Below are 72,089 nucleotides of genomic sequence, written 5' to 3'. Positions count from 1 at the left end.
CACAGAACAGTTCACAGTAACTCAATCTCTGCCTAATTTCCAATTCATAGCGAATCCCACTCCCGTTATACCATTCTCTGCTGATGTTCATAATTACTCTGTACTGATCTGAACAGAAAGGTTTGTATTCTTTCCTTTTCACTTCACTGATACCCACAATATCTCTGTTGAGCGTTAGCATTCTCCTTTTTTCGATTATGACGGTAAATAAGTCACTATTACATGGGAACTTGAGTGCAAAAATCTGTGAAATGGTCTGCTTCCGTTCTTATGCCAACAGTTTGTACTAGATAAACTTATATTATGCCTTCAGAGAGCCAAAAATAATTAAGTAATAATGAAAATTTGTTTTGTTTGTAATGAATGTTACTAATAAATGTGAAACACAAACCCAAGTCCTATGCAGTGTAACTGCATTGCCATATAAATGTGGCATGCAGCACGTTCGCAGTTTCCCCCTTCCCCCTCACCCCCCTCCTCTCAGATAAGCCATCAGACAACGTGTTGTGTTGGTGGAGAAATGTGCAATTAGAATGAGCGCTCTGATATTCGTGCAGAGGCACGGCCCACGAGCCGAAGTCTTGGCTGGCCCTGTGGTAGAGACACGCATTCTTTGCGAATCCTAGGTAGCCCTTACGGCCTGGGTGGAACTGAACCCCTTCGTCTCAGTCTCTAACATCCAATAACAGAGGGCTGGCAGTCAAATATGTGACATTTTTCTTCGTTGTGTAGTTATTCTGATTAGTTTGGATTCTGTTATATGTTTAATCGTATAAGAGAACACTGATGTTGTTACTGTAGTCATCTTGTGCCATGAGGATAGCAGCTTTAGCTTTATTCACCTTGAGTACTTCGTTATATACGACTTTTCAAAAGTTACGGAGTACTGCCGCCAGAGTACGAAACCTTGTTAAGTACACTTTTATATGGCGGCTCTCATCAGTACTTGGTAAGACCCTCCACGAATCTCCTCAGCTGAAGTTAGAGTTTGCTTGTGTCTGTGAAACACGCATAAAAAAGGACCTCATGCCAACACGAACACAATCCGGTCATCCATAAATTTTCGCGCCAAACTAGTAGCGGATCGTTGAGTAGGAATCTCCTGCAGAATCCCTATTACAAATTGCAGTATGTTTTAAATGACAACAGTACTAAAGCAAAATTTTTATTACTACTACATTTTAATAATAATGCGCACTTTGTATGTTATGTTTGAAAATCTCATAATTTATTATCCAGGATCCTAACTACGTAGTTAAATATGATTTCAGAGAAGTTACAGACTCATTTTGCAAGTCATTGCAGCCGCAAGGCAGCTTGAGTTTGACAGTGAAAAGTTTAAGGGAGTGTAGCATCGCGAGCGTAAGTATTGTTAGTCTCTAAGGCCCACATTTAACCACAAGCTTTCAGAGGGACATTATTTAGGCACTCTCTTTAGAGCAGTTGGCCACAACACATATTGCAGAACGCAAAATCGGAATATTTACGCACCGTGCCGATCTTACAAGGGAAGTAGTAGTAGTTTTATTTAATCATTGTTCTTTCTTACAACGATATTGAACATGTCAAGTAGTAGTAGTAGTATTTTATCACTGTTATTTTTTACAGCGATGTGTCAAGGTATTACAGTTTAAGAACAACAAAAGTTAAGTAATTCACATGTACACACATTTAATACTCTGAGCACTATGGGACTTAACATCTGAGGTCATCAATCCCTTAGAAATTAGAACTACTTAAACGTAACTAACCTAAGGACATCACACACATAAATGCCCGACGCAGCATTCGAACCTGCGATCTTAGCGCTCGCGCGTTTCCGGACTAAGCGCCTAGAACCGCTCGGCCACAACGGCGGGCTACATACTTACTCTAGTATAGATGAGACTGATAGTCGGCACGTACGTCAGCTGTAACAGCAAAATCCGAATAAAATGATTTAAATATAGGGATATGTGTGGTTTTTCTGTCACTACTTACATTGAATTATCTCTAAAATACTGCGTTTGTGTACAGTAGATTTATGAAGGAGACCATCTACCGGAGCACTACCGTGTAATGAGTAGTTGCTGTGTTATCGTGCGTTTCTCGCTTACACATTATCGAAATGCGAACGTGGATTTTCATTGCAGTGATTAAAACACAGCGGAATGAAACAGCTTGCACACTTGACAAGGGCAGTAAGTGAACGTGTTACGTCATTGTTCGGTGTCTATGCCTGAAAGTGGTGTAATATCAACAGTAACTAGTATCGTACTAGCAAATGATGCAACAGGAATATAAACTTGGTAGGAAGATGTTTGAAATCGATGAACTCATCCATCCACAGGTTGGCAGAACTTGTTTGTCTTTGGTGACAATATATTAATGTAATCCTCTTGTTTGGAAAACATGCTTCAGGCTGTATTCTTTGCCTATTCACCAACACTCACGAAGTAACAGACCTCTCTTGCCACCACGTTAACCGAGGGGTGAATGTAAAAAGCGTTTAGTGTGCTCTGTAGTCATTTTTCCACTTTTACAATCTATTCAGCCTGCGTAGAGAATGTGGGATCCACAAGAATACAAAACTCAAGATAGTTGGAGTGTGGTCTGTTATTTCAAGTGGTCGCAGAAGAAACCTCCAGAAGCTGCATTTTACTGAATAAGAAACCTGGAAATGAAATACCATGACCTTTAGCGGCATTTAAGTTCTGATTCATATTAGACAAGATATGTTCAATGTCTTCAAACCAATATCTGAATTATCAACGGTGGAGGGAAAGTAATTAGGAGACGGCACAGACATGTAATGATTAGTGATATGTAATAAGAGCAATGATAAAGCTCCTGATAAAAAGAATTGTGGAATATTTCGGGAGACAGCTAACTGAAAAATCGTTATTCATAGAAAAATTTGAGAAATGAAAAGAGAATGAATCGTGGAGTATAATATGAGGCATGAGGTGCTAAACCTAATCTGGATACTGGGTAGAGCGTCGCGTCAATCACAATCAGTACTCAGTGTTGAGAAGCTATTCATTTTAGGTAACGCTAAAATGTTTAGTAGGACTTCATTTTCTTCTGTCACCTAATAGCAGGCGTTGTTAGAGAATTGACCCAGAATCGACGAAAATATCACTTGCTGAAACAGATGCCACTGTGTACTATTCCCGTAAACAAACGTAATCCTCTAATGGCCACAGGTATCATGGCGGTCAATCGAATTCCTATAGCAAACACAATTGTTTGGCCAGGCCGTAAGGCCATTTCAGCATTTAACTGGCTCATGACATTACTACGTTTAGCTGATCATGAAACTAATATTCGCGCACAAATGAATGAAGTAGCTAACAGATTACTTCAGTTTAGAAAATCTCTTATGCTGTGCTCTTTCCTTGTTTTCTATTTTCTTTCCCTTGTTCGATAATCAGTTTAGGCACCAGTTTCTCTTGTGTGCTACATCTGTCCTATTAAACACAATCTACTGCTCACTGTGTTGACAGACATTAATGGAACATTCCGTCGGTAGTTGGAAGAACATAGACATATTAAAAACTGAACTAAACAGTACTAATCTTTCAAAATAATACCTATTGTATGTTTCGTTGTGAACCGGTTTCGGCCTTTTAGGCCACCATCAGACAATGAACAGAAAATAAACACAGACCTTGTAGCTGCACAGATATTGTGATTTACAAAGATACACGACAGTTTCACGGCTAATGTATCTAAACAATAACAAAAATTTAAATGTTCCTATGTGATGTGGGTTCAAGACAAGAAGTATTCTGTAGCGGTTTACTGAATGTTTTAAACTCTGAAGATAAGAGTATAGATCCCTAAACCAACTGACTGACTGACATAATCACCTAGTATTACACAAGTTTTACAGATACTGGTTAAAGTCTCTCAGCTGTACACAACTGATTCACCGTCGAGTGAAATTTGAAAATGTGGTAAGATGGAATTATGTTATTTGTGTCCACTTCAGCTGACAGAAAATTTTCATGATGTGGCCGGGATTCAATCCCGGGAACTCTCGTTTTCAGGCAAGTCAAACCACTAGGTCACCAGGCCTGACAATTGCGCACATGAACTATGTTGTAATACAAATTGTAGTAACAACAAAAGTATGAAAGAAACGTGGCACGTGAAGGAGGTACTGTTTAATCTAGAGATCTCTTCTGCAATCTCAAGAGGCAAAATACGCACAGCTACGGAGGTGCCATCACTTACCAGGGTGAAACGTTTACAGGAAATGAAAGATGAGATTCGAAAAGACACTGATCAAAACACGTCGATCACCAATACGGAGGATGAGTGGGCATAGTCGTACTGTCTGCCTTCCTCAGAATCAACCAGTGGAATGTAGATTCTGAATGACACCACAAGTTTGTACTTAACCGTTTGTCTCCCTCTCCCTATCTGAGTGAATCTTCCTAAAATTGTCTACCAAAACGTCTCAAAAATGTTTAAGAAATAAACTAATTCCAAACTTAAACTTCTGAACGTAACTTGTCATTTGAAAAAAGTGTGCAACTGATCTTACCAAGTAATTGTGGGCCGTAAACTATGTTTTCACTTACCTCGTATCTTGACAAGCATTTCTGCAGATTTTTCGAAAGCAGCGCACAGCATACAGCAGCAACACAACATTAGAAACTACGACCGGTAATTCCGTACCACAAACTGCAATATGTGCTCTTACATAGTAAAGTGAATGAAGTAATACTATAAAATCTACTAAATTTTCACAGTAGTATTTACATAACATGGTTTTAATAAATAATTTTAAGAAAGGGGAATCTCATCTTCCTATAAAAGCAGTCCATATGAAAATCCTACCATCTGAGCTTTGTTTCCACAATCTCAATAACACAATATAACGCTATGCGCTTGTGTGCTTACCTCAGTCTCTCAATATTACAGAAAAACTCACAAACAATCTCATTAGCCTCTCTCTTCATAATCAAATAAAAAATATTCACACTCGGATTCCATCAATCTCATATCGCACTTATATAAAAAATTTCATGACCATCCTTCAAAATACATCTGCTACTCGACACTGCTCAAATTAGAATTGCATGTAACTGTTAGTGTTCTCAGTCAGAAGTGGTTTGGCGACACAAAGATATTTAAGCGACACAAAGATATTGTAGCATGAGCCAAAGATTATACAGTTAAATGATTTTGCATTGTGTGAGCTACGATTATCGACATTGACGTAAGAAACAGATTTTACAGAGTGACTAAAATAATATACACACCTCACAAGTAGAGTTTTTCATACACACAGATGAAATATGATGAAATAGCTAGGTAGTGTGCTGGAGAGAAAAAGTGACGAACTACGAATGACAGTACTTGATCCAGTTGAGGATCAAATCATTAATCAATAAAGCTAATCAGAAATTTCTGCCAAAACAGTATACTGGAAACGCGAGAAACGGTTCACCGCCTGTAGCTCTGATGTATGTCTTCGCGTTTTTTTCAGCATATGTGATAGAAGACACGCTTTAATAAATTAATGATTCTACTATCTACAACTTTGGTGAACTCACTAAACCACACCAGCAGTGACACAAAAGCAATTCTGAAAGAGTATTTAACGCAGTGACTTTGTCCAGCACACAAAGCACGAGCCGAGATCGCAGCGTCTCTTCAGACAAGTCGCCAACACTAAGTAAGAGAGAGTTAATTTCATTAGTCTTTAATCCTTTTCTTCTTATCACAGATTCGGATTCCCAACAAAATTCAGAACTCAGATCGGCCAGTTAATTTATTAATAAACTGACAATTTTCATCTCATCTAATACTACTAAACTAATTTTCTTAGTTCCACAGCCACTACCGAGGTATTGTCTACATATACACTCCTGGAAATTGAAATAAGAACACCGTGAATTCATTGTCCCAGGAAGGGGAAACTTTATTGACACATTCCTGGGCTCAGATACATCACATGATCACACTGACAGAACCACAGGCACATAGACACAGGCAACAGAGCATGCACAATGTCGGCACTAGTACAGTGTATATCCACCTTTCGCAGCAATGCAGGCTGCTATTCTCCCATGGAGACGATCGTAGAGATGCTGGATGTAGTCCTGTGGAACGGCTTGCCATGCCATTTCCACCTGGCGCCTCAGTTGGACCAGCGTTCGTGCTGGACGTGCAGATCGCGTGAGACGACGCTTCATCCAGTCCCAAACATGCTCAATGGGGGACAGATCCGGAGATCTTGCTGGCCAGGGTAGTTGACGTACACCTTCTAGAGCACGTTCGGTGGCACGGGATACATGCGGACGTGCATTGTCCTGTTGGAACAGCAAGTTCCCTTGCCGGTCTAGGAATGGTAGAACGATGGGTTCCATGACGGTTTGGATGTACCGTGCACTATTCAGTGTCCCCTCGACGATCACCAGTGGTGTACGGCCAGTGTAGGAGATCGCTCCCCACACCATGATGCCGGGTGTTGGCCCTGTGTGCCTCGGTCGTAGGCAGTCCTGATTGTGGCGCTCACCTGCACAGCGCCAAACACGCATACGACCATCATTGGCACCAAGGCAGAAGCGACTCTCATCGCTGAAGACGACACGTCTCCATTCGTCCCTCCATTCACGCCTGTCGCGACACCACTGGAGGCGGGCTGCACGATGTTGGGGCGTGAGCGGAAGACGGCGTAACGGTGTGCGGGACCGTAGCCCAGCTTCATGGAGACGGTTGCGAATGGTCCTCGCCGATACCCCAGGAGCAACAGTGTCCCTAATTTGCTGGGAAGTGGCGGTGCGGTCCCCTACGGCACTGCGTAGGATCCTACGGTCTTGGCGTGCATCCGTGCGTCGCTGCGGTCCGGTCCCAGGTCGACGGGCACGTGCACCTTCCGCCGACCACTGGCGACAACATCGATGTACGCCCCACGTGTTGAGCAATTCGGCGGTACGTCCACCCGGCCTCACGCATGCCCACTATACGCCCTCGCTCAAAGTCCGTCAGCTGCACATACGGTTCACGTCCACGCTGTCGCGGCATGCTATCAGTGTTAAACACTGCGATGGAGCTCCGTATGCCACGGCAAACTGGCTGACACTGACGGCGGCGGTGCACAAATGCTGCGCAGCTAGCGCCATTCGACGGCCAACACCGCGGTTCCTGGTGTGTCCGCTGTGCCATGCGTGTGATCATTGCTTGTACAGCCCTCTCGCAGTGTCCGGAGCAAGTATGGTGGGTCTGACACATCGGTGTCAATGTGTTCTTTTTTCCATTTCCAGGAGTGTAATATCATGGCGTGTGGGAGGGGGAGAATCAGATAAGTTTGGAATTACCAAGATGGCGAAATCTGGCTTGGTTTCGTGGCCATTACTTCGAATCGTCGTTCGAAACATCCCGTTGGCAGAGACATACAAAGTCTCCCGCGTTCTAGCAATCCGCGCCAGTAGGGCCACCCAACCTGAAGACAGAATATCGGTCGCTCCAGCTCGCCAGAACAGAAGTAACAGCTACACCTCCAACCTCTGTCAGGTTGGAAACAAGAACCTTTTCGTATACCGTGGAAGTGCACTTAGTTCATCGACCAAGCCCTTAAGTAGCCTCGAGAGCTGTTCTCCGCCCCATTTCGTTGCAGTTTCTAAATGTGTCGACATCGCGAGTTTCATCGTACAGAAGTTATCCACATTGTGTGGCATGTGTATTCCATTACCTTGGGAGCAGGTTTGTGTTGGCTATGCGCGAGCTGCTTGTGATGTTTAGAATTACGAAACACGACCAATTAAGTTACCTGCGAGTGTTCTGTCGCTACGTTTGCACCACCAGACACTGGCGCTGCAAATCGACATGTAGCGTGGTAAGCTATTGTGCCCGTCCACTGTTACTGTAATCGTATTCGTGACCCATGGCTTGCTTCTTTACTAATAGTTCAAATGGTTCAAATGGCTCTGAGCACTATGGGACTTAACATCAGTGGTCATCAGTCCCCTAGAACCTAGAACTACTTAAACCTACCTAACCTAAGGCCATCACACACATCCATGCCCGAGGCAGAATTCGAACCTGCGACCGTAGCCGTCTCGCGGTTCCAGACTGAAGCGCCTAGAACCGCACGGGCACAGCGGCCGGTTTTAGTAATAGTGGTCATGTTATTCATTTTTGCGCTCTCTCTAGGGACTGGTCGTTGTACTGAAGAAGTTATAATCTGTACGAGTTTTTATTCTGTTGACTTGTTCTACAGCAAGTCCATTGCTTGCCGAGCGGCTGCATTACCTCGAGGTGACAGAAGTACTGGGATACCTCCGAATGTAGTGCTGGACTTCCTTTGCCCTGGCGTAGTGCAACCACTCGACGTGGCATGGACTCGGCAAGTCGTTGGAACTGCAGAAATAATGAGCCATGCTGCCTCTATAGCCGTCCACAATTGCGAAAGTGTTGCCGGTTCCGGATTTTGTACATGAACTAATCTGTCGATTACATCTGAAACGTCCCCTTAGAAAAATTATACAAGACTGTGCTTAAACTGACACACAATATTTTTTGCGCAACGCAATCTGACTTTCAAAAATCCCTGCAAAAGAATGGCCCTGACTAACATTAACCTATACCTTTCACAAATCACTTACCTCACCAAAAATCTTCGTTACTCGAACTACTGCAATACAGCGAGCGCCACTACTGCCAGCTAAATAAAAGATTCAAACTACTGAAGGCACTAACTACTAGTTAGCAAATGAAAGATTTTAATAGAGAACAAACAATGTATTTACCTTAATAGTGTTCAAAAATCATAATATACATAGCAGTTCATGACATCCAGTCTTACAAATTTCAAAACTCCGCCATTTCTCTCCCCACATCCACCTCTGCTGGCGGCTCACCTCCAACTGCGCAACGCTACGCGCTGTTAACATCCAGCTGCCCAACACTACAATGGCAGACAACAATGCAAACTAGCCACAGACTGCACACAGCACAGCCAGTGAATTTCATACAGAGCGCTACGTGGCGTTACCAATAAAAAAACCTAAACAGCCTATTTACATAGCCCCCATGCTCCCCACAAAAAATTTTATAAATTGTTTTGGGCAGTGGCCAATACAGATTTGAAAATTTTTTTTCATAATTACAATAACAAAGAAATCAAATGAGCACACTTATTGCTACAATGTTGGTCAAAAGCTATAATTTTCTCACAGTCTATAAAGACAGTTCTGATCATCCATCATAGTAAAATTCCAGTGTTTTTCTCAATGTCTGAGCAGTAAAAGAAAATGCACACGGAAGTAGTGGATTTCCATGCAGTCTTGAAGTAGTGTTGTTCTTCCAACGGGAAGACAGTGCTGACTCTTGACATGCAGACAGGTAATGGGCCACAACAGAGCAAACTCACAGCAGAGTCAGTGGAAGTTTTGTCGAATATTGGTAGGTAGGTCATCACAGAGCAGACCCACTGTAGTCCTGGTAGAGATTACGGTATTGGTGGGCCACCAGTGGTGCAGACCCAGTGCAGTCCTTGTAGAAATAATGGTATTGGTGGGCCATCAAAGATGCAGACCCACTGTAGTCCTTGTAGAGACGGCCAGCAGCCATCTGTTGCGACTGTGCAGGTGCACAATCACCATCGAAGAGTCTTGCGGATAATATAGCAAGTCCATAACCACCACTTGTGCACTCACAAAGCTTTTGGAATTGTCCTTAGAACCAGCAATGCTGTTATCCAGTCCCTGGCTTAATTATCAACACATGTGCAAACACTGACAGTCCCTACTTCTCACATATTGTCCATATACTATGACCAACAGAAACATGTGCAGTAGCTTACAAGTTACTTAATTTGATGAACTGGTGTCAATTACGATTTTATGACATAAGAATACAATAACAAAGGTACAAAATACATCATTAAAGAACATAACAATACAGATAACATTTGTAGTAATACAGGCTTTACAAAAGAATAGAAATAAACATATACATCAGTGTTACAGGAATTATGACATAAGTAAATATGTAAAATAATGAGAATAGTTTTCGAAACATTAATATCACACATGAGTATTGAAACAGAACAGAATTAATAATTTCTAAACATCTCTACAAAGTAAATAACATATTATTAGAAAAAATTCCGCAACATAACTCTTATTAGCTAAACACATTAAGACAGGAAAAACACAAATTCACATAGTGTAATGACACAAAAATACAGGACAGTTTGTTTTCTGTGTGACATTTGGTACTGCAGTCCACCCCAAAACTTCATTCCATATATCTTTCCTCTTATTTCAACATTTGTTTCCACCAAGAAAATTCTATCCAAGCATGATTTCTGTATTTATATGTTCACACATTTCTTACCTCATTATATATTTTACATTATCTTACCTCATCATTTATTTCCAAGAAAATCCTACCTAAACCTGTTGTCCCTAAAGCCTACATTTTTGGTTCATATCCTCTTTCAAAATACTTTTTTTTGGCCAAACCATTTACTTGTAGCTTCTCAATGCATTTCTTCCAATTCATCACAACTTGTTCTCTTAAAAGGCCCACCCCATCTTAAGCTAACTTAAATCTACTGATCTCAGATGCTAAACTAAGGGACGAGGCAATGCAGCAGCACAAAACAATTAACACAAACAGCAATGACAAAAAAAAAAAAAAAATGGAAATTGGCAAAGCAAGCTACAGTAAATCTAAATTACCAAGCAAATGCAACATTACAACTAATATGAGCCAATGTGTAGCAACAAGAAAAATAAATCAGTAGTAAAACTAGCTTAACAGAGTAATACAAAGTGAAATTTAGTAGCACTATGCCTGGCAAACAGCAGCAGCAAATGCAATAACGTATATCTGAACATGACAAAGCTCAAGCAGAAAAAATATTACAGTAAAAATGGCCATGTTTAATACCTATGTCACATCTTAACACCAGAGTGATCCATCACAATAACTTACTCTACCAAAAAAATTACCAAGTAGTTGAAAAAAAAATTATGTATGCAGTTACTGTTATTAATCCCTTCTTACTGTTCTTTCCATTCCAAGTGCTCCTTTTTCGAAGAATATGGATCATAAAATTATTATTTAATAGATCTGTTGGCAGAAAGTGTTCACATTAGCAAATGCACTTAATTTTATTTTATAAAACAATGCTGCAACACAGCTGGAAACCAGATATTAAACAAAATGAGCAATCTCTCAACTAGAAAGACAATAGATGTAAAATGTTTCTCATCATTTCATTAGGCATTTTAGTAAATATCATAAATTAAGAGCTCCACAGTGTAATCATACGTTTGCAAGTTTGAGTGTGTCGATTTGCGATGCTTTCTACAAAGGAATGTCAATAGCGAGGATAATAGCCTCCTTTTTTTTTCTCCATCTGTGCCTCTGAAAGGCACACACTAATGCTTTTCTCCAGGCGACTGTCGTGCAGCTGGGTGTCCACGACGTGTTACATGAAGGTGGTCACTTAACTTTCTTACCGAAATATTTACGATACCAGTTTGCACTACAGTGACAGTCTCATATAAAAATTTCACAGGTCGAGAATTTGTGTTGCAAATCTGTAGAAACAAAATCCTGTAAATATAACAGTGTCCAAAAAATTTTCGCCAGTATAGTGATTCATTCACGCATATACACACATTTCATAACTCTTAAAGTACGATTCTCGGTTTCCAACATCCTTTTTCACAAACCAGAGTCCCTAACCACTACTCATTGTTCCTTGCTTTATTACACATATACATATTCGTAGACACTTCTTCAATATTTCATCATAATAAGTACGTAGCATAATCAAATTCCTCATATGGCATCAGCTTATTGATCATAAACATACCGCAACAGCGTAATACACATCGTCATCATAACATCATAAAACCTCAGGCAAATCTCAAAATCGTCGTAGCTTCCTCCAGTAATTTCAAAACCTAAAAAAAATTGTCTGCTCATGTCAAAAGTGTCATCTACCTCAAACATACTTTAGAAATCATAATCCCATACCAAATACATCATTCAAAACTCTCATAGTATCACAATGGTTCTGAAAAATATGAACATTTCACAAGTACAGACAAAATACAATTTCATAAGTGTGAAGTTGTCCAACTGTGTAATTACGTAAACATCTGTCACTAATGTACTAAAATAAATATTTGTCTCTCTCAGTTAAATGACCAGATAGCTGTGTAATTCTGTGTCAGAGAAATATGGTACCGATGTATAAAGTCGTATAAGCAAATACCATATTAGCTAGGGCTCCTTGTGCTTGCAACACACATGGTACACAAAGTAAGCATGTACCCCCCTGAGGATTAATGTAATTATACCCTCAGGTGTTACAGATTACAGCAATGGAATGAAATGTATCACAGAAAACCTTTGTATCATTGTACTTCAAATATCTTTAAAAATAAATGACTTAAGTGCAAAATTAGTGACTCAAATACGTGTCCTGTAGCGCTAAATGTGCGTCTTGCTGTAAGATAATATCTGTGGAAGTGTCGTAGTTATTGTCCTCCGAAAGCTATGTTCCACAGAAGCCAATGTACTTACCCCATGATAAACAAAAGTGAAATGCTTTGCGTATAGATATCTTAGTTATTACGCTTATTGCCATGATGAAGAAAGTACTGTGCTGTAACGTATTGTTGTGCTATGGAAAAGGCAGTCTCATTGTAGCTATACCACAAAAGTTACTACTAAAACATGTCTTACTTTCCAGAATAATTTAGAAAAACTGTGCAGATATAAAACAGAAACACCGCAAAAGCAACATTGTAAATTGTCACTCATTAGTAGCGTCGTGATACAATCGTGTAGCTGTCACATAAACTAACCACTGCGTCATCTGGTACCTCACAGAAAGTACTTTAAATCCAGAATGTATTTTCAAGTAAACCAAAATGTTGCATTAAAATCTCATTAGCAGTACCAGTATATGTTCTAAGTATGTAAGCCTTATAGTCGTTACTTAATCGTGCAACTAACAAGCAACAAGGTACACACACAATAACACTGTGACGTCTGTTCACTATAATAATGCATTCGTAATTTCTGTTTAAATAAGTACTCTTGGTTCTTGATTGGATATTTAACTTCAAACATTGTTGCATGGTAACAGTTTCTAAGTCTGACAATGCATACTAGAAATGTGAAGTGAAAAGTTTTATGGCAAAGACAAAGTTAAAAAGCAGATTATCATTCAATAAACGGTTTTACATGTGAAATATGGTGTAAACCTTTACTCTTCCTAGTACGCAGAGTTTCAGCTTCAGTGGAATTATCATGTGGTATATGGTACATCGGTAAAGAATGCTAAAATTTTTCTCAAGGTTAGCGTCTATGTTATTTTTCCCTCATCCAGCCGGCGCATGTGGCTGCCTGCAGTGCAAGTCATTGTCTGTCTCTTTGTTGGCGTGCATCGTTACTGGGATTAGGAGACCTAACTTGTACAAATTCACCTTGTCGAGAGTGCCCTGCTCTGTTTGAATCCCGCCAGTTCTGATGGAATTCAGGTCTGTCGTTTTGTCGGTTTTTTACATTGTTTCTTTCTTGTCGGTCACATGGTGGGGAATTTCTCCCTCAATCGTAACTGCGCGCTGGACCGTTGCATCTGAAGTTATTCTGTCTCCCTTGATAATAATTATTTTGGTTCCCATATTGTCTATTTCTCTGATTGTCTCTGTGTTAGTCATTACCGTGGAGAGGTGATCCTTCCCTGTAATTATTACTACTCTGCCAACAGTCGTCATACGGGTGGTGTCTGTTTTGGTCACGATTTACGTTGTAAGAATAGCCTTGTCGTGTATTATTTCTGTCATCGCGGGATTGTGACAGATGTGACCTGTAATTGTTGTACTCCTGTTTTCACGTTCCGCCATTGTCAGTGTCAATTTACAGTTCTTGTAACAGTCCCTGAAAAGCTTCAATGTCGTCTTTGCAACGTCCTGCTAAAATAATATGTCGTAAATGTTCAGGCAGTTTGATTAAGCAAATGCGGATGGGTTCTGAGGGGCTCTATGGGTTTGAAAGATACTGATTCTTATGTAACATGTCTTCAAAATATTTCATAAAACTGGAAAATTCAGATTGTTCGAAACATTTCATCATTATGATGCTATGTTTTACTCGGACTTGTGTAGCTTGAGACCAATATGCTGAGAGGAAGACATGATAAAATTCCCCTTCACTGTGACATGACCGATCGCATTCTTACAGCTGGTTCATTCTCTAAATAGCCACACATAAATTCTAATCTGTGCACTAATGACCAGTTGGGAGGAAACCAGTGAGAGAATTGATGGAGCCACGCTTGTGGATGAATGTCGTTGCTAGAATTCTTAAATGTTTTAAATTTACGTGTAGTAATGAACAGCTTATAGTCAAAATCATCATGTCGGCGAGTCGCATATCGGTCATTGTTAGGTCGTTTCGGCGGTTCCATTTCAAAATTCGGAGCACCTTGCCAATTTCTTTCATAATTTCCGAAATGTCCTGTGTTATTATTTTGTGGTTGTTCCGTATTTCTATGTCCCTCTTCCCGTACTGGAGCGCGAATGTCCTCTGAAATGTGTAATTCCTGTATTACTTGTGCCAACTGATCTTGTACTTCCCGGATGTCTCTTTTGTACTGTGTATTGATTTTATTTTGATTTTGTTTGAATTTTCTAATTTGTTCATACTCTTCAGTGTCCGTGAAGGCTACAGGTGTTGTGTCATTCAGATCATCATCTACCTTTGTAGATAAGTTATTGAACTGATCTGAAAGTTCGGCTACTTTATCCGATAGTGAAATTGTTTCCTCTGTGTGTTTTTCTGATCCAAGTTTCAGAGGGTCCAATTGTGTTGAAATCGTATCTACTGTGTCCTTTAAGTTTTCCTGAGTTTTTGCAAGTTGCGTAACCGAATCGGTAGATGCAACTGAGTCAATTTTAGCTTGCAAGTTGTGGTGATTTTCATGAACAATAGTTTGCAGTTCTTTTATGCCTGCTTCGTGATTCTGTAATGCATTTTCATGACGCGAAAAAATAGGTTGGAAATGCTCACAAATTTGTGCTTTTACATCAATACAGACTTTTTGACATTTCGATTCAATGTTACGTAACTCAGTAGTTAAATCTTCACGTGTTTGTTTAAGTGTGGTGTCTAACTTCCGAAGATTTTGTTCCATTGTGTCTAACTGTTGCTGTGTTTGTCTCTGGTGTTGTTCTATTGTGCCTAACTTTTGAAGATTTTGTTCCAGTGTGTCTAACATTTAAAGCTTTTGCTGTGTTTGTCTCTCATTTTGTTCCACTGTGTCTAACTTTCGAAGATTTTGTCCCATTTGTTTCTGATTTTGTTCAAGCGTTGTGTCTAACTTTTGTAGCTTTTGTCCCATATGTTGCATTAACTGTAATAACAGTGCACTGGTGTCTGAAACATGTTCCTCAGTGCTATTCGGCAATGCATTTGAACCGGCAATATTCGCATTTTGAAAAGCAGAAAATGTGTCTTGATTTATTTGAGAAAACGGTTAGGACGCAAAACCTGAATCTACAATATTTGCAAGATTGGTCCTGTCATTTCGGAATCCTGAGGCGAGCTGTTCCGACCGATCGATCGATAATGCTTCCCTGTTCACTAATTGTTTCACTGCCTACACCATTATTTGCAGCCGACTCCATTTCCCTACGCACAATTACCAAATTACTACTTTGAACATTAGTTCATTCATTACGTGGTGGCGCTAACACACTGCTTTCGTCTTCACTGTCATTTCTCAGTTTACTTTGGAGCCTAGTATTACGTTTTTCACACGCCATTATTGTCACAAGAGTTCACACGACAACACAAAAAAACACAATTTGAAGAGCAAAAATAAGAGAACACATTAACATAGCACTGAAAATAATATGTAGTTAATTGCAAGCGCAGCTGCAAAATACTTGGTGCAAATCTACATGCGTGCCACAACAACTATGAAAGACTGCAATTACAAAGGAGATTCTCTCTACAATTACGCGCTAGCAATAAACAGTAGCTACACTAATTACACAACCTACAAGAAAAAATCAGAAGATTCCAGTGAGGTATCCTCGGCTAAGGGTCGACATATGAAACGTCCCCTTAGAAAAATTATACAAGACTGTGCTTAAACTGACACACAATATCTTTTGCGCAACGCAATCTGACTTTCAAAAATCCCTACAAAAGAATGGCCCTGACTAACATTAACCTATACCTTTCACAAATCATTTACCTCACCAAAAATCTTCGTTACTCGAACCACTGCAATGCAGCGAGCGCCAGTACTGCCAGCTAAATAAAAGATTCAAACTACGGAAGGCACTAACTACTAGTTAGCAAATGAAAGATTTTAATAAAGAACAAACAATGTATTTACCTTAATAGTATTGAAAAATCATAATATACATAGCAGTTCATGACATCCAGTCTTACAAATTTCAAAACTCCGCCATTTCTCTCCCCACATCCACCACTGCTGGCGGCTCACCTCCAACTGCGCAACGCTACGCGCTGTTAACATCCAGCTGCCCAACACTACAATGGCAGACAACAATGCAAACTAGCCACAGACTGCACACATTACAGCCAGTGATTTTCATACAGAGCGCTACGTGGCGTTACCAATAAAAAAACCTAAACAGCCTATTTACACATTCCATAAAAATTCGATTTGCTTCATGTCGGGCAATTTGGGTCGCCAGGCCAGAATGTTCTCCCAACCAATCGCGAACAGTTGTGGCCCACTGACATAACATCGTTATTCGGTAACATGAACTGTTTGATGGCTGCAAATGGTCTCCAAGTAGCCGAACGTAAGCTTTCCAGTGATCGGTTCAGTTGAATCAGAGGATCCTGTCCATCCCAAGTAAACAAAGTCAAACCATTACGGAGCTACCGGCAGCTTACACAAAGACCTGTTAACAACTTGTTTCCGTGGCTTCGTGGGGTCTGTGCAGATCTTACCAATTGAAATCGGCACTCATCTGACCAGGTCACGGTTTTCTTGTTGTCGAGGCTCCAACCGATTTGACCGCGAACCCAGAATAGGCGCTACAGGCGATGTCGTGCTGTTAGCAAAGGCACTCGCGCCGTTAGTCTGTTGCCATAGAGAATTAATGCCAGATTTCAACGCAGTGTCCTGCTGTTATTTCAAGCAGTTTTGGTTCCCTGTTACCACTAATGCTCTCGGTCATTAAGTGAAGGGCGTTAGTAACAGCGTTGTCTGTGGTGAGGTAATGCCTGAAATGTGGTATTCTCGGCATATCCTTGACACTGTCGATACCGGAATACTGAATTTTCTAACTATTTCCGAAATGGAGTGATCCATACGTCTAACTGCAACTACCATTCCGCTTTCAAAGTCTGTCAGTTTTCGTCGTAAGGCCGTAATAACGCTGGAAAACTTTTCACGTGAATCATCTCAGTACAAATGACAACACCAATGCACTGCTCTTTTATACCCTGTGTACGTGACACGTCCACCTGTATTTCATATCGTAGTCCCATGATTTTTGTCAACTCAGTGTATTGTAATAGTTTAGGAAACTTGTGAGAGGGCCACTTCTCAAAAAATGATTCAAATGGCTCTGAGCACTATGGGACTTAACATCTGAGGTCATCAGTCCCCTAGAACTTAGACCAACTTAAACCTAACTAACTTACGGACATCACGCACATCCATGCCCGAGGCAGGATTCGAACCTGCGAACGTAGCAGCAGCGCGGTTCCGGACTGAAGCGCCTAGAATAGCTCGGCCACAGCGGCCGACGCCACTTCTCATTTACATGCTTTATTTCTAAACAGTTGCATTGCCCGACTATAATGACTTTCATTGGTCTGCAGCTACCCTGATGTCCCTCTCTGTTAATCAGTTCTTGAGATGTCTACGAGACACTTGCTGTAAGAAACGAAGCCTGGAACAGAAGATCAGCAAGTGAGCGATCTGCCAGGGAACAATCAAAGCTGGGACTTTACCGAAGGTTATTTCTTCTGTTTTTCGATGGTATGTTTTAATTGAAACTGTTAAGAGGACAGACGACAGAGACCCCTGCCACAGATACAGATATACCCCCCAACAACACAGGCAACAAGTTTCTCAACTAATTCTGTTGTCTACTATCGTCTAGGACATGTACATGATGTGCAAAATCTCTCTCAACTCCAGATGCAGCAGAAAACAGAGCTACTTCAAATAGACGTCTCCAGTTCACTATCGTTTTGTTTTGTCAGTAAATAGGAACCCCGAACCCGGTTTAGGTTTCAGGAGGTAGAACTTCTAAACGGATTTTCTGTTTCTCGCACGAAAGCCTGCTGGCGAAAGGCTTCGAGAGGCAGCATTCCGTGTGCCTGTGAAGTAGTTTGCTTCCTTCCTCAAATCTTTCACGCGAGAACGATAAGAACATCCAGTGGAGTGGCGCAGTTCGTGCGGGGGCATACAGACTGCTGCTTCCAGGCACTCTCCTGCACTAGAATGGCCTGGACCAAGAACGGACAGAGGCGAAAAAGAAACAAACGAAAATACACATCTTGCAACAGCGTTAAATGATAACCAAGTTCCTAAATTATTTCTTCTTTTTAACAGACACATTTATTTATTCACAAGAATTGGAGCAACCACTGGGATAAATATTTGTCAGAGGTTGGTGAAGCTGTTACCCATGAGCGTAAGTAATTTCAACCATACAAAATTGAACATTTATAATTTTGATAATTTTTTAGCTCTACAGCCGATCCATGCTAATATTAATAATCAATGAGAATCATTACAGCGGTATTGGTACATATTTACTGTGTTAGAATAAGTTTTGTTCTTTACAACAATATCAGGTTACCGATGTGTGCCAGTATCGTGATTTAAGAGGTATAGTTCTTGACGGAATGTTTATATGATCGTTATTTCCAGTTTTTGTTTCGAAAGTTACATAAAAGTACAAGAAAGTTGTACCAGTTCTGCCATGTTGGTGCCGCTGTTATTAATATTCGACGAGATTTTGATATTTGAAAATATGAAGAAAATAAACTCACTGTTAGCCTGAAATTATTAAACTGGCAACGTTTCTACTGATTATGATCGTTAGCAGAGGCCACGTGTACTTGATAGATACAAGCGTTGAAACTGTACAGAATGTATATTGTATATTTCGCTGTAGTGAATGATTAGCGGAATTTAAATTTACTTTTCTACTACTGTACACAAATTTGAGGTATTAAGTCAGCACGTACGACCATTTTAAGACGATTTCTTATAATTTGACTCACTTACTACAATTATTTTCACTTGTTAGGGAACGTGAAGAGAATTTAGCCCACTGAGCGTCGTCTGACACACATAGTGCTTTATGTCCTACTTTGAAACCGTGGGACAAATATTTGATTCAGCAGGTTGCTGCTAACAGAAGTGTGTGGACGCAGTATTTCGTGTTTGATTTTGACCTAAAGGTTGTGAATTCTAGTTTAAAATATGAGGCATTAATAATACACTCCTGGAAATGGAAAAAAGAACACATTGACACCGGTGTGTCAGACCCACCATACTTGCTCCGGACACTGCGAGAGGGCTGTGCAAGCAATGATCACACGCACGGCACAGCGGACACACCAGGAACCGCGGTGTTGGCCGTCGAATGGCGCTAGCTGCGCAGCATTTGTGCACCGCCGCCGTCAGTGTCAGCCAGTTTGCCGTGGCATACGGAGCTCCATCGCAGTCTTTAACACTGGTAGCATGCCGCGACAGCGTGGACGTGAACCGTACATGCAGTTGACGGTCTTTGAGCGAGGGCGTATAGTGGGCTTGCGGGAGGCCGGGTGGACGTACCGCCGAATTGCTCAACACGTGGGGCGTGAGGTCTCCACAGTACATCGATGTTGTCGCCAGTGGTCGGCGGAAGGTGCACGTGCCCGTCGACCTGGGACCGGACCGCAGCGACGCACGGATGCACGCCAAGACCGTAGGATCCTACGCAGTGCCGTAGGGGACCGCACCGCCACTTCCCAGCAAATTAGGGACACTGTTGCTCCTGGGGTATCGGCGAGGACCATTCGCAACCGTCTCCATGAAGCTGGGCTACGGTCCCGCACACCGTTAGGCCGTCTTCCGCTCACGCCCCAACATCGTGCAGCCCGCCTCCAGTGGTGTCGCGACAGGCGTGAATGGAGGGACGAATGGAGACGTGTCGTCTTCAGCGATGAGAGTCGCTTCTGCCTTGGTGCCAATGATGGTCGTATGCGTGTTTGGCGCCGTGCAGGTGAGCGCCACAATCAGGACTGCATACGACCGAGGCACACAGGGCCAACACCCGGCATCATGGTGTGGGGAGCGATCTCCTACACTGGCCGTACACCACTGGTGATCGTCGAGGGGACACTGAATAGTGCACGGTACATCCAAACCGTCATCGAACCCATCGTTCTACCATTCCTAGACCGGCAAGGGAACTTGCTGTTCCAACAAGACAATGCACGTCCGCATGTATCCCGTGCCACCCAACGTGCTCTAGAAGGTGTAAGTCAACTACCCTGGCCAGCAAGATCTCCGGATCTGTCCCCCATTGAGCATGTTTGGGACTGGATGAAGCGTCGTCTCACGCGGTCTGCACGTCCAGCACGAACGCTGGTCCAACTGAGGCGCCAGGTGTGTGATCATGTGATGTATCTGACCCCAGGAATGTGTCAATAAAGTTTCCCCTTCCTGGGACAATGAATTCACGGTGTTCTTATTTCAATTTCCAGGAGTGTATTAATATTTGCATTGATAATGATTATTCTGTCAACTTTTCAAATATTCCTACTTCCTCCCCATTCTGAGAAGCGAACATATGTAACCGACTCAGTATTACTTGTGACGAAATGATTAAAGGGTTAACCATTAATTCCATTGTTCTTATGAGACAGTAGGTAAGTTCTTATAGCCCAGCTGCATGCTCTTCAAAATGCCACTCTCGTTAAAGAATGATAAAAACACGTTTGCATAAACTGAAATATGGCTCCATCTAGGTGTTATTTACGTAGCCCGGCATCCACTCACGTCACGGCATCGACGCGCACGGGTAGACTGGTGCCGTCAGAGGATCACTTGAGAGAAGAAATGGCGCGAGGTGGTCTTCAGCGACGAAAGTAGATCCTCCTTGCACCCCAGTTATGGCGCTTACGATGGAGACCTTGTGAGCGCTGTTGCGTAGAATTAATTCGTCTTAGAACTACTGGCCCCACCTTAGGCTTTTTGGTATGGGCTGCGATAAGCTGCAACCCCCGTCGATGTTTTGTGTTACTGGAGGGGACGTTAACCAGCGCTCGTTACGTTACACTCAATCTTTTCCCGTTCTTGCAACAGGAAGTTGATGTGTTGTTCCAGCAGAATAATGTTCGCTCAGACACTGATTGTAAAACTCAAAGCACTCTGCAAGACGTGCAGCATAGTCCTTGTCCAGCACGATCTCCGGTCTTGTCTCCAATCTAGCTTGTGTGGGATATGATGGGACGAGAAGTGACGCGTGCGACTCATCAATCAGCAACTCTTACAGAAGCACGTGAACAGGTCGAGCGAGTGTGGAATAATGTATCCAAGAGCAGTATTCACCATCTTTACGATCGACTGAATGCCAATCAGCGCCTGTATTGCCACCTGTGAACGCTGTCACCTACTAATAGGGATATTTCAGCATGGGTATTAATCTGTGAATGTTATCGTTTCATGTATTCGATAAGAACTGTTGCAACAATCAATCCTGCCAGGATCGAGTTGGTAACTTCTAAAAGGGTATAATAATTTTTTCCGGCAGTGTATTATATCCTGGTGAGACCGGGTTATATCCTTTCCCCGATGTTATTCAATCTGTATATTGAGCAAGGTGAGAAGGAAACAAAAGAAAAATTTGGAGTAGGAATTAAAATCCATAGAGAAGAAATGAAAACTTTGAGGTTCGCCGATGACATTGTAATTCTGTCAGAGACAGCAAAGGACCTGGAAGAGCAGTTGAACGGAATGGACAGTCTTGAAAGGAGGATATAAGATGAACATCAACAAAAGCAGAACGAGGACAATGGAATGTAGTCGAATTAAGTCGGGTGATGCTGCAGGAATTAGATTAGGAAATGAGACGCTTAAAGTAGTAAATGAGTTTGCTATTTGGGAGCAAAACAACTGATGATGGTCGAAGTAGAGATGGTATAAAATGCAGTCTGCAATGGTAAGGAAAGCGGTTCTGAAGAAGAGAAATTTGTTAACATCATTTATAGATTTAAGTGTCAGGAAGTCGTATCTGAAAGTATTTGTGTGGAGTGTAGCCACGTATGGAAGTGAAACGTGGACGATAAATAGTTTAGATAAAAAGAGAATCGAAGCTTTCGAAATGTGGTACTACAAAAGAATGCTGAAGATTAGATGGGTAGATCACATAACTAATGAGGAGGTACTGAATAGAACTGGAGAGAAGAGAAATTTGTGGCACAACTTGACTAGAAGAAGGGATCGGTTGGTTGGGCATATTCTGAGGCATCAAGGGATCAACAATTTAGTATTGGAGGGCAGCGTGGAGGGTAAAAATCGTAGAGAGAGACCAAGAAATGAATACACTAAACAGATTCAGAAGGATGTAGGTTGCAGTAGGTACTGGGAGATGAAGAATCTTGCACAGGATAGAGTAGCATGGAGAGCTGCATCAAACCATTCTCAGGACTGAAGACCACAACAAAAACACTATATCCTGTTCTAATACCAGTTCGAATGTCAGATAACTGCAGTCTGTCAAATTTGCTTACACATGCTGGAAACACAGGGCATGAGACTGACAGACTAGTATCTGTAGTTTTAATGTAGTATGAATAAGAAATTAAGGGAAGCATGACAGACGTGTCTAAAAAGTTCTCATAAATATTCCAGCGCGTTATCGCCAAAGAACACAGTTAATTTGATCCCAACAATAGATGCAAATTTCTGTGAAGTCGAAGATCGTTGAGTCAGAACTGTATAGGGCACAAAAATGGAACCTTTTGTAGGCTCCAGCGATGCTAGTGCTCCGTGCGCTCCAAGCAGCTGACATGTAATAACAGAATAATGGCATGATGTAAGGTTCAAATAGCTCTGAGCAGAGATCTTAGAACTACTTAAACCTAACTAACCTAGGGACATCACACACATCCATGCCCGAGGCAGGATTCCAACCTGCGACCGTAGCGGTCGCGCGGTTCCAGACTGTAGCGCCTAGAACCGCTCAGCCACTCCGGCCGGCATGATGTAAGATGAGATACTAATTTTAATTATCACTATCGCACTTCCCAGTCACTAAATGGGACACTGATTTATCTAACACGAGCAGCAAAATATAGTAAAGCATATAGTCCAACTTCTGTTAATGTTATCATGTAATAACAAAATTTGAGTGCAATGTAATGTTCACTGACGTAACAAAAGTCATGGGATAGTGATATGCACGTATAGAAATGGCGATGGTATCGCGTAGGTAAGGTATTAAAGGGCAGTGCGTTGGTGGAGCTGTCATGTGTACTAATGTGATTCATGTGAAGAGCTTTCCGATGCGATTATGGCCGCACAACGGGAATTAAGACTTTGAACGCGGAATAGTAAATGGAGCTAGCCGCATGGGACCTTTCATTTCGGAAATCGTTAAGGAATACAGTATATCGAGACCCACAGTGTCATGAGTCTGCCGAGAACACCAAATTTCTGGCATTATCTGTCACCACGGACAACGCACTTGCCGACGGACTGTAACACTAGTGTGCCGTAAAACGCGCTGATGTTACCTCTGAGAGGAATTTGCACTCTGATCGCGAGTACGTCTAATTGAGAAAGGTATCGGAATATAATTTCGCATTTGGTGAAATTATCAGAAAAACCAAACGGACTTTAACCTTGGGAGTTAATGAAACTGATAAAATCATAAATGAATGAAGATAAACGAACGGTCAGCAGCCCAATTATACACGTTAATTTGGAAATAAGTCTTTGAGAAAAGTGAATGTTGGTTACTGAAGTTACTTTTGTTGAGATTTCCCTTTGAATAGCTAACAGGATACAAACTGACATAATGCACTCTATACTATGTGTAGCAGCAATTACTAATAACACACACATCAGTAAATTATGGGGGTCAACATTGCACTAAGCTCACACTAATGACAGCCACATTCAAAAGCATTGTATGTATGTTGTGTGTTCACCGGGGTCCTAGAAACGACGGAGAGGCTCCGTCCTTGCCGCAGCCGCAGTGGTCCACAAGCCCAGGAAGACTGCCGCCGTCCACTTCACCCCTCCGCCACCCTCACCCAACCCGGGGTTATTGCGCGTTTCGGCCCCCGGTGGAACCCCAGGGAACGTCTCACACCAGACAAGTGTAACCTCTATGTTTGCGTGGTAGAGTAATGGTGGTGTACGCGGACGTGGAGAGCTTGTTTGCGCAGCAATCGCCGACATAGGTGTACCTGAGACGGAATAAGGGGAACCAGCACGCATTAGCCGAGGCAGATGGAAAATCCCATAAAACCACCCACAGACTGGCCCGCTCACCGGACCTCGACACAAGTCTGCCGGACGGATTCGTGCCGGGGACCGACGCTCCTTCCCGCCCGGAAAGCCGCGCGTTAGACCGCACGGCCAACCGGGCGGGCTTCAAAAGCATTACTTAAACAAATACTGAAATGTCACTGCATGAAGTGCAGAGCTAAATTTGGACATGAGGGGCTCATATCTTGACTGACATGAAAACACAAATAAAGATGAATAAAAAACGGCTCTGAGCACTATGGGACGTAACATCGATGGTCATCAGTCCCCTAGAACTTAGAACTACTTAAACCTAACTAACCTAAGGACAGCACACAACACCCAGCCATCACGAGGCAGAGAAAATCCCTGACCCCGCCGGGAATCGAACCCGGGAACCCGGGCGTGGGAAGCGAGAACGCTACCGCACGACCACGAGATGCGGGCAAAGATGAATAACAACATAAATACACTGTTTAAGCTTCTCTACATATAGCAGTTTTTCTTAGTAACAGTAGCAGTTCAACTTTCTGGTAACAGATGGAGAATATCTTGGAGATCCATATGCTAGTATAGTTTCACTGGTCAAAGCTCTTTGATTATTACAAAAGTAAAGACTAAGTCTAAAGCTAATCATTCACTTCACTTGGAGTAGTTCATAAATTACTTTTCGAGACAATAAAATACAACACTGGGTTTAACTAACATCAAAGAAGGAACCTTTCATGATGGGTATAAAAATACACCTTCTTTAAAACTGTGCGTAGTTTTTCTTGTAACAATACTATCTTAAATCTGTCCATTAAAGATTTATATATACTTCAACTTTAATTACCTATGAAGTAGGTATTATTCGCAATAACATCTACACAACCTTGCACTGTAATCCTGAAAAACTGTATTTTATAATAAACTAAGGATACTTCAGCAAAAGCCTATCCAACTTCACTTTTGTGTTTTTATATGAAGCTGGTATCTGTACAGATATCATTGGTGATCTTGCAGCTCTAGAAGAATGAAAGTATAATTAATTCTAGACCTTTAGATGCTTACAGGTGTTGATAAACATCAACGGGAAAAAATGTGTGCCCGTACTGGGACTCGCACCCGGGACCTCCTGCTTACATGGCAGACGCTCTTCTTCTTTTTATCTCATTTTGTTCTACATTGTTCGTTGAATTTGTTCGCGGCGGACGTCCGATGACACTCATTTATGTTCTTCGTTGACCCATTCACTCAGTCTTTTTTGTTACAGAGAGTAGCTAACCTTCTGACTGAAAACGCTGAGGTAGCGTTCCAGCTATCCGTCAGAGCCACCTAGAACACAGACGATAGACCGACTGCAGGGACTTCTTTCTGGCACGCTTCCCTGTGAGACTCACACTTTCCAACTTTCTGTCCACACCACAAATGTAGTGTGTGGACAGGAAGTTATTTATCAACTCCCGTAAGCAGCTAAAGGTCTAGATTTCATTATAATTTCATTTGTGGACTGCAAGAATATTCATTTGAATGAGGATTCTCGGTTTAAGTAGCACTTAGGTGAGGACCCTACGTAGGTTTGTGATTAGGATTTAAACTAAGGTTCCGGGCATGAATTTATGTTTCATGTGATTGTTATTGAAACAACACATGCCCACATACATTACTTAATTGAATGTATGAAATTTGTGAAGCAGTGGGGAAGATTGGTGGCAGGCGACATGGCGGCTAACTGTACTCACGTTTCTTGATGTACGAATGCTCTGTATAATCTCTTCTTGTCGTCGGATTTTCAACATATTATAGTCACTCCATTAAGCAGTGAATACCAAATAATATCCAGATCCACATCCGAGGCAAATCCCGTGTAATGCAGCTTCCAATAGCCACTCCTAACACCGTCGAAGTGTACCGTGCTAAGGCTAGCCACATACTGCCTGTCGTTCATGCGAATGAGCCTATCAGTTCGATCGTAAAAACCACCTTCTACACCGCGCAATGCCCCTTCCGTTGCGGAGGTACTTCGCTACAGCGTTTACATGTAAAAATACAAGTGCACTAAGCATGAACCAGCTTTTAACAAACATTTTCTTTTTATAAACATATTCATATTATATTAATTTACTATTTCAACATATTCTTTTGCCTTTTTCGTATACATATTACAAAACTCTAATTTTCTTGCCATAGATCAAGGAGTTTAAACAACACAGAATACACTCTTCATAAATTGCACTTACACAGTTACACGAAATGAACCTATTCCTAGTCGATATAAGTGTTACAAACCGTTTCGCAGTGTGTTCATTCATGGTAGCCGCTTTACGGGTCCGCAGTACCGAAGTTTCAGCAAAACATAGGGAGTTTCGAAACTCAATATCATGGACTCTGGTTGAGTCCTTGTACAGGTAAAAGTAAGCAGTCGTTTTGTGCTAACGTTTCGTAGCACCTAGCGGCATCGAGCAACCTCAGATCTCCGTTTCATTTAAGGTAGCGTTTGCCACTATGTCCTTTTAATAAATGCATATCCCGCAAGTGGCCTTACAGTGTGTGGCTGAGGGTACTTGTGATACCACAATCATTTCCCCGCTTACTTATTCCTTTCGTGAATGGTGATAAAATCTCTCAAATTTATGATAATAAACCTCACCGTGGTGCAGAACTATTTTGTAGCGTCCTTTTACTCTCTTCAGCATCTTCGTACCTCCATCGCACATACTAAAGAAATCTGTGGCGATCTTCTCTATTCTGTAGCGTCCTTTGTTCAGCATCTTCGCAACTCCATTGCACATACTAAACAAATCTGTGGGTATTCTACTAATCCAACATGAGAAAGGCCAGAAAATGATAAGCAACCCACAACAACTGATGCAAAGAGTGTCTGTATGCCTCTTCTTTCGAGAATGGATTACGCTTTCTTATGATCCTTTCAATGAGTCTCACGCTGGCATCTGCTGTTCCTACAACTACAGTTTTTTTTCTTAGTCATCGGTCTTCAGACTGCTTCAATGCGGTCCGTCACTAATTCCTCTCCTGTGCCAACCGATTCATCTCAGAGCAGCACTTGCAACCTACAGCCTCCAATTATTTGCTGGATGTATTGCAATTTCTGTCTTCCTCTATAGTTTTTGCGCTTTGCCCTTTGCCCTTTACAGCTCCCTCTAGTACCACGAAAGCCATTCCCTGATATGTTAACACATGTCCTATCATCCTTTCCCTTCTCGTTGTCAGTATTTTCCACATGTTACTTTCCTCTTCGATTCTGCGCAGAATCTCCTCAATCCGTACCTTATCAGTCCCCCTAATTTTCAACATTCGTCTGTAGCACTACATCTCAAATGCTTCGATTCCCTTTTGTTCCGGTTTCCCAGTTAGCAAATTTCTCTTGGCGAGGAATGCCCTTCTTTCCAGTGCTAGTCGGCTTTTGATGTCCTCTTCGCTCCGTTCGTCATCGGTTATTTTGCTGCCTAGGTAACAGAATTCCTTAACTTCGTTTACTTTGTGACAATCAAGCGTGATGTTAAGTTTCTCGCTGTTCTCATTTCTGCCACTTCTCATTACTTTCATTTTTGTTCTGTTTGCTCTCAGTCCATATTTTGTACTCATTAGACTGTTCATTCCATTCAGCAGACCCTGTAGTTCTTCACTTTTACTGAGGACAGCAATGTCATCAGTGAATCTTATCACTGATATCCTTTCACTTGTCTGTCTGATCAAGATATTCAGTCCTAGTAGTGGCTAACCTACTTCGTGATCGCGATACAGTCAGATGCATTTGATAGATAGAGACTGTCGATTCTTCAGTTTTGCAAGCCTTAAGAAGAGAAGCATACTCGTTATTAAGGAGCATGAGTGAAAACGGAAGTAATAAACAATGTCCGATGTGATCTAATAGTATATCGTCACATTTACTTGTTGTATCCAGAGCATCAAGGAATAAACCCATACAAGCTACACCAGACTTACATTGCTTGCAAGAAAACCGCTAACGAATATGACTTACCAAGAACATTTTCTGTATCTGAAATTTCTTCTGCTTTTAAGGCTCTAAAACCTGCAAAGGCACGGGGAGGTGATGGAATCCAGCAGGAATTTCTTCTTCATTATGGGAACTTTGGAAAAGGATTGTTGTTGATTTGTGCTCTGGCATTATGATATCTGGTTCAGTCCTACAAAAAAGTGACACAATCAGAAATTAAAGCAAGACGCAAACCTGATAAGTCACCAGATAAACCGCACTATTGAGCGCTAGTAATTAGTCATTGAAAGAATTGTATTCAACCGAATCAGAACCTTCCTATCAACTAAGCTGGATTCCTATCAGGACAGAGCTACGTTGATCAGCTTGTATCATCAATAACATTTACTGAAGGACGATACTAAATGAAGCATAAAAACCCAGTAGCTTTTGTTGATTTAAATGAGGCATATGATACAGTTTGGGGCCATGGGCTGCTTTATGAACTATCATTTCTTATACCAAGCAGACGTACTACAAAACTAATTGATAGTATGTTATCTGGAAGGACATTTACTGAAACTACACGGAAAGGCATAGTTCTGTCCAAAAGTGCTTAATAATGTCTAACCGCAGGCGTCTGTCCACTCTCCTCTCTTGTTTAATTTAGGCACAAGGTCGTTATAGTTAAACTTTCACTACTTGAGCCAAAGTATACGGAGAAATATTTACCTAATGAGTAACCAACTATATAGGGATGATGTACGCGCCGGTACGGCAACGTAGTAAAGGGACTCCGATCCGAAGGGCCAAGGACGTGCAGCGTAAACGGCAAACGCAGCTGTGAACCGCATCACCAATATGTAATTAACAGAGGTGCACTTGACTCACATATTTTGATACATGATGAAGCTCCACATCACACTGATCGTGAGATCACTCTGTTAGTCTGTAAAATATTTGGAGAACACCGAATCATTGGCCGTTCGTTCCAAACTAGGTGGCCACCAACCTAACCAGTTTCTACCCGTGTTATTTCTGGCTATGGGGTAACCTGAAGAACAGCGTTTATCAACCGGAGACTCTCACACATTGGAAACTGAGAATGACCATAGCGAGGGAGGCAGCCAGAATCTCACCTGAGATGTTTCGGGCAGCAGTAAAGCAACCCCTAGTGCGGTTCCAGGTTGTGGATGCGTCACATTGAACAACGATTGTAACCAGGAACGTAAAACTTGTAAGAAAATTAACAAATGATACTCTCTCATACGGAAATTAAAATCCGTTTGTTTGAATGGTTTATTCGATTTTTCTCTTCTACAAGACATTAAAAATGTTTCGGGAAAGTTTCATTGTTCTTACGAGCACTCGTTTTTCATGGGGGCCCTCTCGAGTAGGGAATCTTCAGTTGAAACCAAGCTCTGTATCTGACCTTCCTCCAACAATGTACAGAATGTCTGACTGTGCTGATGACTGGCAATAGCTACCGAACATAAAGCATTAGAAACAACTGAAGAAATTCTAGGTATAAAGACATCGAGATATCTTAAGCCAATATTTCCGTAAATCAGTATAACGAAAAACCAATCCAAAGTTGCTAATTTTACTTTTCTTAACCACTTGATGCAACCTTGGACAGGCTTTTCATTCTGTCGACAACCCATCATAGCTATTCCAGCATTTACGTAAATGGTGGCTACAGCTTAACTCAAATAAAACGGAAGTTGCATGTTTTCATCTCTCCAACAGATTGGCACACAGAGCCCTTTATATCTGTTTTGAGGGAGACTGTCTTTGTCATAACGTGCTACTAAAACACCTCTCTTTTAAGGAGCAGTTGACACGGTCGTCTGTTAAGCTCAAAAGAAGGAGCAACATTCACCACGAACTCTCAAATTCGTACTTGGGGATCGTCACCAGTTCAGCACACAATTTTCGAGTATCCGCACTCCGAATGGTAGACTTAAATGTAGAGTGCTGTGTGTGTCTGGTTTAATAGTCTAAATGTGAAAAAGAAGAATGTAAAACTTAACGATGCTATGCACACAGTTAGGGGTTCAATACTATCTACTTCCAGATATAAGTTACTAATATTGAGTTACATTCCACCTCCTGATGTCAGTCGGAAGGGCCGGCCGGTGCGGCCGAGCGGTTCTAGGCGCTTCAGTCTGTAACCGCGCGACCGCTACGGTCGTAGGTTCGAATCCCGCCTCGGGCATGGATGTGTGTGATGCCCTTAGTTTAGTGACGTTTAAGTAGTTTTAAGTTCTAGGGGACTGATGACCTCAGCAGTTAAGTCCCATAGCGCTCAGAGCCATTTGAACCATTTTTTCAGTCAGAAGAGTACCCCACTACGAGAATACGGGAAGACTGCTGAAAACCCCGATCTTCCAATACAGAACGACGTACTTCCTGTGAAGCGACAAAGATTAATATCAAGGCATCCCATACTTATTACAACCAGGACTTACTGAAAAAACAAATATCCGCCACAAATTCAGAAAATACTCTGCATCCAGGGGAAACCACGATTTGGCCAGGCTCGGGCAATTACCACATAGCACCGCTTCTGAAAGGGCCACGGAAGATGTGCAGACACTCTTCACAAGTGTGACAAATCTTCGTCACCATCTTGTGACCATGGTGCGGAAAGGCAGACAGCTGCTCATGTTGTGTCACCATGTACAACATATCTCTACAGGGTTCTTTCGAAGATTTGCTGGCAGTGACAAGAGATGCTGTAAACTACACTGACGGAAAAAAATCAGAGCACTGACAAATAACTAATATAGAGTAATGAAATTTCTGGAATACATTTGTCTAAGTAACATATTTAATTGATTAATATGGCAAGATCACAGGTTAATGTAAAGGCCAGTTAAGCAGCTGCAAATATGAAATGCTAGTACATGAATATCCGATGTAATGGCCAGAATTTTCAATGCAAGCATGTAAGCTTGGATGTATGCCAGTTTGTGGGATGGAGTTCCACACCTGTTGCACTTATTCGGTCAATACTAGGACGGTTAATGATCTTTGTGGATGACGCTGGAGTTGTCGTCCGATGATGTCACATGCGTGTTCGACTGGAGACAGATCTGGTGATCGAGAAGGCCAAGGCAGCTTGTGCAGAGCACATTGGGTCACAGCAGAGGGATGTGGGTGAGCGTTATCCTGATGGAAAACACCCCTTGGAATACTGTTCATGAATGGCAGAACAAAAGGTCGAAACACCAGATTGGCGTCAGGGTGCGTGGGACAGGCATGAGAGTGCTCCTGCTCTCATATGAAATCGCACCTCAGACAATAATTCCAGGTGTAGGTTCTGTGTGTTTAGCACGCAGAACCATTCCTCTACTACATACAGTACAAAAAGCTATCAAATGTGTTCAGATCGTTCCGCATTTAGAGTGTCCTTAACTGAACCATGAAATACACCCCTTTGCCGTACCTCAAACCTCTTCATCGGCTTCCCACGTCTTATAGTGTGATTTATAACTCCAGATCGCTCATTTCCAGTCATCGGTTGTCGAGTGGCGTCAACGTTTACATCACTTCAAGCGTCGCTGACTACAGGAATGTGTGGTTTATGAGTTCTTCGATCATTGTATCTTCGACCGCTGTACCACATTCAAGCCGGCCGCTGTGGTCGAGCGCTTCTAGGCACTTCAATCTGGAACCACGCTGCTGCTACGGTCGCAGGTTCGAGTCCTGGCTGGCCGGAGTGGCCGAGTGGTTCTAGGCGCTACAGTCTGAAACCGCGAGACCGCTATGGTCGCAGGTTCGAATCCTCCCTCGGGCATGCATGTGTGTGATGTCCTTAGGTTAGTTAGGTTTAAGTAGTTCTAAGTTCTAGGGGACTGATGACCTCAGAAGTTAAGTCCCATAGTGCTCAGAGCCATTTGAACCATTTCGAGTCCTGCCTCGGCCATGGATGTGTGTGGTGTCCTTAGGTTAGTTAGGTTTACGTAGTTCTAAGTCTAGGGGACCTCAGATGTTAAGTCCCATAGTGCTTAGAGCCATTTGAACCATATTTTGTACCACATTCGTTCTGACTCCCTACGCAGAAACACTGTGTTAGCTTTGCTGCTGGTAGCACTTTGGAATCCACGAATGATTTCCTGCAATTTTTCCAACCATCCTCCACCATGGTAATTGTCCCTGAGAGTCAGTACATGAGGTCTGCCACGTCTTAGTTCTGCTATGGTGGTTTATTTGCGTTTCTGCTTCACAGTCACGTTTCCAGCAGCTGACTTGACCAGCTTTGGAAGGGCTGAAATGTCTCTGATGAATCTGTTACTCACATGACTTTCGGTGACTAGTCCACGTTCGAAGTCACTGAGCTACCTTGACTCATTCATTCCCCTGTTTCTGCTGCTCTTTTGAGAACACAGTACTCCCTGCTTCCGTATATACTGGCGGGTCCACATCTAGTCACCAATTCCGCATAACATTGGGTAATCTGGACACTTTTTATCCGGTAATGCAGTTTTACATGGTCATTCTGCTTAGATCATTTCATTACAGGAGATAATAGCATTAACAGCATCGTACGAGACAAGTATTTTTCAATGCCGCGCGAGGTAGCCGCGCGGTCGAGGCGTCTTGTCACATTTCGCGCCGCTCCCCCGTCGGAGGTTCCGGTCGTCCCTCGGGCATGGGTGTGTGTGTTGTCCTTAGCGTAAGTTGATTTTAGCTACATTAAATAGTGTGTGAGCTTAGGGACGGATGACCTCAGCAGTTTGGTCCCCTACGAATGTACCACAAATTTCCAAAAAAATTTTTTTTCATAGCATGTTACATACAACCAGCGGCAATATTTTAATTGAATCAACTGTGGGTTTTCGGTCAAAGATTGTAAATTACCAACATAAATTTTTTTTGCCTTGTTTCACAAAATTTATTATTAATGTTTACTGCACAATCTAGGTTTCACGTTATAATCCCACTTTCAAGTGCACGATCATTTTTGGAAATCAGTAATGTACTTGAAAGTGGGCTTATAACCCGAAACCTAGGTTGTGCAGTAACATTAGTAATTTGTGAAACAAAGCCAAAAACAGTGTTTGTTTAGTCAAAGGAAAAGTGTCTGTGCCACGATTAGAAATGTAAAAATGGTGCAACAATAATCAGAAGATTAGGAAACCTGCAGGATCCATATTGAAGTCAATGTTTTTATCGATGTTCTAGCTGAACATTACGCTTTGAAACTAAAGAGTGATTCATTCCGCTGATTTAATGCGACTTTTTGCGACCACCTCCACAGTGTTCGGCGATTCCTGTCCGTCAGTACATGATGTCTGCATTGCTGTGTCTTAGCAATGCATGTTTCTTCGCGTTTAGACTTCACTATCGATCACCAGCATCCACTTCGACAAATTAGAAGGATAGGAATAGTAACAGCTGAATGGGTCGGAGAGTCCAGTGACTTCGAACTTGGACTGGTCACTCGATGTCACCGCAGTTACAAATCCTAACTAAGTTGTCAAAGTCACTGTTGTGATTGTGAATTGGAAACGCGACAGAACACGCTCAGCTAAACCAAAACATTGTAGACCTAGAGTACTGACCGACGGGGATCGTCAAACACTGCAAAAGGTATTGTAAAAACCGCATGAGATTAGCGGATCGCAATGCAGAAGGAACAGCAACATCATTAATGCGAAACCAAAACGCGTGCCACGGAACACAGAGCTACCAGCTCTCCAGCCAGCACAATTACTGTACATAAGGAATCAAAAATAATGCGGTACAGTGGTGGAGCAGCTCCACATAAGCCACATTTGATATTAATCCTTAACTGAACAAATCTGATGCTAACGGGACATTTTGTAGTTAGCGGCAGTAGCCTAGCAAAGTGATCTCCCCTTCAACAGCCCAGTCGCCTTTAAATAGCGGAAACATTTTTCTTGCCCTTCCGACTTGGTGAGGTGGGCTGCTGGAGAACATTGGAAAGGGCTTCTGCTCTTTGTGTGCTTGTCGGCGCTAATACAGTCTGGTATCGATTTGACGGCTTGGCGGCGTCGCGACACGGAACACCGACAGCCAATCAGCCCGAGTGAGGCGAGCCGATACAACCTGTCCAGCAAGTTTTTCACGCCCTTTGGGCAGACAAGATGTGCCGGAAGGGACGCCAACTAGGTAACGTAAGCTGCGTCCACATGCCCTGACGGATGCATCCCTACCGATCGCCTGCCGTGTCATCCTCCGCCCATAGTGGTGGCTCCATAATGGTGTGGGCTGTGTTCTCATGGAATGAACCTGTTCCTCTGGTTAAACTGAATCGACCATTGAGTTTAAATGGTTATATTCAGCTACTTCGCGATCATATGCGGTATCATGGTTGGAATTTTTATGGATGACAGTGCACCATGCCACTGGTCACAATTGTTTGCGATTGGTTTGATGAACATTCTGGAGAGTTTGAACGAATGATTTCACCGACCAGAACGCCCAACACTAATCCGATTCGAAAATTTATGGAACATTATCGAGAAGTCAGTTCGTGTAAAATATCCTGCACCAGCAACCCTTTCGCAATTATGGACGGGTATTGAGGCAGCGTGGCTCGTTATTTCAGCAGGGGACTTCCAGCGACATCTTGAGTCCATACCACGTCAAGGCTTCTGTATTACGACGGGCAAAAGGAAGTAAGCCACCATATTAGGAGGTATTCCATATATTTTGTCATCTCAGTGCATTTGAACTCCTCACATAACCAGAATATTATGAATAAACTCTATTATTTATCTTTCCTATCTCACAAGTTCAATAAATGGCTACCTCGGCAATGCGATAGTCAGGTTTTCTTCTTTGTAACAACAGGTATACCATTTCACATATTACGATATTTAATATCAACAAAAATTACCATGTGTTTCTTCACAGATCTCGTGTATGCTTACTTAGTACATACAACCTCGTAAGCCTTTTACACTTATAGAGACAGAAGAGAGCTGTTATTATGAAATAATAAACTCTTATAAACAGAATGGTCGAATGGTTCACTGTATGACTGGGAACAGCTACCTATGTAAATTATCCCTGGGTACTTGCGAACAGTCGATGATTAAATCGATTTTCCATCTTATGAAAATATTCATTAGTTGGCCTTTACTAGGCTACATGTAGGAAGAATCAGTGGGCAGAGAAGTGGGACATGGAAGTACTACGAAATGAAGAGATACACGTGAAGTTCTCTTACGCTATAGATACTGTGATAAGGAATGGCTCAGTAGGCAATTCAGTTGAGAGGAACTGGCAGCCTTAAGAAGGGCAAGGCAGAAGTAAGAATGGAAGGCATAGGTACAAAGAAGGCAACTGTGAATAAACAATGGGGAACAGAAGACCTGGTATTCAGTTGCTCGATGAAAGAAGGAAGAACCAAAAACGATCAGAGAAATTCAGGAATACAGAAATATAAGTCAATTAGGAATCAAACAAATAGGACGTGCAGTGAAGCTAAGCAAATGGCTGCATGAAAAATGTAAAGGAACCGAAAGAGAAGTGCCTGTCGGATGCATATAGAAAAAAAAAAACAACTTTCGGTGAACAAAACAGGACGGGTGGCAACATTAAAATTGCAGCGGAAAATCCACTGTTACAAGCAGACGATCAGGGGACAGGTGGAAGGAGTACAAATGGTTCAAATGGCTCTGAGCACTGTGGGACTGGAGAGTTCGAACGAATGATTTCACCGCCCAGAACGCCCAACACGAATCCCATTGGAAAATTTATGGAACATTATCGAGGAGTCAGTTCGTGTAAAATATCCTGCACCAGCAACACTTTCGCAGTTATGGACGGGTATTGAGGCAGCATGGCTCGTTATTTCAGCAGGGGAATTCCAACAAATATCAACAAAAATTACCATGTGTTTCTTCACAGATCTCGTGTATGCTTACTTAGTACATACAACCTCGTAAGCCTTTTACACTTACAGAGTCAGAAGAGAGCTGTTATTATGAAATAATAAACTCTTATAAACAGATATTTCCTATATGTCCGAATGGTTCACTGTATGACTGAGAACAGCTACCTATGTAAATTATCCATGGGTGGTCATCAGTCCCCTAGAACTTAGAACTACTTAAACCTAACTAACCTAAGGACATCACACACATCCATGCCCGAGGCAGGATTCGAACCTGCGACCGTAGCAGTCCCACGGGTCCGGACTGAGCTCCTAGAACCGGGAAGGAGTACACTGAAGTCCTCTACGAGGGTCGGACTTGTCTGATGACGTGATGGAAGAAGAAACAGGAGTCGATATTCCACAGATATGGGACCCAGTATTAAAACCGGAATTTAAAAGAGCTTTGGAAGACTAATGAACGAATAAGGAAGAAGGCATGAATAATATTCCATCAGAATTTCTAAAATCACTGGGATGATTGTAAACAAAATGACAATTCACGTTTGTGTGTGCATGACTCTGTCGATATACCACCAAACCTTCGGAAAAACATATTGCACACAATTCAGAAGACTACAAGAGCCAGGAAGTGCTAGAATTATGGCACAATCAGCTTTTAATAGCTGATGCCTCCAAGCTCCTGACAAGATTAATAAGCACATGGATGCAAAAGGAAATTGGGGACCTGTTAGATGATGATCTGTTTGGCTTTAGGTAAGGTAAAGGCACCAGAGAGACAATTATGACGTTGTGGTTGACAACGGAGGCAAGACTAAAGAGAATTCAAGGCACGTTAAAAGGAACTGTCGATCTGGAAAAAGCGTTCGATAATGTAAAATGGTACAATATGTTCGAAATACACAGAAAGATGGGGAATATAAAATATGTACAGCAATTAGAGTGAGAGACCAGGAACGAAGTGTTCGGATTAAAAAGGGTGTGAGAAAGGGATGTAGTCTTCCACTCCTTGTGTTCGATCTACACATTGAAGAAGCAAAGACGGAAGTAAAAGAAAGGTTCAGAGTAGGATTAAAATTCCATATCAGTGATAAGATTCGCTGTCGATGTCGTTATCCTCAGTGAAATTGAAGGAGTATTACAGGATTTGTGGAATAGAATGAACAGTCTAATGAGTACTGAATATGGACTCAGAGTAAATCGAAGAAAGACGAAAATAATGAGAAGTAGCGGAAATGAGAACAATGAGAAACTTAACATCATGATTTGTAATCACGAAGGTGATGAAATTCAGGAATTCTGCTACCTAGGAAGCAAAGTAACCCATGGTGGAGGAAGCAAGGAGAACATAAAAATCACTGGCAGGAAAGGTATTCCTAGTAAAGAAACGTCTACTAGCATCAAACATAGGTCTTAATTTCAGGAAGAAATTTCTATGAATGTGCGTTTGGAGCATTATATTGTGTGGTAGTGAAACATGCACGGTGGTAAAAAAGAGGATCGATGCCTTTGAGACGTGGTGCTACAGAAGAATGGTGAAAATTAAGTGGACTGATATGGTAAGGAATGAGGAGGTTCTCCGGAGAATCGGCGAGGAAAGGAATACATCGAAAACACTGGCAGGTAGAAGGGTGGATGGTAAGATATATGTTAGACATCGTGGAATCACTTTCATGGTACTACAGGAAACTGTAGCGAGTAAATACTGTAGAGGAAGACAGAGACTGAAATACATCCAGGAAATAGTTGAGGATGCACGGGATACGAATTACTGGCGGGACGCATGAAGCCAGTCATATGACTGATGAATCAAAAAAGAGAAAAAAGTGACACTTGGGTTTGGCAACGCGAGTGTGTTATTGGCATACAAATAGAAAACCACAATATACTGCATCTTAGTATTCTTTCCGAAACCCGCCTTCTGTCGTAGTCTTATGCAATATTCATTATTTATAACAAAACTGCTCGTACATGTCATATAAAAACAACGGTTATTGAAGGGTGAATGAGGACCTCAACCTGTCGGATATAAACATTGTGCCGCTTTTGGCTGCAAGAATTTTGTAGAGAAAATAGAGGAATTATTTATGAACCAGTTTAAGAAGAACATCTACTATACGGCAATCAGATTGATCGAAATACATCGCACGGATTTATATTTACATCTGGAAAACAATAGTAGGCCGACTTGACACGTCAATGTAACATTAATATACCGGCAGATTAAAAAAAGCATGCTGAATGCTGAGTCAAACTCAGATTTTCGTTGGCAACGCGTTACCCACAATCTGCATTGCTGGAGGATGACGAAACTACAAAGGTTCTTACTATAGTGAGGCATATCTGCCCGTGTCAGCCTTCATTGGGCTACTATGTGTGCGAATGTCGTTCATATAATGTGTGAATCCGAACTGCACCGACAGCATTTCGGAGGTAGTTCAGTGATGTCTTCTGTGAAGCATTATAGGTCAAATGCTATCAGATACATTTTTCATTCAAGAGACAGTCGATATGAACAACCGGAAACTGTATTTACCAATTACGGACTGCCTTCAGCAGAAGAAATGGACTCCGGCCGTTTGTATCAACTTCCAAACACGATATCGCTTATACTTTGTAACATATTCTTCGCATTAGTCTTTATTTGAATATGATACTGGCACACTATGTTGTCAGGTTAGTCTATTATTTTAATACGGCAAGCTTGGAAAGTATAAACTGCAGAATTAATCGTTTAAGCTGGTTACATGCGTATTATAGTATGCAAATGTATCAAAAATTTCCCGAGAGGAGTACATTGGAGTACATTGAATGTGCTTTCCATGTCCTCTGATCCAGGTCAGTAAACTATTCAAATGGCCAACAAGCAAATCAGACGCCGAAGAGACTGCAAAGTATGTAATTTCAACTCCATTCTTAAACATACACACATCTATAAAAGTCTCACATCATCTCGGTTCCGAGAGTTTCGGAACTTGTACAGAAAGATGGAATAGAGATAAACATAAACACCATTTCCGGCCTTTTTATTTGAGCCGTGCGCGGCTTGTGTTCATGCCGTTTCTTGCTTGACAGCTTCTCTCTACGGAACTACCGCCTCGTTTCTTATTCGATTTACTGGCGTCATTAAGTTGCTGGCTTGCCTAACCGTGAGTGGCAGCTGCAGCGCGTATCGATAAGAGCACTGTCGAATTATCTTTGAAGCGGCCGCTAGTATTTCCGGCTAGTTGTGTATCGGAGGTTCAGGTGGGACGGAGCGCCAGTGAGGTCCAGACAGCCAGTACTCGCCGACCGCTGGCGACACACATGAACTGTCCGACGGAAGGAGATTGGAGCGGGAACGACCGTTGGTTGGTCGTTCGGTCGGTCATCTCATCGGTCGACGTGTATTTGGTCTTTTGACCGTCTCTGGGCCTCGTCAGTTGGTCGTCTTGCCGGACGTGGGTCGGTTCCTTCCTTGTGCAGAGATGTCGGGTGGCCAATGGGAAAGTGTTATCTCTACATGGTTGAGTCCGAGCCAATGTGCGCGGGTCACCGTTCCTCGACGTCCGAATGGACATGAAGTTGAGTCGGGATGGAGCTGCAGTGAGATCCGGATAGCCAAGATTTGCCCGACTGTTGCTGACACACATGACTTGACTGGGGACGACGTTGGTGGGTCTTTAGGTCGGTCGCCTCATCGGACGACGTATATTTGGTGGCCGACCGCTTCGGGTTCTCTGTGTGTGTCGACTTGTCTGTCTTCGTCCTTGTTGTTCTACAGTGATTGCTTTTACTATTTTTCCAGTTCTTGTGGAAATGTTTTCGTGGAACTGTATATAGCTTGTGAATTTCGACTGAGCAGTTATGTTAATGCTGCATGCGTACTGCAGTAGACAGTCGGTCGGTTGCGACAGAGCAGCGAGGAAGTCTCCGCGGCGAGGTCATTAGCGTAGTGTTCCTCAATATGTTTTTCCTCGCCGTATTGATGCTGTCCGTACCGCGTGTTGTTCGACAGTCTTAGGTGTTGTTCACATTTTTGAATGGTTATTGTGCCTTGGCTGTTTATAGACGCCAATTTTGAAAACGTAGTACTGCTGTTATCTTCGTCCTCGGCTGATATTTACATTGTCGTGCCGTTGGTCGGTGGAAGGGAATTGATTAGCTTGTCGGTCGGTTCTTTAGCCGTCCCTTGGTCGGGTTGCCATCCGATTATTTAGTATTACGCTTGGCTGCCTGTCTCACCTAAACATACGTTAGAGTTACCTCCGACCCTTGTAGCACTTCTGGGCACCACTGTTCTGTTGTTTTAGATTGTGATTTTCTTCAAGTGTCAATAACTGTGCGAGGCCTTCAGCCGTCTATTAATTTAGTTTGTTTCAGTGTTAAGATAAGGTCTTCAGCCGTCTTAAATTAATAACTTGAAGATTCTTGCTCAATGTTTTTTTTCTTTTTTCTTTTTTTTTAAAGTAAGATTTTGCCCATTGGAAATCCTTATTGTTATCCAGGCCTTAAGCCTTGAGTTGTTCTATGTTCAGTATGTGGCCTTAAGCCGAACTTCACGTGAAATATTATCAGATAAGGCCATCATGCGTTTTAATTAACCTTTGAAAACTCACTTATTTAAATCTTTGAAAATATTTCTCTATCTTAAATTCTTGTTATGTAAAATTTTATAACTAAGGCCTTCAGTTGTTTGAATTCTTTAAGGCAGTTTTAATAACTTGTGTTCGGGCCTTCAGCTGTATTGTTTTTGAATGCTTTAAAGGGCATGTTTGCTTAAATGTTTTAGGAAAATAAAGTTTCTATGTTTTTTGCAACTGACAGTAGCTGATTTTGGCCTCTTTCCACAACTATAAGCTGATCCTCTCTGTCCTGCGAGTCCAGATTTCATTATTATTCATGAAACCCAAACATTGCATGTTGTACCACCATGCAGCGAGACCTTCAGAGGTGGTGGTCCAGATTGAAGGAAGGCATTCACGAGATGTGCACGATGGGGCGCGAACTGTCGTCCGTAAAGACGAATTCCTCGCCAATATGTTGCCAATGTGGTTGTACTGTCAGTCGCAGGATGGCATTCACGTATCGTACAGCCGTTACGGTGCCCTCCATGACCACCAACGGTGTAAGTCGTCCCCCCATAATGCCACCCCAAAACAGCAGCGAACCTCCACGTCGCTGCACTCGCTGGACAGTGTGTCTAAGGCGTTCAGCCTGACCGGTCTGTCCCCAAACACGTCTCCGACAATTGTGTGGTTGAAAGCATATGCGACTCTCATCGGTGAAGAGAACGTGACGCCAAACCTAAGCGATCCTTTCGGCATGTTGTTGGGCCCATGGTGTCGTGGTTGCAAAGATGGACCTCGCCAAGGACGTCGGGAGTGAAGTTGCGCATCATGCAGCCTATTGCGCACAGTTTGAGTCGTAACACGACGTCCTGTGGCTGCACGAGAAGCATTATTCAACATGGTGGCGTTGCTGTCAGGGTTCCTGGGTTCCTCCGAGCCTTAATCCGTAGGTAGCGGTCATCCGCTGCAGCAGTAGCCCTCGGGCGGCCTGAGCGAGGCATGTCATCGAGTCATGGACTGTGCGGCTGAACCCGGAGAAGTCCTCCCTCGGGCATGGATGTGTGTGTTTGTCCTTAGGATAATTTAGGTTAAGTAGTGTGTAAGCTTAGGGACTGATGACCTTAGCAGTTAAGTCCCATAAGATTTCACACACATTTTTGAACATGCTACCGATAGTTCTTGTCTCTCTGTATCTCCCCCATGTGCAAAGAACATCGCTTTACGCTTGGACACTTCCCTCGTTGAGAGCCCTTCTTGGCACGAAGTAACAATGCGGTCGCGATCGAACCGCGGTATTGACCGTCTAGGCATGGTTGAACTACAGACAACGCGAGCTGTGAACCTCCTTCCTGGTGGAATGACTGAAACTGGTCGGCTGTCGGACCCCCTCCGTCTAATAGGCGCTGCTCATGCATGGTTGGTTACATCTTTGGGCGGGTTTAGTGACATCACCGAACAGTAACAGGGACTGTGTCTGTGGTACAATATCCACAGTGAAAGCCTATCTTCAGAAGTTCTGGGAACCGGGGTGATACAAAACTTTTTTTGATGTGTGTTTTATTCACGTGCATTTCGCAGAAAGTCATTGAAATATCCAGTACCGGAGATGGAACAAAACAACAGCCCATTATATACGGCATGTAGTACTGGAACATGTTTGCAGTACACGGATGGGACACGTAATCGATCTGCTGTGGATGGCTTCCAAATCTGGTATCCGCTGAAACGAGATGCTTCTGTAACAACTTCCTCGATCTGAAATTCGGGTACGCAGACTACATAAGTGAGGTCAATACACAAAAGTCAAGGGATGTGGAACGTGCCTACATTAAGGGAACGTGAAGACTATGCTACATTAGAGCATGTATTTATATATTTTCTCCGAAGAAAAAAGTATACAACATAAATATGGGTTGTAAATGGCTAGATAAAGTACAATTTCCGGACGCCAAGAAAGATGAAAGTTATATGGCGCGGTTGCGATCACAGTGGGATAAACTCCACGTATATCTGTGCCGCTGCTCCGTTGCATTTTTTTGGATCTATAAATGAAGGACGTATCGATCAACTTTCCAGTAGTAAACCTTTCCATAATGCCCTTGTTCTACTGATATAAAAAATTTGAGCAATATCGTAAAATGATCTGAAAGTATTGATAAAATGACGTAAAAATTACGTATAGTAAACATAAAGCAATTTACAAAATGGACTACAGCAATGAAAAACTTTATATAAGGTTCGAACAGAAACTCAAAAAAAAAGGATCATTAATTAAAAATCGCTAAGCTTTCCTTTCAAAAATCTAGTCTTCATTGGACAAATATATTATACTAGAACTGACATGTGATTATATTTTCACTGAGTCTGGCTGCATAGATCCTGAGAAATCAGTACCCAGAACAACCACCTCTGGCCGTAATAACGGCCTTGATACGCCTGGGCATTGAGTCAAACAGAGCTTGGATGGCGTGTACAGGTACAGCTGCCCATGCAGTTTCAACACGATACCACAGTTCATCAAGAATAGTGACTAGCGTATTGTAACGAGCCAGTTGCTCGGCCATCATTGACCAGACGTTTTCTGTTGGTGAGAGATCTGGAGAATGTGCTGGCCAGGGCAGCAGTCGAAGATTTTCTGTTTCCAGAAAGGCCCGTACAGGACCTGCAACATGCGGTCATGCATTATCCTGCTGAAATGTAGGGTTTCGCAGGGATCGAATGAAGGGTAGAGCCACGGGTAGTAACACATCTGAAATGTAACATCCAATGTTCAAAGTGCCGTCAATGCGAACAAGAGGAGACCGAGACGTGTAACCAATGGCACCCCATTCCATCACGCCGAGCGATACGCCAGTATGGCGATGACGAATACACGCTTCCAATTTGCGTTTACCGCGATGTCGCCAAACACGGATGCGACCATCATGATGCTGTAAACAGAACCTGGATTCATCCGAAAAAATGACGTTTTGCTATTCGTGCACCCAGGTTCGTCGTTGAGTACACCATCGCAGGCGCTCCCGTCTGTGATGCACAATCAAGGGTAACCGCAGCCATGGTCTCCGAGCTGATAGTCCATGCTGCTGCAAACCTCGTCGAACTGATCGTGCAGCTGATTGTTGTCTCGCAAACTTGCCCATCTGTTGACTTAGGGATCGAGACGTGGCTGTACGATCAGTTACAGCCATGCGGATAAGATGCCTGTCATATCGACTGCTAGTTATACGAGGCTGCTGGGATCCAGCACGGCGTTCAGTATTACCCTCCTGAACCCATCGATTCCATATTCTGCTAACAGTTATTGGATCTCGACCAACGCGAGCAGCAACGTCGCGATACGATAAACCTCAATCGCGAAAGGCTACAATCCGACTTATATCAAAGTCGGGAACGTGACGGTATGCATTTCTCCTCCTTACACGAGGCATCACAACAACGTTACACCAGGTAACACCGGTCAACTGCTGTTTGTGTATTAGAAATCGGTTGGAAACTTTCCTCATGTCAGCACGTTGTAGATGTCACCACCTTCGCCAACCTTGTGTGAATGCTCTGAAAAGCTAATCATTTGTATATCACAGCAGCTTCTTCCTGTTGGTTAAATTTCGCGTCTGTAGCACGTCATCTTCGTGGTGTAGCAATTTTAATGGCCAATAATGTACTTAAACCTAACTAACCTAAGAACATCACATACATTCATGCCCGAGGCTGGATTCGAACCTGCGATCGTAGCGGTCGCTCGGTTCTAGACTGAAGCGCCTCGAACCGCTCGGCCACACCGGCCGGCCTTCATGCTTTTATCTGTTCAAGTCTTCCTGCACATCTCAAAAAGTTTCCCACGACACAACTGCATCGTCTGCGATCAGCTTCAAAGCGTGATCTTATAACCATACTTCATTGTTGTACACTGAAATGCGCTATCGCTTATACTAATTCCCCACCATTAAAATGGACTACTCAGTTCAGATTTCACAGGAAGAGCTCAACGCAATCGGATGTTAATCAGATGTTCCGTAAGCATTGACTTTGATCATTAGGCGACGATTCACATTTATCCCGTCAGACCAAAACGTTTTGAGTCTGAATTAATAAAAATTGCGGCTTCACGAAGTCTATATAATCTCATCCCACTCGAGTAAAATGAGTAGGAAGGCCATACAACGGTATCGAACTTCCAGAAAACTCCTCCTTTGGATGTTGCTCAATTAGCGCGTCACATCGTCTTGAGTATGGTTTATGTTGTCAAAATATTGACCCTTCCTATGAATTTCTGCAATTTGTTATTTTGTGTTATGTTCATACTGACAAGTCTCATTTTGCATTTCAACCAAGTTGTGACAAACGTCCACACGTAATTGTGTTTCTTAGGGAGTTAAAGTGGGCCTGACGAAATTCACACAGACTTTTTCTCTTCTTCAGAGTATTCCGGAGAACATCTTGAACACTTGATTTAGAGACATAGCTCCAATGTGATTTTTGACTAAACAACATTGACACAGTACTTACGTAACACTACCTGCACACAACTGACTCGCTGAACGCACGTCTGTTGATAGTTGTTAGTTCAAGGTGCCACGGTAGTTACTACGCTGACGTTACTTACACGCCAGGAAAAAAATAAGTGGGGGAACTTTTTTAATGGACGGTGTCTGTCGAAGAGTTTTTGCGAGCAAGAAGGACGCCGTGAAATTTCTCTCGTGAGTGGATCTAGGAAGCTATGTTTCATACGCTATATGGTCTTGAATCCGTTATGATTCGAGCAAGGGAGTTTTCCTGTCTCCAGAAACATAGTGCTACATGTAAACAATTACATACCTTTGTACTCTAATGCAATGAAGTCGTTGCACATGTACCATATATCGAAATAGCAGTTTTTCAGTCATTCACACGGTAAAGGCACTCTTCATAACAGTGTTTTGGAAGACTAAAACAAAATACGTCCTCTAAGATCTTACTTAGTATGTCAATGAAGGATTTCTTCAATGTCCCTAACTTTCACTGAAGTCTGACTAATTGTATAAAGTGTTGGAACTAACGCTTTGTAACGTTCCCTGGCAGCACGCACACTATTAATCAAAGGAAATGACATTTAATTGTACTATGTACGCTTTGAAGCAATTCGTATGTACTGTAATTGTTTAGCAAAAAAATATTGTTTAATTTCGTATAAAGCACATTCGTTATTATTGTAATATTTTCTGTAATAATGTTCTCGATGTACACTCCTGGAAATTGAAATAAGAACACCGTGAATTCATTGTCCCAAGAAGGGGGAACTTTATTGACACATTCCTGGGGTCAGATACATCACATGATCACAGTGACAGAACCACAGGCACATAGACACAGGCAACAGAGCATGCACAATGTCGGCACTAGTACAGTGTATATCCACCTTTCACAGCAATGCAGGCTGCTATTCTCCCATGGAGACGATCGTAGAGATGCTGGATGTAGTCCTGTGGAACGGCTTGCCATGCCATTTCCACCTGGCGCCTCAGTTGGACCAGCGTTCGTGCTGGACGTGCAGACTGCGTGAGACGACGCTTCATCCAGTCCCAAACATGCTCAATGGGGGACAGATCCGGAGATCTTGCTGGCCAGGGTAGTTGACTTACACCTTCTAGAGCACGTTGGGTGGCACGGGATACATGCGGACGTGCATTGTCCTGTTGGAACAGCACGTTCCCTTGCCGGTCTGGGAATGGTAGAACGATGGGTTCGATGAGGGTTTGGATGTACCGTGCACTATTCAGTGTCCCCTCGACGATCACCAGTGGTGTACGGCCAATGTAGGAGATCGCTCCCCACACCATGATGCCGGGTGTTGGCCCTGTGTGCCTCGGTCGTATGCAGTCCTGATTGTGGTGCTCACCTGCACGGCGCCAAACACGCATACGACCATCATTGGCACCAAGGCAGAAGCGACTCTCATCGCTGAAGACGACACGTCTCCATTCGTCCCTCCATTCACGCCTGTCGCGACACCACTGGAGGCGGGCTGCACGATGTTGGGGCGTGAGCAGAAGAAGGCCTAACGGTGTGCGGGACCGTAGCCCAGCTTCATGGAGACGGTTGCGAATGGTCCTCGCCGATACCCCAGGAGCAACAGTGTCCCTAATTTGCTGGGAAGTGGCGGTGCGGTCCCCTACGGCACCGCGTAGGATCCTACGGTCTTGGCGTGCATCCGTGCGTCGCTGCGGTCCGGTCCCAGGTCGACGGGCACGTGCACCTTCCGCCGACCACTGGCGACAACATCGATGTACTGTGGAGACCTCACGCCCCACGTGTTGAGCAATTCGGCGGTACGTCCACCCGGCCTCCCGCATGCCCACTATACGCCCTCGCTCAAAGTCCGTCAACTGCACATACGGTTCACGTCCACGCTGTCGCGGCATGCTACCAGTGTTAAAGACTGCGATGGAGCTCCGTATTCCACGGCAAACTGGCTGACACTGACGGCGGCGGTGCACAAATGCTGCGCAGCTAGCGCCATTCGACGGCCAACACCGCGGTTCCTGGTGTGTCCGCTGTGCCGTGCGTGTGATCATTGCTTGTACAGCCCTCTCGCAGTGTCCGGAGCAAGTATGGTGGGTCTGACACACCGGTGTCAATGTGTTCTTTTTTCCATTTCCAGGAGTGTATTTATGATGTAATATTTCTATACTCATAATGTAATTACGAAATATGTTAATATCTGCGATAAGAAAAATGTAAAATACAGTCACAGAGGGGAGTAATGTTGTAAGATTGCAAAGAGACAATAACGGTCGGCAGTGGTACAAATAGGAATACATAATGTGCATTCTTTGTCGTCTTCCTCGAGAGCTGAGAGAGAGAGGTACCTGTGACGTAGCATTTTATGAATGAGTAGACTTCTTTTGTCTGTATCTATCTTTAGCCGCCATTAGAGGAGAAATTACATACTAATGTAAGTTTAATTATTGTTGTGGTCTAAATACATTATAATTTATCAAAATTGTGTATGAATAATGTAAATTAGCTTGCCCATGTCATCTATAATATTTCTTTAAAGAATTTTCAGCATTTTTAGCAATAATCGCTGGTGTTGCTGGGCTGTGCCGCGACCGAACGATTTGCAGCGGCGGCACATTTAAAAAATTGTTCCGCGAAGAAAAATTAACCAAACCCATAAACCGGGAGCAGATAAAATTAGCAGTGGAATACGAAAATATTTTTCTTTTACAACAATCCTGAGGCTGACGGAATTTATTACTGGTTTCACATTTGTGCATTTATAGGCTGATAGTTAACGTTGAAGTTTAACAATCTGTTGGTTCTTTCGATTTCTAAAGCAAATAACTTAAACGTATAGTGAAGTGTATTTTATCAATGATAATTAAACGTTCAGGTCGGCTTGGCAATATTTAACCATTTTCTGCTAACAGAGACAGTCTTGTGTTCCATAGCTAACGCCGGGAAAGAATTCAGTAACTATTTAAAAAACCACTGCATTTAGAAAATGTGTGCCAAGGCCGAAATACGTAAAAAAAAAATTAATTTATACAATTTTCAACTAAATGTTCTTAATCAGTTAGTATGAATTTATCAGCATGAGAGGGTTGACTAAGGTTCACGTAATTTTAAATGTGCTTAATTCTGTCTGAATGAATTTTTATTACCTCTCGTAAATAAGGGGTTCTACAACAAAGTTCATACTGAAAGAGAAAATAACAAAAACAAAAATATATAAAGCAACATTTCCATCCCCAACATTTTCAAATGAATTTTTTATATATTTTTTTTTTATTTCATTAAAGCTTGCACTCCAGGAAATGTATGACATTTTCAAAAAGTTTCGAAAAATAATGCGTTCTCTAGAATAATGACCAGTGTTATTTGAATGTTCATTATAAATAACCACGACATATTTAGCAACTCTTTCAATAAATTAAATATTTATTTGTTTTCGGTTCTATGAGACAAATTCAGTGGTGTAACTACTATGTATGTTGCATTAGAAAGAGTGTAACAAATATAAAGTTAGAATGGTGATCATTATGTTTTTGTAAGGTGAAGGATGGTCTGGAAGATTAAGAAACGTTAAGAATAGGAATAATAATGTTCTCTTATCTGGTAATTTCTTATCTGACTTTTCAAAGCGCCTCCCATCCGTCTCTGCCACACTGTGCCAATAGATAGCATAACTCAGCCATCTCGTTGATTAACAAAGCCACTTAAATACAGTGTATTATGCTTTTTTATGAGCCCCTTGCTACTCTTTGCCTTTGTAAGAAACTGATAACACAGACATTTGAGAGAATAAACTTGATATGCTTTTAAATTTCGTTTGCTTTACATACACACGGAGAGATAATACACTGAATAGCCAAAGAAACTAATATACCTGCCTAGTATCGTATAAAGCCCCCGCAAGTTCGCGCAAGTGCCGCAACACGACGTGGCATGGACTCTACTAATGTCTGAAGTAGTGCTGGAGGGAACTGATACCATGAATCCTGGACAGCTGTCCATAAATCAGTAATACTTCGAGAGGATCGAGATCTGTTCTGAACAGCACGTTGCAAGGCATCCCAGATATGTTCAATAATGTTCATGTCTGGGGAGTCTGGTGATCAGCGAGAGTGTCTAAACTCATAAGAGTGTTCCTGGAGCCACTCTGTAGCAATTATGGACGTGTGGAGTGTCGCTTTGTATTGCTGGAATTGTCCAAGTCCATAACAATGCACAATTGACATGAATGGATGCAGGTGATCAGACAGGATGCTTACGTACGTATCAATTATCAGAGTTGTATCTAGACGTATGACAGGTCCCATATAACATCTACTGTAAACGCCCCACACCATTGCAGAGCCTCCACCAGCATGAACAGTTCCCTGCTGACATACAGGGCCCATGGATTCATGAGATTGTCTCCATACACGTCCATGCACTTGATACAATTTGAAGCGAGACTCGTCCGACCAGGTTTCCAGTCATCAACAGTCCAATGTCGATATTTAAGGGTCCAGGCGAGCGTAAAGCTTTGCGTCGTGCAGTCATCAAGTGTACACGAGTACGAGAGAGCCTATATCGATAATGTTTCGTTGAATGGTTCTCACACTGACACTTGCCCAGCATTGAAATCTGCAGCAATTTGCGGACGGGTTGCACTTCTGTCGCGCTGAACGATTCTCTTCAGTTGTCATTGGTCCCGTTCTTGCTGGATCTTTTCCCGGTTGCAGCGAAGTCAGAGATGTGATGCTTTAACGGATTCCTGATATTTACCGTACACTCTTGAAATGGTCGTAAGGGAAATTCGCCGCTTCATCGCTACCTCGGAGACGTTGTGTCCCATCGCTCGTGCGCCACTATAATGCCACGTTCAAACCCACTTAAATTCTGATAACCTGCCATTGTAGCAGCAGTAAGCTATAAGCTATCTAAAAACTGCGCCAGATACTTGCTGTGTTATAAAGGCGTTGCCGACCGCAGCGTCGTACTCTGCCTATTTATATATCTCGGTGTTTGAATACGCACGCCTATATCAGTTTCTCTGGCGCTTCACTGTATCTTGATCGTTGTGAAGGAAATACATCTGTGACAGGTAATTGCTCACTGACTGAAGTAGAAGACTGAAATAATAATGGTTACAGTGCTACAGGCGAGTACACCCTAACGTGTTTCCCAGTATCATCGTCACCTTATTAGGGACACGGACCAGCGTGGAAACTGACCGTTTTCGAATTCCATAACGATCCGTAGTGTCATGTACAACTTCATATGTACCCAACACGTTAATTAACTTCGTTATTTACTCGTGAAAGTTGCGTGCTGGAAGAGATATTGTCCATATTTTTCTGGATGATTTTTACGGTAGGCGACATTAATGAGAGGGTGGATACCGGGCGACAGCCGTGTCGCCACACACCGTTGACTGGGCCGCATACCGTGGTACGGGTGTCCCAGCTAGTTAACGGTAATTGGCTCCGAGGAAGGTGGGAGAGGAGAGGGAAGGGGAGGGGATGGGAGACTCTGCGGAACGGCTGAGGCGTGAATTTTGGAAATGAATATTACTCCACAAGAGGCACTGATCATGGAACTCTGGACATTCATTGCGACAGAATTTCTATAACGTTTTTAAATCTGTGATCCACTGTTGTGCAGTCACGTGTTACTGCGTTGGACTCGCAGCCTTGGAAGTAGCAGAGCAGCTATCTTTGTGTAACTGTTTCCTGTGAAAATTAGAATGAGGAATATAGTTTAGCTAATTTAAGTCTTAAGTTCGAATTTTCTCCTATTCGCCTCCTGTACGGTGAGATGGTATTGTTACTGCTCTAATTTGTGGAGCGAATTCGTCTCTTCATTAGACGTTTCCCAAAATGCTACATAGCAGCACTACTACTATATTTCGACTTAGTTACGATCAAAAGCGACACGTACCCTTTGTAGCCTTACGAACATCGCCTGAAAAATTATTTTGCTAAAAAGACTACTAAATTCCACGCAGCTATTCACATTCGTTTTGTTAATGTTGAGTGAAGTAGTGTCGTATAGGTAACATCATAATACATCATCGTTAATATCGAGCATATCAAGTATTTTGCATCACATAGCCTGCTTAGGTAGGACTCAGAAATGTTTAATTTTGACACCGCTGTATTGCAGAAAAATTTGAGGCACGTTTTAAATGTCACGAATTTTGTTGAAACTATTTTCATTGTTGCGAATTTAGAAATAATTGGTTACACTCTGAAACATGACAAGATTTTGTCATCAAAATGCTTAGCGTGAATTAATACTATAACACAAAGGTAAACGACGAACAATATTAATTTTTATGATGTTGCGAATTAAGTTACGACTTAGTTCACTCAGAAAGGTACGAGGGAAATACTTTCCAACTGTGGTCGTTTGATTCTGTTTTCTTCACATTATCTTTCAGAAAACTAGAATAACGTAAAAATGTGTCCTCAAATAATCTTTAACTTTGGTAGATTGAAAGCTTGAGTATGTTCATAAATTTAAGCGTGTACTTAATGTTATACGAACAGTCTGCCAAAAAGACGTTTTTCTTTAAATTAAACAATAAAACTCTTTATAATACTTAATGCACATTACTGTTCAAATTTAATTCTGTTTATTAACAAATTTTCTTTAAATACTGACTTCCATTTTTGGTTGCATGTTCCATTGGGCAGACTACATAAATCTTGGTTTACGATTAATAACAAAAGTATCATTAATTACGAATTACTAAGGCCAGCTCTTTATTTCAGCTACGCATTTCCGTCATAAATTATAATCCAACTCGAAATTTTTGGGGTGCAACTTTTCTTTCAAACTAATTTGTATGTATTACGTTTAGTAATCCTTTATCACGTCGTGTCGCTTGCTAGCAGTATGTAACTATACCTTATGTCGCTTAAAGACGTTGTTACGATTGCTAATGACACTTTCGGTTTTCTTTTGTTCACAGTGCCTCTAACCTCAGCATATCATCGCGTTCCATTTAAGGTAAGAAATATAAGGCCCCTAATTACATGCACTTCAGGTTTGAAGAGAGCCATGAACTTCCGATAGAGTTTTTCTTTTATATCTTATTGGTGATGTAGACTCGTCTGTTATCAAAACCAAGACTTTTAACAGAGAAGCTTGAAAGCTGTAGCAGCCACGTTACAAGCTGAACACACATTGTCTTAACCTGCAAATCGTGCACTGATATGAACATTTCTGACATATTATTACTGCGTGCCAGACTAGACGTCCAATCCAGGATTTTGTTACCATATGAGAAGTCGGAGTATGCCTCACGGATTATCTTAGAAATTCAGATTGCCGCAAATTTTGTAAAAGGAGCTCCTCTGTTTCGGAGAGGGATTGAATATTTGGATTGGTAGTCTCTTGGCTCAAAAAGTTGGTAAGCTATAGCGAAATGTTTTTTTTTCTTGACTTTTCACTTGGCTGGGTACATTTTGAAACAGTCAGGCTTCACACCATTCATTTTAGCCACGGAAGCAAGTCTACCACATTCATTATCCAATAGTCTAAATCCACAGGCGAATCAGGAAACAAGAATAATTCTCATTGCTTCATTGTCATGAACTGTGTAGGTAAATACCCTTTCCATGTGAAGTACGCTGCAAGCTGTTGCCACGTCTGGAAATCAGAAATCAATACTGAAAATTTTATCATTTCCTTCGTCCTCACATCACTTTAACTTGCGGCCATATTCCTTAGACATTAAAAGATAAGAGAAAGATTCTATAGCGAAATCGTATGCACATCTTACATCTTTGACAGATAGAAAACAGCAGAAAATTATCATAAGCTCGATACACACGTATCTATTACATTACCTTCTGGCTAGGAGTGGTGTGATATTTTGTGCGGTCTACGATGTATTGTGGTACAGACTGACGATTTACTTCTTTGTTGGCGAATCTACTTGTGGTTTCGTCTCTCGTGAAAGTGCATCATTTTGGTGGCATCAGATGTCACGCTACTCGAACCGGGGTGAGGACGTCGGTTGTTATTCTCCTTTTCGTCTATTGGATAGTAAGTAATGCAAATAGCGCATTTCTTGCGAAACCTGAGTGTTAAAAGAAGCGTAAGAATTCACTTGTTTTACGTTTGTGCACGAGTTTCACAGTATTTTTCCTACTTCATTAACAACCATCGCAAGTATATTTGGATTCTACAGCTATGGCGCAATGGTAGACACACATAACTGCTGCAGGTTTAAAACAACCACCTCACGACCTCTGCTATAGTAGGCTGCAATGCTACCCGTGGCCACGAAGGCCAGTGACCGCTTTGTAAAGCTTTTCCGCTAGGTCGTACATTTTCTGCGTACATTTTATACCACAATGAAAGGAAGCCGACTCCTTTGCTGAGGAAGTTTTTTCATAAAAATGCCACCACAAAGCCTTAATGAAAATATCATTCAGACAAAATAAATGGTTCGTGTAGATTCAGAGACTTTGTAGCAAATGCGCCTTGGTGTTTTGGTGGAGACTGTGTAGCGTAAAACTTATAAAAAAGATGATGTAAGGACTGGATATGATTCAACTATAAACAGATCTCTCGATGTTTTTACACCAGAGGACCAATCATTCATAAGTATCTAATTTTTCTTGCCTCGTATTGTTTCTTGACCGCCTCTCCGCAGCAACTGGAGACCTGAAGACTTCACTAAACATACAAACTGTTAGACTGCTGACATATGGAATAATCGGGACTACTGCTGGATGCTTGTGTCGCCCTGGCACAATATTTTGGCCACGTAACTCGTTGCGTGCCGTATTGCTCCCTGCGCCCTCTCGGCATAAATACTGGACAAGATCCTCCAACAATACGGCAGTCTCAGGTGGCACCTGAAGAAGGCAACGAGTTACGTGGCCAAAATATTGTGCCAGAGCGACACAAACATCCGGCAGTAGTTCCGATTATTCCGTATGTCAAGATCTCGCCGGGAAAGCCTAAAGAGTTATATTAGACTGCTGTTTGGATCTCTGTATCCCTCGTGTACTTTATCTGTAAAATGTCGTTGCATTCGAGACAAAGTTCCCGAATTTACTGCCCTCCAGCAAAGTTCTCGCACTCAGATTATTTTTATGACCGGGAGCTAAGTAAAACCCTACGAAGAAAGCTTTAAGATATTTAGTGAGTCATGGAAAGTATATTGGAAATACAGATTAGATGCCACAGAAGGTTGGGTGGTCGTTGCAGTGACAAAAGTATTGTCTGTATTGAGGTCGAACTGTATTGTGATGGTGAGGTTACCTGATCGCGTATAACACGTCGAAGTGGAATAAAGTTAATTGTTGTATGTATTAACTGCCATCCGATTCCGCTGTGATGCTTCTAGAGTCATTCAAAGGAAGTCTACGGTCAGTAGCGTGTAAATACCCGGATCATGTAATACTATTTGGATGCGAATTTAAGCTGTCGAGTATAGACTGGGACGTCTATGGGTTCACCGCGGTAGTGCAGACACACAGCCCTGCGAAGTACGTTGGAACAACTTTTCTGAAAACTATCTTGAGCAGCTGTATTCGACAGCACACAGACAGTGGAAATGTCTTAGGCCTTCGAACTATAAACAGGTGGATCATTTAGACACTATCAGTATGGAGATGGGTGTTAGTGACCTTGGACTCATTATGTCAATAACAGTTAGTCAAGTTAATAAATCAGTCAAGAAGGCTAGAGTTTCTACAAGAAAGAGCAGATAAGAAGTTTTTAGTATCTCACTTAGAGTGTCAATTGACATCACACTGATCTAGTAAGATTGACGTTTAGTTATTATCGGCAAAGTTTAAACAGACTGTAAACCGTGGACTGGAGAAGTAAGTGACTAGTAAGTGGATTAAGGACGAAAGAGACCCACCTGGTTCAATAATGAAATTCGGAGGAAGCAAAGGTTGTGCTCTCTCCGTTCAAGAGAGAACACGCAAATGACAACACGCAAAGGTTAGCAGAGATTTGTGCTTCTGTGAAAAGATCTATGAGTGAAGCGTACAACAACTACCACCATCATACCTTAGCAAAAGATATGGAAGAGAAAAACAGGAAATTCTGGTCGTATGTAAAAACGCTAAGAGAGTCAAAGACTTCCATACAGTCACTCGTTTACCAGTCTGGTTCAAATGGTTCAAATGGCTCTGAGCACTGTAGGACTTAACTTCTAAGGTCATCAGCCCCCTAGAATTTAGAACTACTTAAACCTAACTAACCTAAGGACATCACACACATCCATGCCCGAGGCAGGATTCGAACCTGCGATCGCAACGGTCGCGCGGTTCCAGACTTTAGCACCTAGAACCGCTCGGCCACCCCGGCCGGCTTACCAGTCTGGTGTGACAGCTGAAGGTAGAGCAACGAAAGGTGAAGTTCTTAATTTCGCGTTTAACAAATCGTTCACGCAGGAGAATCGTACAAACATACCGTCGTTTAATCACGAAAATAGTAATGAGCATTCCTGGCGTAGAGAAACAACTGAAAGAGTAGGTCCGCGAAGAGTCGAAGTCCGTTTTTACAAAGGATACTCTACGGTATTGGCTTCTTACTTACCTTGCATATATCGCAATATCTCCCCCAACACAAAATCCCAAGCGACTGGAGAAAAGGACAGACACGCAAAATTACGGGCAATATCCTTAATTTCTGTTTGCTGCTGAATTCTTACACATATTCTCAGTTCGAATATTATAAACTTTCTCGAATCTGAGAAGGTTATATCCACAAATCAGCATGATTTTAGAAAGCATCGCTGGTGCGAAACTGAGCTTGTATTTTTCTCACAAGACAGACTGCGAACTATGGATGATGGGCAACAGGCAGATGCCATATTTCTTGATTTCCTAAAAGCATTTGACATGGTGCAACACTGCAGACTATTAACGATGGTACGAGCATATGGAATAGGCTCTCACGTATGTGAATGGCTCGAAGAGTTCTTAACCAATAGAACCTAGTATGTTGTACTTGAGGGCGTGTGTTCTTCAGGGTATGGTCAGGAGTGGTTCATGAAATTGTGATAGAACAGGTGTTGTTCTCTGTATACATAAGTGATTTATCGGACACCGTGGGCAGAAATCTACGATTGTTTGCTGATGATGCTCTGGAGTACAGCGAGGTGTCGAAGCTGAGTGACTTAGGAGGACACAAAATGACTTAGACAAAATTTTGTCGTTGGCGTGATGAATGGCAGCTAGCTCTAAATGTAAAACAAGTGTGTAGGTTAATGCGGATGAGAAAAACAAACCCGCAGTATTCGAGCACAGCATTACTAGTATGCTGCTTGACACAATCACATCGTTTAAATATCGAGGCGTAACGTTCCAAAGCGATGTTAAATGGAACAAGCTGCTAAGGATTGTGATAGGGAAGGCTAATGATCGACTTCGGTTTATTGGGAGAACTTTGGGAAAGTGTGGTTCATCTGTAAAGGGGACCGCATTTAGGACGTTACCACTACCCATTCTTGAGTAGTGTTCGAGTGTTTGAGATCCGTACAAGTTCATATTAAAGGACGACAACGGAGCAGTTTAAAGGAGGACTGCTAGATTTGATATCGGTGGTTTAGAACAATAGACAAGTGTTACAGAGATACTGCGGGAACTGATATGGAATCCTAGATGGAAGGCGATGTTATTTTAGAGGAACAATTTGAAGCTAAAAGAACGATTCTGCAGCTATATACACTTCGCATAACGACAACTAAAACAAGGTACGACACATTTGGGCTCATACGGGAGCATGTAGATATTAGTTTTTCCCTCACTATTGCGATTAAAATAGGAAAGGAAATGACTAATAGTGGTACAGAGTACCCTCCGCAGCTCACCGTAAGGTAGCTTGCGCGTGTGTGTGTAGATGTAAATGTAGATCCCCGTGAGACAAGTGTTACCCTTCCTCAATGCTTTCTTACACCCTCCGGATACTTCGGCGTAGATGTAAGGTTCATTCGCTGGATTAATGAAACGGAACGAATTGTCAGCTGGATGAGGTCGGTCACAAGAAAACGCAACGAATAACGTAAAGTATTGTTTATTAGTTTACGGATTTATTTCATCTGGCAAGAATAGTAAGTCCTTTAGGCTCTCTTTTACAACTAACCAGACATGCTTATGGTGTACATACGATATTTCTGCTACTACTACTAATAATAATAATGAGAAGAAGAAGAAGAAGAAGAAATACGATAATAATAATGACAAGAAATACTAATAATAATTATGTACATCTATTAAAATTGTGTTTAACACAATTTCAGATCGTCCGTCTCGGTTGGGAGAAAGTGTGGTTCACAGAAATCAGAAAGGAATCAATGAGGAGAAGAAGTTCGCAGGTTACAGCAAGCTTAACAATAGGACAAGGAAAGCTGATGAGATGAAAGGAAGGAAACAGACACAGACAGATACGAGAGAAGCGTGGATAGTTAATAATATAACAGATATACTAGTTCCCAGTTGGACAGAAAGAAAACAGCTATGATATGCCGATGAATGTTGATAAAGTTTTAGTCTACTGCTGAGTGCAAAGTAGTTTCCAATAAGACTCAGGTTGGAGGGTAGTTTCTTCTACAGCCGCAAGGCGGGAATGGTGAAATACATGGAGAAATATTTAGTGTTTATGCACACTACAAGAATGATGCTACACTTATGGAGGTTATGGAATAAGGATAGGTATAGGTATTTGGCACATAGATATGGCACATCAGTGACTGAGAAACCGATAAAAATAATTTTTAAAAATGTGATAGTCACGTCACCTATCCGTTTGCATCCACCCTGACAGGACATAGGGTGAACTAAAAAATAAATGGTTCAAATGGCTCTGAGCACCATGGGACTTAACATCTGAGGTCATCAGTCCCCTAGAACTTAGAACTACTTAAACCTAACTAACCTAAGGACATCACACACATCGATGCCCGAGGCAGGATTCGAACCTGCGATCGTAGCAGTCGCATGGTTCCGGACTGAAGCGCCTAGAACCGCTCGGCCACCACGGCCGCCTAGGGTGAACTGACGTGGCATAAAATTGATTCCTTATTTCAGTTATGGACCCCTTTGTAGGTTTCTGAAGGTGTGTATGTACCACCAGAAGTCTACGCAAGCGTCACGCAGTTGCGTCACTTATCGGCTGGTGGCTTGTGAGGACGGAACGAATAACGTAAAGTATTGTTTATTTGTTTACGGATTTATTTCACCTGGCAAGAATAGTAGGACCTTTAGGCTCTCTTTTACAACTAACCAGACATCCTTAGGGTGTAGATACGATAATTCTACTACTACTACTACTAATAATAATAATAATAATAATAATAAGAAGAAGAAGAAGAAGAAGAAGAAGAAATATGATAATAATAATGACAGGAAATATTAATAATATTGCTTGTGATGGTGCCTCAGATGTTCCATCGGATTTAGAAGCGAACTGCTTGACCAACAAGACATCTACGTGAGTTTACTGCTGCGCTGGTGTTAGTCTTAGTTGTAGAAAAGGGGAATTTTGTTAAAATTCAGTAGAGGTGCGGTTTGGCGATGAAGTCTGGGGCCGCTGGCAGTGTGTAGTAACAGTCGACAGCCAGTAGGCCAGGCAGAGTAAACAGGGCGCGGAGCTGCGACGGCGGTATTGCGCGCAGGGTGTGTTTGGTGTGAAGCAACAGCGAGGCAGTTGAAGTTCTTGCGATGTATGAAGTGAGGCAGTAGCCCAGAGCCAGGAGGGCGATGCGTAAATGGCTGAGTATGGGAATTTACCTCTGCCACAGTTTCTGTCTCTCTTTGACACTACGTCAGAAGCAGTATAAATAGACGGGCAATTTTAGCTGGAGACAAATGTGTGCCAGGTCAGTCAAGAGCCGGGTAGGACGTGCGCTGGTCTAGGCTTATAGGGGCTAGTCTGACTGCGATGTTGTAAATATTCTATGTAAAACGGGACTTTATTTCTATGTACTGTACTTATTTGGGCTGTATTCCACCTCCGGGGACAGAACACCGGGGCGGGGCGGAATGGCAGCCGGGTACGTGGAGGCTGCAAGGTCTGCCTGAAGGAGGGCAGTGACAGCGGTCTGCAGCGGGTCCAGGACCGGCCACGTTCGCTTCCTACCTGGCGTACCGGGGTCTGGGCGAGGAATACGCTGCAGGGACTGCGGCAGCGCCAGAGTCGGCGGCGGGTGTTGCCATCCAGCGAACACCACTAGTGGCAAGTTGCGACACGGCGTCCAGGAGGGCATGGGTTCGAGTCCGGTCCTGTCCTGGGAGCAGCGGCGGCCCGAGGGCCACGGGTAACCAGTACATCCACCTTCATCCCATAGTCAGACAGAGCAGGCCAAATGGGGTGGTGGGCGGCGAGGACGAGGGACTGCAGCAGTCTCAGGAATCGCAAGCAGCTACGCGGCGCAAGACGCGACGCATCGGCGAGCGGCCATCGGGCGAGCGCGGCCGAGTTCCAGATGAGAGGCCTTGCAGGTGCCAGCAGCGGTGTCGGCATACAAGGAGCTGCTGAACAGGCTGGACTCCCGCAACACCACCTAGACTACAGGTCTGCGCGCACACTTGTGACGTCACATACTGATGGCCGGTGTAATCTCCCCACGGAAAATTACCCTCTACCACGCAATAATTAATAATGGTCAACCAAATCATCCACATGTATTTACGTTTGAAAAGTATCTGATCAGATTTTCTAGTAATATATGCGCCGACAGCTCGTCGACGCCAAGGTATTTTTCTAGTACGTTTATTCTTTGGAACAACAGAGGTACAGAAATGTTTGCTCCATGGTTATTATAGAGAGAGAGAGGAACAGCTTCGGAAGTATCGGTTGGAAGATTGTCGGATTGCTAAAGGAGATTTATTTACTCTTCTTCGCGTTAAAGCCAGCTAGGAAAGTTTGTGCCGCTAGCGTGATAGATAAAGAGAAAGAAAAACCTGTAAAAGAAAATTACATGAGACTTGGTACCAACAGAAAACGGAACATGTACGGAAATGGATTCAATATACAATTTTCCTCAGAAATAAGGTTTGTGACCATTTTATTCTAGAGTGAATGACGAATGAGTTCTCTGTCTGAACCATTGATGATTGTCTGGGCCCTGTAATTAATTGGGAAGTTTCAGCTGTGACGAAGAGAGCCTGCAATCTCTGAGTTTTTTTTGAAATCGTCCAAAAAGGCTTCGTCCACATCTGAAATTTTAGATCTGTCGTAAACTGAACGAATTGTTCAAACGATCGATTTTCCCAACTGAATGCAGCGCTTAATAATAATAACAAATGTAAAGATCTTTTCTAGCAAGCCAGCCGCTGAATATTAAGACGAAGGGCTCCACCAGAGATTCTACTAGGCTGATTTCACGTAAATAATATATTTAAACTGTACACAGATAAAGGACAGAGAGAGAGAGAGAGAGAGAGAGAGAGAGAGAGAGTGTGAGAGAATCCTCCATTAGCATAATTGTTTCTCTGTCTTTTCACGGATCAGCCTAACTAGAAAACACGAAGCCCTGACTTTATTGTACCGATTTATGTGTGAGAGGGAAAGAGCGATAAAGGCGACAGATACACTTCTGTACAGACAAAACATTACACCAAGTTAGCGGCAAGCTGCATTCACATAGACTTTCATCATTTACAAGAGCAGAGTAGAATTCATTATACCGGGTCTGTATCGTAACGTTCCTGTTAAGCACTCTGCAGCTATACGGACTTTACGAGTCTTAGAGCTGAGACCGCATAGAGATTCTCGTGCTTTCGTCTTCTACATGTCCTTGTAATGGAAGTATGGAAATTTATGACAGTGCGTAAAATAACTGAACAAAACTGCTCTATGTTATTTCAAGATGTAAAATTATTTTGACGATTTGCCTTAAATACGCGTTTCTAAGTTTGAAAAAAAAACTGTAATTCTAAATTCTGTCTTTTTCCTCGGGAGCAACGCTTTCTTGCAGTAAAAAATCGGCAATATGCAACAACAAAACGACGTTTTCGGTTTTAAATAAAGCAGCTGGAGCTCATACAGAATTTAAAAATTTGTTTCCCTGGCTATTTTCGTAAATTTTCCTCTCCACTTCAAAATTTGCTGATCTCACACTAAACTCAAATCATTCGACGAAATGGAGCACCTCCTGACATGATGTTTAATAAATCAAAAAACGTGAAACAATATTATATTTCCCTGTTTCTCCAGAACTTTAGAACCTTAAACATGAAAAGATTGTTTTTCCTATATCAGTGAATGAAATTCGTGTCACAGAGTGCTGTTAATTTAATCATAATGTACTTATCTCGAAATTCTGCTTTATATACTGCTTAATCTGTCGAACACTGAATTCATTAAAGCAATTTTCTAAGGTAGTTTACTCAAACTGAAATTATTTCCGAATAGCTGTATATGTAAAACTGAACAAAATCACTCTGTAGCTCTTCCAAACAAAATTACTGGAAACTCAATAATCTGGTAGGAATGTTAAGGAATACTAAACATTTTCGAGCCACCCTAATTAATATTACTATTATGTGTGACAATAGTTGCAAATACGAGAGACATTTCACAGCCAGCTTCGTATTAACCTCGCAGCAATGGTCCAGAATTAAGAAGCAACTGATACTAGTACATGATACATAACTGCTTTTAAAAACAATTGGCAAATGTGGTGCAATGGATACAACACGCTAAAAATTTTTGTCATTTAGTTACCCTTGTATGATGCGTAGACACAAATTCCTCTCTGGGAATAGCTGCAATCCAGCGATTTCTCAACTTCACACATTTGGAAAATCGAAACATGTGCACTTTCATGCCTTTTGGGGACTTACAATTTCACTGGCAAAAGGGAACGCAGCACTTGTATCCCATACTTCGAAGAACTGTAGGCGAATGCTGTATGAAATATATATCACTTTCGCGTGTCACACACTTTTAACACAACATACACGCCAACAGGACTGCCGACATAAGATAAGATGGTCAACAGTTTGTGACGTCACGTGTCAATATGGCCGCTGTGCGTAGGCCATGTATCTAGAAGGCTTTGACTCGCGGGACAACACTGCGGACGTCACGCCGACGCTGCGCTGCACCCAACGTAGTACTGTAGCTTATCTGAATAAAGAAACGCTTCCGAATACCGTTGTATCACTCTGCACTGCTCCTTGACGCTACTGAACTTGCTCGGCCTACTGACGGAAAGCGCGTGGTGGGTCCCGGCTTCAGCTCGGCCATCTGGAGCCTCGGGTTCGACCATCTACGCCCCGCAACATCACAACTATTCTCTTAAAACCACTGCAGCACGATTCTGGTTTTGTGATACTGTCTTGAAGATAATTGAATCATCAATTAGGGCGGTTCACAAACAACAACTCAAGTACACCTGTTATTCCAAAATGTTATCGTCGAAGTAGGGGCCAGGAGGTGTTGGTGAAATTAGACACACTGCTAAAGATAGCTTTTTATTTTAAAAGACTTTCTCAATAATAAATTTTTAAGTCTGGTTCGTTTAAAAAAAAACGATTTCGAAAACAATTAGCAATAGCTTGACAATTTTCATTATGAAAAGATTACCAAGTATGACATTAACAACTTGCCAATATTGAGATTTTAAATTGAACAGTAAAAAACTCTTTTAAAAATAGCTCTATGTAAAGGATATTTCAAGGATTGACGTTAACAATAAGATCTTAACTTGTTATATCATAAGGGAACAATTCCAAAAAAAATTTTACATAGCTAGCTTGTACTAAGAAACAATAGTTGTCTCTCGCCAGTTACGTAACTTATATTTGTTGCAAGATAAATGTGAATAAGCCAGCACACAAACCTTCACATTAAAGGCGGTTCCCAAAAAAAAAAAAAAAAATTTTCTTAGCTCGGTGAGGGAGTGACACGTGTAGAGGGGCCCAAATCACAAAGACGGAATAGTTACTGGTGGTCTACAAGGCCATAGAAGATCAACCCCAAAACTCCCATTAGAAGCCGCCACCTTCTCGACTTACTCAAAACCAGAAGATGTAGTAGCAACCACAGAAACCCGCGACACCGACCCTAAATCACCCAATCGAGTATAAGGTGTCAGGCAAATCCAACACCTTCCATGAAAACCCTGACATGATAAGCAAATCCAGTAGTATGTCACATAGCTCCGAATAAATCGTGACATTAAATTAACCAAAGTAATACGAGTAACGAGTCAGCAAATGGAATACCACAGACTAACACAAGAATGCCTAAATGCATGTCATACCTTCCCACCGGCAGACAGACGCAGTTCCGAGGGGAGAAACGAGAACAGAAGCCGAGAGCAGAACAGTGTTAAGCTAAAAGGCCCTACGATAAGGGACGGACACCCACGTCACCAGCTAACCGACAGGACCATCCCCCCCAGCCCATGTTAAAAGCTAGAGCGCTCCAGTAGAACAGTATATATCTTACGATACCACTAAAAGGGCCACACCAGCCGCAAGTTTTCGCGTGAGACTTTTTCGCGTCTCTGTTACGTTGCAAACTTTAAAAACATTGCCCCACCACGAAAAGTATAACGTTTCTCATTGGATAGACAGAATTTTTCCAGGCGGAGCTTAAGGTTAACATTGACACCCTGATTGGTCAGATAAAAGCACAGCCAGATAGTTTTTTTTAAAACCAACTTCGGTAAATTGTAGTAAGGAGAAGTTAGAAGAGAGTTGCTTCCGAGACGGCGAGCTGGATAGAGCTGCGTCGCCCGACGACCTCTGACACTGCATAACCAACGACAAGGTAATGAACGCACACGATGCTGCATAACAGCCCATAAAGCTTCACTCAGAACTGCAGAAGTCTCATCTGTTACACCCCCGTTTTGCGTAATACTAGTGTCGATCGTCAATTAAAGCTCATGGTATTCACATTTGCTATGTAAGTTAAAATCTGAAACGTGATGATTTTTCTGTTATATAATTATTGAGAAGCCATATCAGCCACTGTAATTTACGACAAGTTAGATAATTGAGGGTCACTGTAGACCAATTTGATAGTATTTTGTGAAACTTAATTTAAACCTAGATTATAGATATGATATGGCATAGGTCATCCTTAGATCCATTGTAGAACTTAGAAACCCATTCAAGGAATATTCTTTCACATTTTTGTTGAACGCAGTTCGTTTTTACCATCCTGTATTAAAACATTTCCTTTTATCAATAGTGCAATTTTTAAACAATGTTTTGTGAGTAGAATAAAATTTCCAATGGTAAACTTAACTGCTTTTTCGACGTTATTTTACCAGATAACTAAAAATAGGAAAGCCTTGAACCCCTTCCACTAAATTTAGTTAGTATTAAGATTCTTTTACAGGGTGTGCAGTGGAGCTGACGCTGATATCATTAAGTATTTGGTTATATCATCGCTAGTCCCACTGAACTCTTCTGAACTCTACATGTCATGTGTGGTCTGGCGTCTCCTTACCAGCAACAGGTCCCAGGTTCAAACTAGTCAATTCCCTAAACAACACGCTCAGAGCGTCGTTGCGCGAAAGTGGTAGGGAGACACGACTTAGAACAACAGTCACCACGCAGAATGTTAGACGAGGTGTGAATGAAAAAGGCCAGACCAATAAGCAATTATCACATTCTCGCGGACAGTCAAACGGAAACTGTGGTTGGACGACCCCAACAAAACCACTTGTGAACAAAGTCATACACTTCATTAGAACTTGAAAACCTTCCCTTATACATTCATACAACTCTGTTACATAAAAACAGCATTCAACTTCTCACACTCCACCCCAGCGCCGAGAACACGTTGCAATTCTAAATGCTCGTCAGAGCCAACCGCTGCCAATGGTTTCAACGGCCGGTAAGATGACATACGGTCCCACGCGGTGATCTCCTGCACCACTGATTCTAAGCTTCATAATCCACGTACATCCAGGTAAAGCAGACTTAGGCCTTGACAGCCAAGAGGTCGGCCAAAACAGGTGGCGAGCAGTTGATGACCCCCAACAGCAGGGTCCCGCTCGCGCCACCACCTCTCTCGGTCACCGCCCAGTACATACTCCTCTATCGTCACGCGAGCGTACACTTGCTCCACCTCCAGCTAGAGTGCGGTAGCGATCCAAACAGCGCGCCACACCGAAAGCGAAAACACTAGACACGAAGCGAAAGCAGTCCGCCTGGCGCACTTTTCGAAGAGCCGGATACAACTACGGCTCAATAATGTCGTTATCAGAGGAGACATCCAGAATGAAGGATGCAGGTGGTCCACAATAACTCACATGTAGTCCACAGCTTTCCACAGATCTCATAGAAGCGCAGTTGAATGTTTTCCACAGTATAATAGTCCCACTTACCAGCATCCACAGCGAAATACAAGTTTCGAGAATCCTTTTGTCTGGATAATTGGATAGCGGCTCTTTCCAGACGTGACTGTCGGCCTGATGTAAGTAGAAACGTGGTTCACCTCAGCAGACTGACACGTTTCTTCTTATATTTGGACTAGTCTCGATGATATCATGCCCACTGTAGTAGTAATTTGACAGTGTCGTTGGATCAACACGGGAACACATAGGGGTCACCTGCTGTGACGTCCCATGTTTAAATAATGTGCACTGAATGGTGTGCTCCAGAACACTTGTGCCTGAATCAGCATTCTGCAGGGTGGTTATAATTAAACTTTCGCCACTTTCGCGACACGGCTCGAGCGCTGCTTGAAGGTCGCGCATTGCGTCCAGCATTCTCAGCCATGGCAACAGCAACTTCTTCCACAGTTTGTAAATCATTTGGCCGTCGTTGCCTTCCACGAGAAATTCCCAAACTCCCAGTTAAATACCGGATGATCAAAAAGTCAGTATAAATTTGAAAACTTTATAAACCGTGGAATAAAGTAGATAGAGAGGTAAAAATTGACACACATGCTTGGAATGACATGGGGTTTTATTGGAACAAAAAAAAAGTTCACAAAATGTTCGACAAATGGCGCTGGACAGCAAAACGTCAGTGACTGCACATGACAATCGTGTATAAAAGGAGCTGTAATGAGAGAGAAAATCAGATGCGCCAGCAGTCACAGCATGTTGACGTTACCTGAAAAGGCGCTTTCAGTGAAGCTGTATTATCAGAATGGGGCATGTGCTAGCTCAGCGTTACGATCCTATCACCATAGGAAGGGGATTCGAACGAGTAAAGGTCCGCTGACAAACGCAGCTGGGGCGAGAGTGATTTCGAAGTTCGAAGCCACGGGTTGTTAAGACGATAGACCCCGTAGTGGCCGACCGAGCACACGGCGTAATGCTGCTGAGACAGTTCAGGAAGAAATGGAGACTGTAGTGTTGGCATAAGAGCCAACACTGTGTTGCTAGAGGAGGCCGAAATGCACGCGTTTAATTACACGCTGACTGGCGTGAGGTCTGGAACAGTTAAGGGAATTAATAGTAGCGAATAAAGTAGTAGTTGATGTAATACTTAACTTTAATCCATAATTGTAGAACATCTCTCTTGACGGTACATATTATAACCACAATATAAAATAATATCAAATGCTATGGCGCCTTGCTAGGTCGTAACAAATGACGTAGCTGAAGGCTATGCTAACTATCGTCTCGGCAAATGAGAGCGTAGTTGTTAGTGATCCATCTCTGGCTAAGTCAGCTGTACAACTCGGGCGAGTGCTAGTAAGTCTCTCTAGACCTGCCGTGTGGCGGTGCTCGGTCTGCAATCACTGACAGTGGGGACGCGCGGGTCCGGCGTATACTAATGGACCGCGGCCGATTTAAAGGCTACCACCTAGCAAGTGTGGTGTCTGGCGGTGACACCACATTCCTCCCCCGCAAATCGGCGTACGGTTGTGTTATAAGGCTTCCGCCCGCCGTGGGGAGGACCCCATGGTGACGTATGCAACGAGGTGGGGAGCCTAACAACAGGCGAGGCTGTGCCACCCGCACCCGGCCATTCGGTCCGAGGGGAGCTAGGAAACGCCTGAAAACCTAGTCCAGGGTGCACGCCAACATGCGGTGTATGCGCCCTTAAAGGGACAGGAGGGGCCGAAGGGTCGACCTCCATCAGAACGGGGCACCCGACGGGCGAAGACTACATCTGGTCGGGAGCGGGCAAGAGTTCCATGCCGGAGGACAGCTGGTCACGGGAAGCGATCGGCGGCGCGTGACCCAGGGAGGCGCCCGACGGTTGCAGCGACGCGTCCACTGCGGGCGGCGCCGGCGGGAGAACAGGCGGCGGCGGCGGTGGCACATCGCCATGGGGCAAAATGGAAGGCAGCGTCGGTAACACCTGGGGATGAGGCGAGCCAGTAGATGGGTCCCCAGGGCGCTGACCAGACGGCACCGTCGCTGAAAGCAGACGGGGAGCGGCAGAACCCGTGCGACGACAGAGGCGCAGCTGATTGAGATGCCGACGCACCTCACCAGAGGCCCCCAAAACCAGATACATAGCGCGGCCGAGGCAGCGAAGAATGCGCCCTGCGAGCCAACGCCGTGAACCTCGATAGTTGCGATAGTATACAACATCGCCCGGAGCAAAAGCAGGCGCCTGCCGCTGCACAGGAACCTGATGGGGCGGATGCAGCAAAGACATCAAGGTTCGATGAGGACGACCGTGGAGCAACTCAGCCGGCGAGCGACCATCTCGGGGCTGAGAGCGATACGAGGACAAGAAGAGCAATAACACGTCCTCCCGAGAATGCGACTCTTTCAACTTCAACATCTGTGACTTGAAAGTCCGGACCAATCGTTCAGTGGCACCGTTTGACTGAGGCGAAAACGGCGCGGATGTCAGATGTTGAATACCATTGGCCTTGCAGAATGACTGAAATTCTGCGGACATGAATTGTGGGCCATTGTCGGAAACAATAGTCAGTGGAAGACCTTCAATGCAAAAGATAGCGGATAATGCTTGGATGGTGGCAGATGACGTCGTGGAAGACATCCGGACAACAAAAGGAAAATTACTGAATGAATCTACCAGAACCAACCAACGAGCATTCCAGAATGGACCAGCAAAATCGATGTGTAAGCGTTGCCAAGGGGAAGTGGCTTTCGGCCATGCAAAGAATTTCCGCGGCGGTGCGGATTGGTGTTCAGCACACGCCATGCAAGATGAGCACATATTCGTAATCGCAGCATCGATTCCGAACCAAGTACAGTGCTGACGGGCAAGTGGTTTCGTTCGCACTATACCCCAATGTCCTTGGTGGAGAAGCCGTAAGACGGAGGACTGTAACGAACGTGGAACCACGACCAGGGACTGATCATTATCAGAACGCAACAGCAAAACACCACGTCGAACAAAAAGTCTCGCCTTGTGAGCAAAAAATCGGCGAACCAATGGATCCTCGATCCGTGACTTTGACAAGGGCCATTGTGTAGCAACAAAACGCAAAACGGTAGCAAGGAGAGGGTCAGCAGCTGTGGCTGTAGCTACAAGACGAAAATCAATCGGAAACAATTCGACCACGTCATCGGTTTCCGCATCAACGAACATGCAAGCAAGTTCGGAAGAATCGAATGCTCTATCCTCAGCAACAAGCAAACGGGACAACGCATCGGCGTTTCCGTGCTTAGCAGTGGACCGATACAAGATATCGTAGCGGTACTGCGAGAGGAAAATAGACCAGCGAATGAATTTCTGCGCTGTACGTGGAGGTACAGGCTTGTTCGGATGAAAAGTGACGTCAAAGGTTTGTGGTCTGTGATGATTGTAAAGCGACGACCATACAAGAAATCATGAAACTTTGTAACACCAAATACGAGAGCCAAAGCTTCTTTCTCGATCTGTGAATAATTTCTTTGCGCAGACGAGAGCAATTTGGACGCAAAGGCAATAGGGCGATCATGCGATCCATCTTTGTGCGCAAGCACAGCACCGATCCCGAAATCCGATGCATCTACCATCAACAAAAGGGGTTTCTGGGGATCGAATGGCGTAAAGCAAGTATTAGAAAGCAACGCCGATTTCAACTGGCGTAAGCGATGAAGCGAAGCTGAAATGGAAGAGGCTTGGGGAACACATTTGTGGTAATAATTAATTTTTCCCAACACACTCTGCAGCTGCTTCAAATTCTGCGGCGAAGGCAAGTCTTGTATGGCACGTAGGTGCTCTGGACTCGGATGTGTGCCTTGTGCATTGATTACATGTCCCAAATATGGTAAGTCACGAGCAAAAAACACACTTTTGTCCTTCCGCAAGCGAAGACCATTGTCGCAAGACCTGAAATAATGTTCTGAGTTTGGCTAAATGTTCATCTTCCGTCTTTCTGGAGATCACAATATCGTCCAGATAGTTTGCTGCAGTAGGGATCGACGCACAAACAGTTTGCAGATATTGCTGAAACAATGCAGGGGCAGATGCACACCCGAATGGCAGTCTCTTGAATCGGTACAAACCAAGATGCGTGTTAACCACCAAGACGCGCTGGGATTCGTCGTCCACTGGTATTTGCAAGTACGCATCTGCTAGGTCCAACTTCGAAAAATATTTACCCAGGCACAGTTTGTCAAAAAGATCTTCTGGGCGGGGTAAAGGAATAGTTGCAATCACTAGTTGTGGATTCACTGTTGCCTTGAAGTCCACACAAAGTCTCAAGTTTCCGGAAAGCTTTTGCAAAATTACTAAGGGTGATGCCCAGAGAGAAGCCTGTACACGTTCAATTACACCTTGTGATTCCAAATCGTGTAATGTTTTTGCGACCTCATCACGCAATTCGTGGGGAACATAGCGCGCTCTGAAAAATTTCGGTTGCGCGTGTACTTTCAGTTCCAAATGTGCTTTATAGTTCTTAGCGCAACCAAGGCCCGGTGCAAAAATGTCTGCAAATTCTTCACATAGACGAGAAACACCGTCTGAAGGCACAGTCTGATTCACTGATAGGACCTGATTTACTATAGACAAGTTAAACAACTGAAATAAATCTAAACCAAACAAGTTCACTACAGAAGAAGAACAAAGGACATAAAAGGACACAAGTTTTGTTTGTCCCTTGTATGTTGCAAGAAGGCTGCACTATCCTAACACAGGGATATCCTGACCTGAATATGTAGTTAGCTTAACATTTGCGGCACGCAACGGAGGTTTGCCCAGCTGTTGGTATGTGTCGTGATTGATTAGTGAAACTGCAGCTCCGGTATCGAGCTGGAATGGGACCACGTTGCCATTAATGTCCAAGTCGACAAAAAGTTTATTGTCCTGCTGACGACAAGAACGACTGTCTCGTGCAACGTGAACAGACACTGGTACAGAAGCACTTGCGACTTGACGGGTTTCCGTTGATGACGACGCACACTATTTGTGGGACGAACACAGTGACTGTTAGAGAGAGTGGCACTGGGTCGAGTGGAATTAACTACATGAATTTCCATGGGCGAAGGTTCACGAGCCTGAGTATTCTTGGTTCGATTCCGGCGCGAAGCAAAGGGCCTGGAATGGTTGTGAGTGTCCGATCTAAGCTTTTTCTTTCAATAGCTCGGCGTGACGGGCAATTCACACGCGAATGTCTAGTTGCACAACGCGGGCATGATTTTAGCACTGTATTTGCGTGCTTGCGCGGCAGACTTAGTGGAGAGTTAGGCGGCAGCTGTGCAGATGGGCGCGAGGGCTGTTTACTGTTCCATGCAGCTCGCCCGGCGGGCCGGTTAACGTGACACACGGCTGGCGAAGTTTCAAATGATTCCTGAGCAAAGTCAAGTGTGTCTTGCCTATCCAATTTGTCCAGCACTTGTTGCAGGGAGGGATTGACTAGTTTCAAAATCTGTTCCCTTATACGAACATCAGAAACGATCTGTGCAATTGCATCATGTACCATAGTATCTGAATAAGGGAGTCGATATTCACACTCAAAAGCACAATCCCTAATAAGGCCTTGCAAAGTTGCAACCCACTCCCTATTAGTCTGACCTGCTGTACGTTTTGTACGAAAGAAAGTATACCTTTTTGCAACTACATTGACTGATTCCTTGAAATATGCATCTAATGCAGACAAAATTTCTTCGTAGGACAGAGTTGCTACGTCGCATCGGGGAAACATTTTCACTATCACATGGTACGTCTGGACGCCGACACACGATAATAAGTGAGGCTGCCACTCGTTACCTTGAATTCTGTAGGCGGCGAGATGGAATCGAAATTGGCGCGACCACTCCGTCCAGCTTTCCAGTGCCGCATTAAAATGACGAAAAGGTGGTACAACTGCATGTTGTGGCTGCGGTAGCGGTGGAGCGGCGGCTGCCGCATCGTTTTGCATTGCACGTTGACCCTGGACGAGCTGTCCAAGGGCATCCAATAACGCCTGCGTCTGCTGATTCTGCAAGCGATAAAATTCGGACAGTACATCTGGAGATTGTGGCGAAGCCATGACACAAGTAAATTAGAGCAATACGACCATCCCATCCTATTCGCCAATATGTAGTGTTGGCATAACAGCCAACACTGTGTTGCTAGAGGAGGCCGAAATGCACGCGTTTAATTACACGCTGACTGGCGTGAGGTCTGGAACAGTTAAGGGAATTAATAGTAGCAAATAGAGTACGTAGTTGATTTAACACTTAACTTTAATCCATAGTTGTAGAACATCTCTCTTGACGGTACATGTTATAACCACAATATAAAATAATATCAAATGCTATGGCGCCTTGCTAGGTCGTAGCAAATGACGTAGCTGAAGGCTATGCTAACTATCGTCTCGGCAAATGAGAGCGTAGTTGTCAGTGATCCATCTCTGGCTAAGTCGGCTGTACAACTCGGGCGAGTGCTAGTAAGTCTCTCTAGACTTGCCGTGTGG

Source organism: Schistocerca serialis, chromosome 1 (genome assembly GCF_023864345.2).
Source record: "Schistocerca serialis cubense isolate TAMUIC-IGC-003099 chromosome 1, iqSchSeri2.2, whole genome shotgun sequence".
NCBI lineage: Eukaryota > Metazoa > Arthropoda > Insecta > Orthoptera > Acrididae > Schistocerca > Schistocerca serialis.
The sequence above is the reverse complement of the archived record's forward strand: the minus strand, read 5'-3'. Positions refer to the sequence as shown.